At 48.4% G+C, this 70,633-nt stretch overlaps 1 protein-coding gene across 4 annotated transcripts; it reads left to right on the plus strand.

Annotated features, from left to right (window-relative positions):
• The first annotated feature begins 1,915 nt into the window (after positions 1-1,915).
• SFRP1 (secreted frizzled related protein 1) lies at positions 1,916-47,473 on the plus strand. 4 transcript variants are annotated; one of them, XM_044225326.1, is made up of 3 exons: positions 1,916-2,708; positions 8,072-8,149; positions 39,248-39,918. In XM_044225326.1, the coding sequence occupies exons 1-3, from the start codon at positions 2,165-2,167 to the stop codon at positions 39,307-39,309; spliced, it is 684 nt and encodes a 227-aa protein (XP_044081261.1). In that variant the 5' UTR covers positions 1,916-2,164; the 3' UTR covers positions 39,310-39,918. The 4 variants fall into 4 exon arrangements, with proteins under 4 accessions (XP_044081261.1, XP_044081264.1, XP_044081262.1 ...); XM_044225329.1 differs by lacking the exon at positions 39,248-39,918 and adding an exon at positions 26,368-26,608 and having other exon boundaries at positions 1,918-2,708; XM_044225327.1 differs by lacking the exon at positions 39,248-39,918 and adding an exon at positions 25,972-26,361 and having other exon boundaries at positions 1,918-2,708.
• Positions 47,474-70,633: the final 23,160 nt, after the last annotated feature.

Consider the following 70,633-nt stretch of genomic DNA (forward strand, 5'->3'; position numbering starts at 1 on the left):
TCAGGACCCAGGGCCTGGCTGTAGGAGAGAGAAAGACTCCCTACCAAACAGCATTTTTTCTCTAAATGCCCCGTGAATTGAGACACACAGTTGCCCGGTCTCCTGCAGTCTATTCTCTGTGAGGAATGTCTTCCCCAGTTTCTGGGGCTGAGCATTACTGATTGTTTAGGGATTAACCCTTGGCCATCCAAAGTCTTGGTCTGTGGCTCTCATTTCTTTCCCTCCATTCTGCCCCTCTTATTCTGGTGCACCTTTCATGAGCCAAGAAATGACAGTGTGGCCGACCGATTGCAGATGCTTCCAGGGTGGACAGTGGAATCATAATCTCTGTATGGGCATGAGTGCTTTAAGAAAAGAGCCTCACTTCTTCACAAACTCTGGTAGTTTTACTTGGAATCTGTCCATCAAGAAATTAGGTCTGCAGAGTCCAAAGCAAGCTTCCCCAGAGCTTTACAAACAAGCTGGCCCAGTGAGGCAGCCCCCCCTATGGTGTCTGCCTTGAGTTCTGAGCTCTGTGGTCCATTTGCCACATGGGCTGGTATTACACTGCTCAGATGCGGGTTTTTGGCATCCTTGGCCTCCCCTCCACGCACAATTCAAGATACAAGCAGGGTGGAGACCTAGTCAACTTCACAGGCTGCTTGCCATTGTCACCTGTCCCTGGGGTCAGTCATGGTCATACTCCCAGCTCTCTGGACCTTGACCCTTCCTCTCAGGGTGATGTTCAAAATATACAAAAAATTTCCAGGTGTTCGGGGGGGGGGTGGGGAGACTTCTGTTTCTTTGGGGGAAGGGGTTTCCTAAGGGAGAGGGTCTAGCTGTGTTTCTGCTAATACACTTTTCACCTTCTGCTTTGATGGGGACCCTTGGTTTTGACCTGAGGTTCCTGAGCCAGCTCTGAATAGAGCATGTGTGCCCTAGCGATGGGCTTATTATTTACACAAGCCACACCGATAAGTGCACATGTGTTTTTAATGTTTTGGCTTTCTATACCACAAACATGTCAATGTGTCTGTGTGTGTACACGCAGACGTGCTGTCAGGCTGGGACTCGAGTAGTTCTTTTTCTTTTCTTTAACTTTCTTTTCTCGTCCTCCTGAAGCTAACACCTTCCTGAGTAATATTTCCTCCCGCATGGAGCGGAGTTGCAGCAAGGACCCACGGCCCCCATGTTGTCTGAGGGCCACCGTCTGGTTGTCCCACCTGGAAAGGTGCTGCCTTTTGAACCCCGCGAGCAGCCCCATCTACACCTTCCCCTTGGTTTTGCGGGAGCCCAGAGCCGGACTGGCTGGCGATTTAAAAGCAGACCTAGGTGGGTTCAGCCTTCCTGAGCCCCCGTTTGGGTTTTGTCCCAAACCGTCTGCTTTTGTATTGTAGCTACGAAGGACAAAACCGAAGAGGTGAGCGGCTTGTCTGGTGGGCTGCTTTTTTAGGAAAAAGCATTAAAAAAGCATTAAAAAAAAGTCTTTATTATCGCGTGGATTTGTAAGTACTGTTAAGGTTTCTTGCTTCTCTTCCAGCCGACTCAAATGGACCAGCGTTAACTCCCCTCTTTATCCACCGCACACTTTTTTTCCTTTTTAAAATCCATCCCCTCTTTCTCTCCCTGTCCTCCTCTTCTTCTTTTCCTCTCCTTTCCCCACTTCTTCCGCTATTTATTTATTTATTTATTTTTGGTTTTGTTTTTTAAGGGGTGTTGACCGGGGTTGAGTTCTAGTCGACCGAACCCCCTTGCCAGCGAAGCGATTGGTGAATCGCGCCGGTGACTGACGTGCGGAATGAGTGCGGCTCGCCGCAGCCGGGAGCTGATTGGCTGCGCGGGGAGACTCCGAGGGCGCTGCTACAGGAGCACCGGGCACTCGAGTCCTGCAGCCTCCGGAGTAGGTGCCGCGCGCCCGCCCGCCCGCCCGCCAGCCCGCCGCGCGCTCGGGAGCCGGGGCCGCACTCGGGCCGCCGCGCAAGCTCCCCTCCCCGCGCAAGCTCCCGCCGCAGGCCGAGGGCCGCCACCCGCCGAGGACCGGGCAGGAGCGCGCGGCCGCCGAGCGGGGCAGCGCTGGGGACGGCGTCTTTTGTCCCCGGAGATCGCTGGAAGTTTGCGGCGGGACGCGCGCGTGGAGGCGGCCGAGGCAGCCCCGACGTCGCGGGAGCGAGTGCGCCGAGCCAACATGGTCAGCGGGCGCGGCACGGGGGGCCGCCGCTGGGCCGCCTCGGGCGTGCTGCTGGCGCTGGCCGCCGGGCTCCTGGCCGCGGGCTCGGCCAGCGAGTACGACTACGTGAGCTTCCAGTCGGACATCGGCTCCTACCAGAGCGGGCGCTTCTACACCAAACCGCCGCAGTGCGTGGACATCCCGGTGGACCTGCGGCTGTGCCACAACGTGGGCTACAAGAAGATGGTGCTGCCCAACCTGCTGGAGCACGAGACCATGGCCGAGGTGAAGCAGCAGGCCAGCAGCTGGGTGCCCCTGCTCAACAAGAACTGCCACATCGGCACCCAGGTCTTCCTCTGCTCGCTCTTCGCGCCCGTGTGCCTCGACCGGCCCATCTACCCGTGCCGCTGGCTCTGCGAGGCCGTGCGCGACTCGTGCGAGCCGGTCATGCAGTTCTTCGGCTTCTACTGGCCCGAGATGCTCAAGTGTGACAAGTTCCCTGAGGGGGACGTCTGCATCGCCATGACCCCGCCCAATGCCACCGAAGCCTCCAAGCCCCAAGGTCAGGCCGCCCCTTCCCACGCGCGCGAGCTCCCCAACCCGGGCGGGCTGGGGCCCGGGCGACCCGCCGCGGGAAAGCCCCTGCCACTCGGACCCCCGCCCGACCGCTCCTCCCCGGAGTTCGCACGCGCTCCCTGGAGGTCGCTCGCAAGCTGTGCGGAACGAGTTTTAAAAAAGCCTCTCGTTCGTCCGAGGTGTCGCTTGGCACCTCTGCCGACCCAGGTGCACGGCTGCCCTGCCCGGCAGCGGCGGCTGCGCCTGGGCCCCTCGCAAGCTCGATGCGGTGCGTGGAGCAGCTGTTCCTGGGATCCAGCTCGCTTTTTCGTACCTGAGACAAAGCCTGTTCGGAAGGAGAGCCCTTCTCCCTCTGCATGGGAACCGAGTCCCCGTGGAAGTTTTTAACACCGAGACGGGATGCCCCAGGAGGGAAAAAAAACCCAAACCCAAAGTGTAGAAAGCCCAGAAAGGCTGAGAAAATGCTAAGGCGCAGCTTTGTGTATTTTCATAAATTGGATGAGGGTTAAAAAAAAATCGCCCCCCATCCCTTCCCCGGGCTTTCTTTAGCTAGTCCTTCAGCCAAGTAGCTCCGGGAGGGTTGCAGAACTGGCTGAGTTTAAGAAAAAAAAAAAAAAAAAAAAAAAAAAAAAAAAGTTTAGAAACAGGATTTCTGTTTCTCCACCCTTTTCAGGTAACTGCTTGGGGAAGCTGGGGGCTGGAAAGCGTGTACTCTCATTCTTGCATACCCCCTGCTTCTCCCATTTACACAAATCCTCAGGTAATTAGAAAGATAAAAATGCAATTAGCTCATTGTTCATCTCTCCTTGGGGAGTGGGGCCACGCAAATTGGAGACTTTCCTAACAGCCCCACGGAGGGGGCCTGCGCTTCCTCTTAGAACCCCTCCCACTTAAAGGGCAGCTCTTGAGGGTAGGGGAAAAAAGAATCCCTCTTGGAGAGGCAAAAACAAAACAAAACAAAACAAAACCAAAAAATCAAAACAAACAAGAAAAAAAAAATCCAGTGCAGTGGCTTGACTTTTAAAGGAGCAAATTCTTCAGAAGCTGAGTTGAGGCTGAAAGAAAGATGTGTCCATAGTCCTATAGTCCGGAATGGTGAACCATACCTAGTGTGTGGACACCATACCAGTGTCCCCGAGGGATTGGAGGAAGGGGTTTAGGGTGGGGGTCGGGCTGTTGGCTGACTTGGTTCATCCTGAAGTGATGCCTAAAAGGGAGATGTCCACTGAAGAGTTTAGTCTTCCAGTGTGACGGTGGTAGTATGGGGAAAGCAAGCCCCAAATGCTCCTGCGTGTTCTAGGGAGGGAGCAGATTGGTCCAAAATGACCGACATTGGGTGGCCTGGGCCCCTGGCGGGTGGGAGAGGTGACAGCCTGGCTGCGGGGGGCCGGGGCACCGGCCACCTCTTGCGTGTCTGCACAGGGTTAACCTCTGGGGGAATTGCAATTGCGGGCCTTTGGATCAAGAGCTAAGCGGTTACCTAGAGCAAACAAAGCACTCGTGTTCTGCTGGTGTGGGGCCATCCTCTACAGCCCACAGGATTTTCCTTCTCCCCTTCCTCGCTGGCTGGCCGCTGGCTGGCCGCCGGCCCACCCAGAGATGAGCCCACTCTGCTCCAGAGGCCTCTGATCCATCCCCAGCTGTCTTTCGGGAACAGTCCTTGCACAAGGAGACCTTGGGGGGTACACCTTTTATGGGGAAGATGGGGGACTGGCTGAGGTGCCTACGGATAAAACGGGAAGAATCCTCCCAACCAACCCAAACCCCCGCTGCCCAGAAAGGCTGGAGTGGAGTGGGGGATATCCTAGATTTGCTCTCTTGCCTTTGACTTCTGGGCTGCTGTTCCACCTGACTGCCCCCTCCTGAGTCGGCCTTGGTACCATCCTCCCCATGCCTCCCCTCCAGCCCCTGAGTGCCTGGGTAGCACCCTCCCAAGGCCAACTCCCGAATAGAGAGGAGCCCTGAGAGGACTCATCAGATGTGGGGCTTGGGAACTGGTTCTCCCCTCATTGGGTTTGGTGAGAGGTTCTGCCCAGAGAGCACCCATTCCTCCCCTTTGGTGGGAGGGAGCCTGACAAGAGCCCCGGATGACTTCCTCTGAGGCCACATGGCCATTGTCAGCTGAGCTTGGAGGTGGGAAGGCTGTGTGTGTGTGTGTGTGTGTGTGTGTCTGTCTGTCTGTCTGGAGGGGGCAGGTTGAGACAGACCAAACTACCAGTCCTCATGAGCTTATGGCTTGAGGTTCCAGAATGGGAACTGGTACTTTGGGATGAGAATAAATACATAGGTACTACTTTTATTCTCCCTTCTCTTTAGTCTTTGAAATTAAAGCCAAATTTTCAAGGCATAATGCATATCTCGGCATGCTCTTCACGTAATTGGGCATGTTTTGGGGGTATTGGGAACACTTTAAGAGCCTTGTGTTAGTAAAGATCGACTTGATAATGAGAGAAAAGTCAAAAGATACTTTTCCCTCCAAAAGTCTGACACCCCAGCTACATCAGCAACTGTCCCTGTGCGGCATAGGAAAAACATAACTTTAGCAACTTTCCAGGGAAGTTCTTTCTACATCTTGCGCTTACGTTAGATCTACCCATTCCCAGGCCAGGAAATGGTGGTTTCCTCTTCCAGCCAGGTTCCACTGATTGAAGTTGTACGAAATGAGGTTATATTTTTAGTTTAATTTTTTTGTTGTTCAGATGTGCTGTGTATTAGATCAGCCTGGCTGTTCTAGTCATGGATTGCAGGGCCCACGGTGCTCTCCTTGTCTCCCGGGATCCTCCAGAAGGTCTCATCTCAGGATGTGAAGGAGCTGGCCAGGGAAGACTTGCTGTGTGTGTGAGGGAGAAAGTTTGTGTGTAATTGTGTGTGTTTACTGTGTGTGTGTGAGAGAGAGAGAGAGAGAGCGCTGTGTCACGTGTCCTGATTTTTTTAAAAAAATCACTTAATCGTGACTCTAGTGTTGGACTGTTGTCTCCTCTCCACCCCCTAAAATATTAATGAAACACAAAATTCTTCAGTTTTGGGTTCCCTTGCTTTCAACATTATTTGAAATCTCCCTTCAAACAGCAGTTTCGTCCTACCTCTCAGATGGATGGTGGCCTGCAGGGCCCCAAGGACACACCAGCGGGGGCATAGATTAATATTGCTTTACACAGTCCTCCTTTCCCTGGATCAAGCTACTCCAGAGTCGGCCATAAGAAAAGTCAAGATGGGGGTTAGCTCACCCCGTGAGCTGTTTCTACCTTGAGAGGCGCTGAAGGTCAAATGTTCATTGGCGGGCCTGAGAATAATGTCCCGTTTGGCTACAGAGCCTGTCAGGGAAATCAGAGGGTCCAGAGGGGATGGCGGGAGTGTGCCCTGGGGACAGTGTTTGATAGTCTCACTGCCGGGGCCCTGCTACTTGTTCAGTCAAGATTATATTCATAGAAACTTACAGTGTGATAACTTCTACTTAAAAAAAAAAAAGAAAGAAAGAAAGAAAGAAAACAAGGAAAACCCTGTTCACCCTCCTGGGATAGGTAACACGGTCCTTCCCATACTTCAGGACCTCCTTTCCCTGTTTTTCTCCCCGGGGAAGCAAGAACCATAAGGCAAAATTCTGGGTAAGTTTTTCCCTTTGTCAGAAAAACTACCTCCAGGACCTAATTTCAAATTCTGGCTGAAAAGCAAATTTCCAAATTCTGGGCCAAAAGACAGTCACACAGTCTTCTGCTTGGAGCGTGGCTGTGGCTCTTGCCGCACTGAGAATTAGATGGTGTCTGGCCCTGGGTATGGAGCCAAGGTGGGAGAGGAATCCTAAGAAAGATGAAAGAGTGTGGTCCCTGCTGGGCCCCAGGGGGACCCTGCTTGAAAGTGGGGGTGACCGGCTGAGGACTGGGTATGTCCTGGGGGGCAGCACTGGCCTGGCAGGGCTGTGCAGCTCCCTCCATAGTGTCACCACCTTGGTGACGGTGATGAGCCCCGGGGGACATCACAGACAGGAGACTTTGCCACGGAGGCCACTGGAAAGGACAGGGGAGGAGGAAGAGGAGGACAAAGAGCCTTCGACTTTACCATTATACTTCGGGGTGACTTTCCTCTGCTTCTCAACGCCACCCTGGCTTGGCCCCCTGTGCTTTGCCAGGGGTGGAGTGACCTTTGAATGTGCTAGATTTCCTAGATCATGGATTAAACTCCTAGTGGCCAATGGATGATGGGGGGGAAGGTCTGAGGCGTCCACTGTCCTGCCTTTTCCCTGTCCTCCCACAGAGGCACTGTACCCCCTGGGGGAATCCCCCCTCCAGCAGCATTTGGACCTGGAGGAGGCCTCTGTCCCTGGCCTCAGAAGTATGCTTCCCCTGTGCCCGGCAGTGGCCCTCATGCCTGACACACACACACACACACACACACACACCCCTCCTCTTCAAAGCACTTCACAGTGTTGTGAAAACACCTTCAGAGGGTCCTCCTGCTCCCCCCACCCTCCCGGCTCTCCCATTTGGCAGCTCTTGCCTGTTGCTGCCCCCAGCCCCAGCCCCACCCAGCTGCTCCTGCCTCCCACCCCAGCGCAGGCAGGAACTCACACGGCAATAGCCCTTTTGGAGAGGGGTACTCGGGCCGGCAGCTTGAGTTGGTGTGTCTGGTGAGTTTCCTTCTTGGCTCCTAGGAAGCAGGTCAGATTGATCTGCTGTCCGTTTGGAAGTTTGGGAATGGGAAAGGGGGCAGGGATCAGAGAGGGATATTTTAAGGATGAGGGGAGAAAGAACCAGAAGCAAACAGCTGGAATAGCTGAGCACTCCCCGTCCAGCCACAGTTCACACGCCGCCCCAATAAGGTCGGTTTAAATGGTTGTGCTGAATTCCACAGTTCAAGCCCCCAGATTTTCAAGAAATGGTGTCTGGGGGCATCTGGGTAGCTCAGTCTGTTAAGCGTCTGCCTTTGGCTCAGGCCATGATCTTGAGGTCCTGGGATCGAGCCCCGCATCAGGCTTCTTGCTCTGCGGGGCGCCTGCTTCTCCTCTGGTGCTCCCTCTGCTTGTGCGCTCTCTCTCTCTCTGTCAAATAAATAAATTTGGAAGGAAGGGTGTGGAAGGTCTATGTGACTATCTTTGGAAGGTCTGTGTGACGGTCTTCCTTCCTTGGAAGGAAGGAAGGAAGATAGAAAGAAAGAAAGAGGCTGTGTCCATCTGGTGTTGGGTCCAGGGCCCCAGGACTCTGATTGTCCAGTTGCTCTTCAGAAATTCCAGAGGACCTTTAATTACTTTCAGCCTGGTCCTAGGGCTGACCTCTTTCTTCCCCAGGGCTGGCTCCTTCCAGATCGCAATCTCTGTCACTCATGGCTCCTCTTTCTCCTCCTTTCCCTTCCTAGGCACAACTGTGTGTCCTCCATGTGACAACGAGCTGAAGTCTGAAGCCATCATCGAACATCTCTGTGCGAGCGAGTTTGGTAAGAAGACTTCCCCAGCCACCCCTGGGAGGTTTGGCCTGGTCCCTGCTTCCTTCTGGTCTGTGTCCCTGGGGAGCAGAGAGCCTGTGGGTGCCTCTTTTTGGAGCTTTATATTCTCTCCCTTCATTCTTCCCCAAATGGTTGCTTTTCTCAGGCCCATGGAAATCTGGAGAGGGTGTAGAACGGGCTTGTTTTCATTAAAGTTAAACTTGGCTTCTGCCCTTCTGTTTGAGGGATTCCTGGACAGGTTTTTGGGGACCTTCTCTAGATGTGGAGGGTGGCGGACTTGAGGACAGAGCGGGAGGAGTTAGGGAGGGACACCCCTCCTTGGATGCTCCCAGGAGCTGGACCCAGGAGATCCCACCAGCGGCTTGGTTGGCCTTCTCTTCACACCGGCTCTTTCTCCATCCGCCCCTAGGTGTCAGCACCTCTCTGCCCAGGCTCTGAAATGCGGCACAGGTTCCTGCCCACCTGCACCCCCCAGCCCCTGGGGAGGGGAGTCCAGCCGCTGGGGCATTCAGAGGGGTCCCCATCAGGTCCTTCCTGACACAGAAAAGTGATCTCCCTCCAGTAGTGGGAATTCTCTCCCTTCTTCCCAAACCACTCCGGGTTAATGCCAGATCAGCCTTTACAGCCCCAGGAGAAGTGCTGGATGTGGTCTGGGGAGCAGATCTCAGGGGGCTTTTCAGGGATGGCCCTCTGTAGGCAGCCTCATAGAAGGCCTGAACAGCTCCAGACACCCTGAGCCTGGGAACGGTAAATGTCGACCACCTCCGTTTGGAAGGCCGCCTCCTTCTAATTCATGCGGATGCCGAGAATTGGCTCTGCCTGTGGGACAAGGCCCACTTTGCTGAAGGAAGGTTCAGCCTGACACTGAGCGGTGCCTTTCTTGAGATGCCTGCCGCGTGTCTCTGAGATCGGCGTTCTTGCAGAATTCTTACCGGGAAGAGCAGAACGGTAGGTAACATGGGTCCTTGGCCATTCAGGGTGACCTATTCCATGTTTTCACTAACCAAACATAATAAAGCATACAGAAAGGCCTTCCTGCACTCCCCAAGGGCTGTGTCCGATTCCCATGCATGTGACCTGTACAAGCAAGTTGAAGGAAATTGTACCGTGACATGCATATTCTCAGGATTGTCTTCGTGACTGAGGACGGATGTGGGAGAGCTCAGACCCTTTGCCAACGACAGCGTCTTGAGGACGGATATGCCTTGTGCGCTTTGTTTGTGCACAAGACATCTCGGCCTCCACTGCCCTTGGTGGGGGCCTGCGGGACCTCTAGGAAGATTGGTCTAGGGGGCAGTTTCCGGCCTGTCTTTGAGGCACCTCCTTTTTTCTGGTTGCCGTTTTAAATGAACCGGAAGGGAAATGGTAGAAGGCATCTGAGGTCACGTGTGTGGACTCTGTGGCCCTTCCATCGTCCGGGAGTACTTTTGTCCTTGCTTCCTAGAGGGGTGCCGAGAGCCCAGCTGCGCCGGCAGACTGCCCACTGGAGCGTCTGTGGGTGCACAGCCCCATACTGTGTTAGCAATAAACCTTTTCTTCCACAAATGGGGTTGAGACTCCTTCCCAAAGGTGCATTTGGGACAGAGAAAAGAAAATCTCTCAGAAATCCTGACAAGAAGCCTTTTGCGGTGTGGCTGGGGCAGAAGGAATCTGTTGAGATATGGCCGAGAGCCCAAAGAGTCCTTTCGAGGGATAACCAAAGGGCCAGGTTTTGATTTCCCGGATCCTCTTCAGATATTGTAAAGGAGCACACTCACTTTTAGAAGTTGGCCTGCTGATATTTGCATAAATCCAAGAAACCATATTAAAGCAAGCTCTGAAAGGTAATATATTAGCTGATGCTTTATGTTCCTGTGACTTCCGTCAGGCTCAACTTCTGAGGGAAGAATGATGGAAAGCTTGGGAACCCAGAGTGTGGAGGAGGTGATTGATCTGCCGTGCCTTCCTAGTCAGGAACTGAAATCCAATGTATGTGGTCGTTCATTGATTCATGTATCCACTCATTCGACATTTCTGGAGGGCAAAGGGCTGTGCTAGACGCCATACTCAAAAATACTTACCTAGAGCAAATTACAATTTAATTAAAAGTGTTTTTTTCTTAAACACTGACCAAACACGAATCGGTGATTTCCTGCAGAGTCATGGCGTCATTTGAGAACTCACCAGCTGAGGAGGGGGCCGTGGGAACTCAAGTCCAAGTTAACGTTAAGGAGTTGTGAGAAGAGAATCAGTGTCTTTATGCTCGGAGTCTTTGGAACTCACCAACCTGAGCTTGTCGTCGGGTCTCCTTCCTCCACTCCCACTTCCTACAATTCTGGTCACTGAGGGTTTTATGTCAACGAGGTCCATGAGAGACATTCTCCGGAATTGGGGCGAAGAGGCAGGCTTTGGGGAGGATTTGAACATAGAAGGTTGACCCCATGGCGTAGGGCAGGGGTCTAGAGGGTGCTCAGGCAACTCCTTGGGGTGGATGTCCTTGCCCACTGTAGTAGTTGCCTACTAAGTCAGCAAGCCACCTGTTTACTGCTTATAGGAGGGAGGGGTAGATCTTATTTTAATAGCTCGTCAGGTCTTGGCAGATCTGACTGATGGGTTGTTTGAGACTGTGTTTTGTTTGCCCCGAGATGGTTTTCTTCTCGGCTTCAGAGAAGGTCTGAGGTCCTCCTGGACCGTACAGGTCATCAAATCAAGTCCACTTACTTCATAAATAAGGAATCTGACGTTCCCACCTGGAGTTCTTCCATTCTCTGGCATGCTGCCTTCCTCATTTAAGAGACGATGAACATCCACTGGGCTCTGCCATGAGGGATTTATCCCCTTAGCACGGCTATGGCGTATGCCAGGCTTCTTTGAACTGGATGCAGGCGAGACTTTTTGTTTTTTTGTTTCTGATGTTCTTGTAAGGCAATAAATAGGATTTTATTTTCCTTCACTCTGCAGGGGCTGAGCTTAACTCTGCCCTTCTCAGCATCCTGGAGAATGCAGCCTTGTTGAGAAACTTGTTTCTTAGCTCAGTTCATTTCAAGCAAGCGAGGCAGTCAGCCACGCTGATGGGATTCAGTTAGGAAACAAAGAAATTCAGCAGGGCAAGCTGACACACAACAGAGAAGAAAAAGAAGGTTTTCCTCCCTGCTCTAGGGATCAAACTTTGCCTTAAGTGGCCCTGACATCCCTGGTGGGAAGACATCAGGTTGTTGGAAGGCTGTCTGTGAGCGTGAGGAATAAGGGGCTGCATTCCTTCTGGGTCAGCACACACACTCGCCTTCCTGCCAACGCATCCTCGGAACCCCGCAGCCTCCGTGGAGCGGGGTGTGCAGGGCCCAACACTCTTTCCCAGCTGGTGCGTTTTTAAATCTTTGCCAGGTCTGCCTGGCCACTAGTCTCTCCACCTCTGCACTGGACACCCCTGCGCACCCCCCCACCCCAAGTTCCGAGCGCACTGTTTTTCCCCAACAGGGAAAAGCATCAGTAGAAACACCTGTGAGCTGATACTCAGGAATGCAGCTGGATCAGGCTGGATCAAGCACCAGATGTGGGAAAGCCAAAAGTTAGATGGTGCAAAGTCTCTGAATTCGGCATGGTGGCCAGCTTGCCTGTTGTACTGAAGTTGGGACATGTTGCTCTGCGTTTTGTGTTCTGGGCTTTCCCTGCTCTGTGACATCAGGGTGCTGCCTCCTTTCTCTTAAACAGGCTGCATCACTAGTAATTCTGCTGTTAGCAACTCGGTGCCCTTAGGCATCTTTCCTTCGCATTAGCTTATCCCAGGGGTGTGAAGAGCTCATTTATAATTGCTGGGAGGTTAGGACCCTGCCTCCGGCCGGTGTCTCTAACTTCTCCACTATCTGTAAAGACCTTTAAGCTTTTCTGCTAGAAGCGTGCTCGATGATCACCTTCTGCTACGGTAGTTCAGGACTTGCTCTCGTGCAGGCTTCTCCAGTTTTCTTGAGCCTGAGAGTTCGGGTGGAAACTCCTTTACCCCAGTATTTTCTTGCTGTGGAAAAAAGGATTTCATTGCCCCCAGAAATTTTCCTTGCCTTCTGGGGACTTCTTTTTTTTCCCCATTTATGTTTCCTCATAAAGAGTAAAACCATACTTTGTAAGGGCAAAAGGAGTCAAATAGGAAAAGAAGGAAACCGGCTCTCACCTTTAGGCTTTGGGAATGTTTCCTAGAAGAAATCTTTTCAGAGGTTCCTGAACCCTCACTAATATGTTCTTGCTCTGCCTCACTCTTCTTTCAAGGTGTGTTGGCTGTGCTGCTGTTTGGAAGCACAGCAGTTTACTCCGAAGGGCAGTTCGATCTCTTGCAAAATGCGGGTTCAGCCTTTTCAAGCTAAACCCAGGGTTTCCTCCCACCGAGGTGAGGGAAACTGGCTACCAGCACGGTAACTGTAACATCTATAAGCCGCTGGAGAGCGGGGTCTGTATCTGGCACCCTATTTTACCTAATGTGAGTTGCCCATTCATTATAAGACGCACTGTTCGTTTTGGACCAGTGACAAGGAAGCATGCCTCATGGTAATATGTGAAGATAATCCATGTCTTAGAATGAAAAAAACAAGTCCTGTTTGTACTTCAACAGTCCTAGGAACAGTCTCTTCCCCACGGTAGGCATGAAATAAAAGTTTGCCGGATGAGTATTTGAATTGGTGGAATGGCAGGGGGATGGAAATTGGACTTCCTTTTTCTTTACTCTTTCTTTCTTTCTTTGTTTAATAAAAGGAGAAAGCATCTTTCCAAGTGGCTGTGGAAAACACATTTATTAATTTCAAGGAAAACTTCATGCCCTGTTTTGGGTGACGGAGTGTATATGCATGGATGTTAAAAACTAAACAGAAGCATTCACGTCCAGAAACTGAGTTCAGTGGAAGTGCAGTTAAGTAAGGCAGAAGGTACGCAGCTCTTGGGGTGGAGTCGGCGGGCTGAAGGCTTCTGAAATAGTCTCCCATCCACAGATCTGTAAATACTTGGAAAGGATCGTTAAGGCACTTCGTGTGAGGGAGAACGTGGAGTCGGTGCTTTCAGTCCCTGGAAAGCATAGCCCACAGGTCACAGCCTGGGTCCTGCTCTAAGTAGCTTTCTCGTCCATGCCCAGGGGTGTGCTGTCCAGCACATGGGCTGTGGCTGAACCAAGGGGCCTTGAAGCCTTCAGTTGACTGGGTTGATGGTGATGTCCGTTCCCTGCTCACCTGTGGTCTTGGATTGGAGATTGTCTGTGCAGAACCCAAACCTGGGGTCCTGGCCAGAGAATCAGGCCCTGGGCAGTTCAGGCTGAGGTCACATGGAGACCACTTTGCACTCTGAAGCGAGGCTAAGGAACGTCAGGGCAAAGGTGGGGAAGAGCCACATTCTCCCTTCTGGTGAGCGCTATACTTCCTGTCTCCATGCCTGATTCTCTCTTGGCTCTGTTGAGCACGAAAATACTTGGGTAAAGCAAATTTCGGTGAGAATCACTGTGTTAGCGTAGTGGGGCCTGGGATAGTATACTGAAGTATGAGACAGTGAGGAACCGTGGATGGGGCACGGCGTTTCCCGGAACGGAGTTCAGTCCTTCCTCTGCTGCTGTGTGCGTGCCTTGCAACACTGGGCATATCCCTCCCCCTCTCCAGGTCTCCGTTTCCCTCCATTTCATAGGCCCAGGTATAGGTTTTGGTGAGGAGCAGAGGCGACGGTGTGTTGGGAACCCAGGCCGGACTCACTAAACATTCACTGTGGCGATGCTTCCAGGGACGGCAGTATCCGGCCACCTGTCTGGGGCAGGTGGGACCTCCCTTGTGGCTCTCCCCAGAGCAGCAAGAGGTGTCTCGGGAGCGCTCTGTCCTCTACTCTCACCATATTTATTGAAATCTTTTCCAAATCTGATTCTGTTTGCAACCCTGTGCCCTCCTTGCGTCATGCCGAAGGGATTGCTTTTCTTTGTCCTAAGACAAAGATTTCACTGTAGGCATGATCGGCTCAGGATTGGCTGATGCGTGACCTCCCCTCCTTGTGGCCAAGTCCAGGTCTGACTCGGTTACTCCTTGGGACAGTCAGTGGCCCAACGGTGTGGGTGGGTGTCCTGTGAGGTCCTCTCCAGCTGGTGCTTCTCTGATTAGGAGTGGCCCAGCCCCGTTTCTTAAGCCCCCTTATCTTTTTTCTTTTCTTTTTCTGATCAAGTTATTGTGGTAAGATATATACATATAACATGATATTTGCCATCTCTGTCAGGTGTATGGTTCGGTGGCATTAAGTACACGCACATTGTCACACAGCTTTCCCTGCCAGCCATCTTTGGATAGATTTCGTCCTCCCAAACTGAAGCTCTGTGACCATCAAACACTAACTCTCCATCGCCCCTCCTCCCAGCCCTTGGAAACCGCCATCTCATTTCTGTCTCTATGAATTTGACAGTTCTGGGTATTTCACGTAAGTGGCATCCGGCAATATTTGTCCTTTTGCGTCTGGCTTATTTCACTTAGCAAAACGTCACCCTTATCCTTTGATGCATGGATAGACGGTCATGGAGAAGGGGAGTGACAAGGACCGACCCTCAGCTTCTCCTCTGTTGTCTGAAGCTTTTCTGGATGTGGGTGGAGAAAGGAGGCAGGAAGGAATGGTTTGGGAAAGGGGGTGCTGTTCACAGCCCGCACAAGTGGCCCATGTCTTAGGGGGCTGCACCGCTCATTTGTATCCCTTTGTCATTCTAAAGACACGCCAAGCTGGATGGAACCTCAAAGGTCAGCCAGTCCAAGGCTCATCTCAGGGACTGAGAAAAATAAAACTCCGATAAAGAGTTAGTCATGTGATCGTCCAAGGCTGCTCTTCCTGGTGTCTATGAAGGTTTCTGTCCCCACCAGCATTTACCTGGGCTGCTGATCCATTTCATACCTGTCCTCCCTCATGTACCCCCATGCTTTCAAGGTCCCCTCCTGCCAGGAATGGTGAGGTCTGTGGGAAGGGAAGGTTGGTGGGAAGGGGATACAGGGGGCTCCTTCATGGCTTTCAAAGCCTGTGGGATGTAAATGGACTGATAGGTGCTCCCACCCCATGGAAAAGGTTCACCAATCTTTGGTTTCTTTCTTTGTGGAGAGGCAGGCAGTACAGTAGAGTAGAAAGAACATGGGCTTTGGGCCAGGGAGACTTGGATTCAATCCCAACCCTATAAACTGAGCAACCACAAGAGAGTCTCTTAACGTCCCCCAGCTTGTCTCCTCGCTTGCAAAATGTGACTGGTGATTCCCGTGTTACTGCCGTGGTAGGGAGAATTGACTTTGAGTCAAACATGTGGGGTGCCTGGAATATGGCCGCAGCTCAGTCCATAATCACGATGATCTCTTCTTGTTGGAAAGAATAGTTTCAGGATGAAAATGAGCCTAGGTAGGAAGATTTTGGCACAAGTGAAATCAGTTTGGCAAAAATTTTTAGGCGATGGAATGGAATGTTCTGGTTAATTCTCTGGTTAGCAGAGGATTAGACTGAAGAAGGCTTTTTAAAAGCCCACTTGGAAAAACTTGAAAAGCTCTCTGCAGCTTCAAGGTGCTATAGTTAATAAAACCCAAACAAATCCAACCCAAACCAAACCAAACAGAAAACAACCCCGTGTGTTCTGGAAGTCAGACCTGGGTTTTAGTGTGATGACACCCCTGAGGCATGGACGGACCATGTAAGCAGTTTCAGGATGTGCCTCCTGAAGGTCTTTTTGTTTGTTTGTTTGTTTTTGTGTGATTTTTAGAAATCTAATTCCTGATACGTGTTTGCTCCTAATTTATTGGGTTGGGTTTAGCTCTGTGTGTTCTACTGCCCTCCCCCCTCTTTTTCTCAAGCTGGTTCCCCAGTGCATTTGCTTCTTTTCCAACCACGGCCTTGTGATACTCGTGAGATGTACTCCCTTTAAACAAAAAACAGGCTACTTTCAAGAAGCAAGCAAGCATTTAAATATTGGTAAATTCCGTCCAGTTTGCAGAAATGAACCAGAAGCTCCAATTTGTGTGTGTTTAAAGGAGAACAAATGGCCAAAGAAATGTCAGGCCCTTGCCCTGCCCTAGCCTGCTTTGAGCAGCCAATTAAGGAGGCCTTAGCTTTGGAAGACTTCTGAAAGGCCTATAGATTACGTTTGAAATCTTTGTTTAGTCTTTCAGGAACACTGTCACACGGATGATTTATCAAAGAAAGTTGTTTATCTGGCAGTAAAATAAACTCTGGGCCTGTTCGGACTAAAATTTCCCGTGAATTTCTACCAAGGTAAACACTGGTAACTGGCAGGTTGCAGATTCCGTGTGAAAGCCAGACACATACAATAAATATTTGAGCGATAGCTTTGCTGTGTAAGAGGCCTCCCCTGTCACTAACACTGTCACTTCCGCCTTGGCCCCAGAGGGCCTGGCGTGGTGGCCTGGCCCCGAGCAAGACCTGGCAGGGCCCTCGGGGGCAGGAGCGTCCTGTGCTGGGTGGGCCTCCCGAGGCTCAAGTGCCACTTGGGGCTGGCACCGGGGACTTCCTGGTTCACAGGATGGTGGGGGCGGTGAACCTCAGGATGGCCGCTGTCAGCATCACACTAGCCGCCTGGGGTGTGTGAGGAGGGAAGTGAACCTGAAGCGGCCCAGCTTAGGTTTCTTGGAAGACAGACATCCGTGGGACCAAACTGGCAGGATTCTGGGGCTGGGATGCAGGACCGGGGGCTGGAATCACCTGGTGAATTCTGCTGAGCTTGAACAGTAGCCACAAAGAGTGGTACAGATGTGTCCCTGGGGCCATCGGCTTTGCTAGCTGGCAAGCGATCCTTCTGGAATAGAGAGGGCAGGTCTGGCTCTGTCAGTGCCCAGGACATGTTTGAGAGAGGGACTGAATGAACACAGGAAGGGTGGTAGAAAAGAAAAGAGATGAAAGAAAGCATTCTAGGTTTTTCAAAGGAAGATGTGGTGGTCATCATGTAGAGTGGCTTTTTGGGGAGGGACTGCTGAATTAGAAACAGCTTGCTCTCGGACAGCCCTGGTCCAGGAGTCTGGAGCTTCTAGATCACCCTGGCCTTGGGTGGGGTCCCTATTGCAGGACTGAGCTGAAGGTGTTCCTAGGGACCTCCTGTAACTTAGATGCTACCCTAGGGCCCCTAGAGAGCCTCTGTGCTCATGTTTAAGTCTTGAGAGTGATTGGTGCTGGTCTTTCGGGCTGGGAGGGGCTGCAGGTGTGTGGGGCCGGGCTGTCCCGAGGGCTCTTGGGGGCTGGGTGTGCAGGTAACAGGCGCTTACTCACAGGCCTGTAGATACTTAGGGGAATCAAGTATTTCTTCAGGGCATGACTTAAGGGAAATTGTTGGCCAGTTCTGAAAGGATGTCTGTGAGTTGTAAAGAGATGTCAGAATGGAGCTTTGGCAGTGGGGAAAGGTGAGGAACCAGCTTCTCCTACACTGTGTTCTCGCTCACTGGGACAGGATTACGAGAGCGGCTTTCTCTGGTTCTCTCTGATCCTTCATCAGCGTGCTCTCCAGGTCATGGCCTTCTGGGAGAACCTCAGATGTCTTCTGTTCTCTTCGTGAGCCTTTGAAAATGCGTTCACGTGCTGGTGTGTCTTCCACAACAGATCCATTCAGCTTCTGGAAGTGGCGTTAGAGCTGAAGGAAGGCCCTATCTCTGTGTCTGTGACAGCAGAGTTAGAAATGGGAGCCTGGAATCAGCCCTTGGACCTAAAGAGACAGCAGGCACCCGGAAAGTGAGCGGCCTCCCATAGCCGTCTCTTTGGGCAGTGGCCACGCAGACCTCCTGGACCCAGAGACCTGCCTGTGCTCCTTCCAGGCTTCCTTTGATCTCCACTTTGAGCCAAGGACCCGTTTCTCATACTCAACAAATTTAAGAATCTGGTGGATGAGGCAGGCCTTGGTTATGCTTTTTTGTCTCTGTTCTCTGGTGACTTCAGATGCTCTCAGGCCTGTGGAGGGAGTGTATTCTGTTGGGGCTGGAGAGATTCGGGGAAGCTAACCAGAGGCATACGTATTCTCACTTCAGACTCAGGATGAATAGAGAAAGGAAAGATGGGCATTCCTGGTGTCAGGAAATAAGGGCTGGGAAAGGAGGGAAGACCCCAAACAAATAGCAATTCTCAAATGACAAAACCCAATTCAGGTAAACAAATATGGGTAGAGAATATCATTTGACAGCTCTCACAACTGAGAGCTGCCTTAGGGCTTGGGCCTGGCTCAAGAGTCGGGGACATAGGGCCCGAGCTGAGGTGTGATGGGAGGAGTCAGCTTTTGTGCTGTCTGCATCCCCTCCTGGGAGGGTGAGGTCCCCAGTGCTGGGCCTGCTCCCGGAGGAGTTGGAATGAGCAGGTATGTTATAGTGGTTACCCATTGAGTGTGGCCACAAGCCCCGGACACCTCCCAGTCCTCACACGGCTGCAGGAAGAAAGGAGGTCCGTCATTAAGCACTGCCCTCTGCTGTGGGTAAGGTGCTGGGACGTGGAAGGGAGGGGCCTGGATGAGGGCTTGGATGAGGGCTGCCTCTAACCCTGACCTAAGCCATGACCTGTTGCACCCAGAAAAAGCAAGGCTAATCAGGAAGAGTTACCGCCTTTATTCTGAGATGCAGATGGGCAAAAGGGCTCAGATGCCTGCCTGGTGCCCCACGCGGGTCAGCGTCCAGCCTCTCAGGTTACAGCTTCTTTACTCTTATCCATAGTCATTTAGAAACAGGTATATGATGCATATACATGTGTGTGTTTTCTTCTGTAAATCTCCCTGCAGTATGCGCTCTTGCACAGACTGAATTCAACAGACAGTGGTTGAACTTGTACTGAGCAACATGGCCTTGCTAATACTTTGTACTACAGTTGTGGACTTTGGGATCCACACCCAAGGAGATTCCAGTTGCACACCCACAAGTGTTTGGATCATTTCTTCCCAGGGCCCGGGAAGAGGGGACTCCCACAGTCAAAGCCAAAGAGACAATCTCTTCCTCCCCGCAGGTCTTCTGAGCTCTGAGGTAAGCCCTTGGCGAGGAAGGAAAACGTTCGTTGGCCAGAAGCTTGCTCATACCCATGCAGATAAGTACAGACAAGGATTTTAGTAGGCCCAGTTTGATCCTGTAGGGCCTTTTATGCTGGATCCTAAGTAAGAAGTCTTGCACAAAGCCTCCTCCTAATGTGGTCAGAGCAGCCTACTTGGTTGTGCCTCTATCTGATTGAGTAGGCGCTGGTGAATTTTGGAAGGGGAGGTGGGGGTCTCTCTGTAGCTGAGCTCCCTCTGCCCCATTCCTGGGGCCCTCTGGTGGCCAAAACTTCCAGCTGGCCATGGGCTTCCCCAGGGTGCTTTTGTTCTGCTCCCAGGACTGGAACTCCGCCCTTGTGTGCTGTTCCACATGGCATTTCCTGCGTTTGAGGTGGAAGTGCCTCCTTGAGCTAATGGCATGTGAGTAGAGGTTTAATAAATGACCGAACTGAGGACTCGTCCTACGTCAGCCTCAGCCCTGGTGATCGCGCGGAAGAGTGGCTGGGTGGGTTAATTGGGATGGGGTTGCTGGCCTCAGATGGCTTACTTTCTGAGGGTTCACAGAGCGGGAAACAGAAACACATCATACCGCGTCATCCTACACTCAGGTTCCTGGAATACCTAGGAAGAGAGGGCTGTGGGAACACAGGGAGGGGTCAGAGAAAGCTCTAGAGAGGATATACCATGTGGTATTCTCCAAGGCATTGGTAGGAATTTCTCAGGCTGAAAAGATGGGAGTAGGAAGAACGGTCTGTGTGGAGGGCCCAACAGAGGTCTAGACATGAGGTACAACAGTATCTGCGTATTGGGGAACAGTGAGTCTCTTCACAGTCAGCCTATTGTGTGGCGGCAGACATTTAGAAGTGAGATTGACAAACTAGGCAAGAGTCAGGTCATGAAGGGCCTTGAATGCCATGGCAAGGAACAGAACATTCGTCTTGTTGGCCTGAAGAGGTATAGGGAGCCTCTTTTGGAATGTTACTTTTACTCACATCTTAAAAGAAGACCTTGGGCAGGGAGGGAGCCCAGAGAGGTACTCATTAACCCAAAGTAATACAATGCTAACGGCAGAAATTCAGGCAAAATATTTTGGACAGGCGAGTCTGTGGGTAAGAGTGAGGAGGGGCAAGAGAGAAGCCCTCAAATCACATCCCTTAGGAGAGAACCCAGGGCAGTGCCAGCCAGGCCTGGGCCAGCTCTGGGCCATCCACTTGAAGGAGACCCTGATGCCTGGCCTGATGAGGTCAGCCCGCAGCCCAGGCAGCCGGGGAAGGGGCCGGCCATCTGCTGTGGTCAGGCCCCCCCCCAGGAAAACTTTGTTCTGGGCTTGCGGAGCGGGAGCCAGGGCTTGTAATCTGCTCCTAGGCGGGTCTCGGCCAAGCCGGTCGTTACCAAGAGCAGTCATCATTAGGAGCCGTCATAAACTGCCCTGATGATTCTCCCCAGACCTTGTTAGTGGCCCGGGCAGCCAGCAAACGCAGTATTTCTGGAGCCAACTCCGTCATCACTGCACTGTGCACGGTATTGGCCGAAGGGCTGGGTCAGCGCTGGCGTCGGGGGCTTTCCGGACGAGGGAGGTGAGAGGGGCTGGGGCGGTAACAAGGGGCAGGGGGAGAGGCCACAGGCGGGGGCGCGTGTGTGCTCACGCCCGTGCGTGTGTGGCTAGGTGGGAGGCGTGGACATGGATGCCCATGTGTAGCTGTGGGGCACAAAGGGCCGTGTGCGTGTTGTCATGCGTAAAGTGTATCTGCCCGGCGGGCGTGGCCGTGCCCGTCAGCGGCTTGCCCGGCGAAGAGCAGCCTGTCACTTGCAGCCACTCTGGCCTCTCCAGGCCCTTCGCCTCCGCTGGTGAGGTCAGAGGCTCCCCCTCACCGCCAGCACCTCAGAGAGAGGCCTTTGAAAACACGCCGTGGATTTCCCCACCTCAGGAAGGCTTTAGGGACATCTATAAAGGCTTTCTCCATAGCAGGTCTTTGTGCAAACCCGGCGCCATCTTTGCAAGTCTGGGGAACACGCCTACAGTCTTGGTGTTTTGTTTCTCACCTCAGATGCTGACGAGGCCTCTTGGCGTTTAGGTTTTAGTGTTTGCCACAAGACCATTTAGAACCGCTGGTTCTCTGGGCAGGAGTTAGTTACTTAGCAGATTTGAGTGGTTAGTAGGGATTATCATAAAGGACGTGGTGTCATCTCAAGGATCTTCAGAGTATATTGGAAAGCACACGCATAGCCTCAGGAGTCGTGTAGACCTGAGTTCAAGGCCTGGTTCTACCACCGACTGCATCAGCCTGAGGAAACCACTTAAAGTCTCTGAGACTCCGTTTACCCACCTGTCAAAAAACAAAAGTAAGAACTCTGTGCCAGGAGATGATAAGTGATGAGATAGAAAATACCACAATTTCTGGGTCCCAGGATCTCATTTCAGTACTGACAATCAACAGCGTTGATTGTCAACAGTTCATTAAAGTATCTGAGCCTAGTTGGGTAAGCACACTGAAGGGGTTGCCTGAGGGGATCGCTAATGCTTCTTCCAGCTCTGGAATTGTACTATTTTCTTCCTCAAAACCTCTGTGACTTGGGTTTCCTGATCGAATATCTTGATTGGCAGCTCCCTGCTCCGCAGGCGTGTTCACTGGGAGCACTGGGCCTTCATCATCGGCATGTGCGCAAGAGAAGCTTGTGCCTAAGGGTGTGCAGCAGATGAAAAGTGTGTTGGATGCCCGAACTGAAGAACTGAGTTGGGGTTGCACAGGGCAACACGTTGTTGCCCCATGGGTCAGCGTTCCCGAGGGCCTGGGTGGCTGCTGAGCCCTGACCTCAATCCTCTCTCCTTGGACTGGTCCCATGTTGGGGTCCTTCTCCACATTCCCAGGGCTCTCGTTCCTCCCTGTGCTTACTCAGAAACCCAGGAATGGAGGGCACAGGTTCCCCTTTGCCAGCACGGGGAGGGAGAGCATGGTGGGAAAGCAGCTTGGAAGCAGGGGACGCATGCCTTCTAGAACTCAGCCTGGAGTTGCCATGCCAGCTCCACAGCTGACCAGCCATGAGACTTCGGCTTAGTTCTTTTATTTTCTCACTTGCCACTCAGGGATAATTGTGCATCCTTGTCAGAACTGATGTGTAGACCTCCCGAGATTGTATTGAAAAGTCCTAGAAATGGGAGGTGCAAATTCATGTCTAACAGGTTATCTACCCCATGGCAGCTGGTCACAGGTGCGATCTTACAGTTCGGCTTGGCAACCCCATGAAAGACTTTCTGTTCAAGTAGGGGCTGTCAGCACGCCCAGTGTTGCTGTATTTTCCCTAACGCGCTCATAACACAAACCACACATTTGGCCTTCCTCAAAAAAGAAAAAAAGTAAAGGGTGAATGTGGTTTACAGATATATCAAATCTGAACCAGGATAATAATGGCAATATTTTTCTCAGGAAAGTTTAGAAAGAGTTTTGGAGGTTATTAAAAGATAGGCTGATGTGACCCCTGATAATGTCTGGGCTCATGGTGGGGCGGGGGGCAAATATTAACTGAGGACTGAAATCCAAGGCAGTGGGTGGGAGAGGACTCTTGGAAAATCTAGTCCTGAGACTTCATGCCAGCCTTGTCCCCAAAGCGGGGACGCCGGCCCCTGCAGATGTGGCACATCTGGGAACCTCCATCCTTCAGTCAAGAGTGACTTTCATTGGCGCTCTCTGTGCTGTTCCTCTGCAGCAGGGTCAGGTTGGGTGTTCCCACTCTACAAGGGGCCTGGCAGTTCTCGTTCCATAGTCTCTTCTCGTTGGACCATTCTGTGTGTTTAAAGATGTCTGCCTCCTAGGACCACAAGGGCCAGGAGGACAGTAGATGAGAGAGCTGACTGAGTTGGCCTTGTCCAGCGAAGGGAAGACACGTTCTGCGTAGCTCTTGTAGAAGCTGGCTTATTGAGGCAGTAAAATCTTGATCAACAAGGTAATGGGGGTCTCAACCCCAGGAGCTATTCAAAAGCTGAATGGCCTCTCTGCCATGGTGGGTGAACTTCCTTCCTCGTGAGGCTGTCAGATGATTTTCCCGAGGAAGGGGGAGGAATAAACTGGGGTCCCAGGTCATTAGATCACCCAGCAACGTGGAATGCCACTTTGGAGATGTGTTTCTATTCAGGGTAGACCCTTCCCCTCTTTTCAGCAAGGAAAGGGACAACTTCTCGGTGTGCCAACTCAATCTTGAGGTCATTCTGGCTTGCGTGTCTGCAGGGAGGCCCGGCTGGCTTGGAGCACTAGGGTGGCTGTGACTCCTAGGGAGAGAAGGCCCTTTCAGTTGCCAGAAGGGAGGCCCAAACGGAGTTGGAACGAAGTGCGGGCCCCAGCCTGGGCCTCCCTCTCCTGCCCTTTCCTTCATACAGGCAAAGCCATCTGGTCCACCCCCACTCCCTGGTATCAGTTTTCCTGGTGACTTTTGAAAAAATCCTTTCCTGCCTTCACAGTTGTGTAACTGTGTGTGATGGGGGAGGGCGGTGAGAAGGTTGAACATGAAGCTGCCCCTTCACTGGGAAAGGAGAATCAATAGATTGTGTTGATTTTTCTCTGTGACTGACAGCTCTTTGCCTGGAGCCTTCTTTTCTTACAGACTTAATGTGTCTTCTGGCAGATTTCCTTGTTTTGAATGATTACTCAAAGTAGAGAGCAGGCAAGCCTCGCAGAGGACTCGGTGCTTTCCTTTTGCTCATCATCCACCCCATCCTCCTCTCCGGAGGCTCTCCAGGGAATCAGTTGGGGAACAGAATTGAGTTCGGGCCAGCCAAAAACTCTCCGCGCTCCTTCCTCGACCTCCAGGTTTCTTAGCATGAGCAACCCAGGATAGCGCTGAGAAGCTGCCTCTTCTGTGGGGCTCTCAGCATCTGGGATGGTCCTGTGGGGACCCACGCCCTGAGAAAGTCTGGCATGAGACACTAACCGACGCCTACCTCCGACGTGACCCGGGGTGTGGTCTGGTGGTGTTCTCTCTAACAAGTGTGCTCATGGGAGCACACACAAATGTCTTAGTCCCTGCCTCACCTCCGAGGGCTTCTCAGAGGCAGGCAGGTCAGGGGCTCCCTTGGAGGCCCCAGGATGGCGCAGTAAGCTTCCCGAACTGAGGGGATGGCGTGCTGGGCGGCAGCCCACTGTTTTATCTGATCGGCAGCCCTGGGCCAGAATGAGGACCGGGCAGCGTTTCCTCGATTCTCCCTGATGGCTGTGGGGCACTGGCAGGGAGGCCTCTGGTCCCTGTTTCCCTCCCGCACCACAGTCCCATTTCTTACAGGAAACGACTTATCCGAGAGCGAGCCGGGGTTGCACTTCTTCAGCCTGGGTGGAGCTCCGTTTTCTGGTTTCTGGCTCTTGGTCCTGGTGCTGAAGTCGCTAGAGGAGGCTTGCTTGTGTTTGGAGGTGGGAAGGGAGGCTGTGTGACCCTGTGGGCTGGAACTGGAGGGGCTGGGGGTCGTCTTTCTGAGACAGGGTGTGTGAAGGGACAGAAACAAGGCAAGTGCTTGGGAGACAAGGGGAAGGGGGAGACGCATTGGCCACGGGGAGTCCACGGCTCCGGTTCTGGTACCTGACTGGCTGCTGACAGCCGAGACTGTCGTCCTCCGTCCTCCCAGCCTCTGCAGTGGGGCTTCGGCTGGGGGGCCTCTTCGGTCCCCTCCCACTCTAAGAATCTGTGCTCCTATGTCCCAAGTTAGTGTTCTTCCAACACACATACCAGCCATGAAGCAGAACTTTCCCTCCAAGGAAGCCTCACCTGATCTCCATTATAGAAAACCGGTCAACACAGACTACGGGGCTGGAAGAACAGGGGCCTGGAGGGGACTGGCGTGGCCGTGACAAAGTCCTGGGGCACATTGGACATGCACTCCATTGCGAAGTTATTGGACCTGGGGACAGGGTGTCTGACCTCAGAGAAGAAGGGCTGAGATTCTCCTAAGAGACGCTCATGCTCTACTTTCCTCCCGAATGGACCACTGGGGACTTCACCAAATGTCCCCTGGCCTAGCAGCTCTGGATGCAGATGATGACAGTTCCACCCAAACTGTGGCAGCCTGCTAGGCTTCAGGCAGAGGCCCCATCCCCACTGCTGTTGGCCAAGCTGGAGCTTCCCGGGCACAGACATCCAGGCTTCAGCTCAGCGGCAGCTCTGCATCAGGCTGAGGCTCCCAGCTCTTGGGGAGCCAGCGTGTGCCCCTCTCGTCTGCGCCTGGGGGGATTCTCAGGGGAAAGGCCCTCCAGCAAGGGTGGTTGGACCCTAATGTGTCACAGCCTCTTGTGGGGCAGCACATTTTCCCCACCCTGTGGTGATCCACCCGAGAGCCCCTGTGCTGTATCTGGAGCCACAATTCCCTTCTCCCCTCAGACCCAGCTTCTGTGTCAGGGCCCAGGAGCCGCACTCATTCCTCCTAGATGTCTCTGGTGGTTTTGTTCCTTCCTCCTTCAGTGATGGTGGCTCCTGGCACTGCCTGTGGATGCGTCTGCTTCTGTATGGGTCCCCGTCACTAAGAAACTTAGCATTTTAGTTTCTCTAGGAAGCCCCAGGTACTCACGTAACAAGTCAGTTGCAAAAAGGTGATGTTGGTGGGGTTGGCGTCGCGGAGGGATGGGGTTGGAGGTGGGCACAGCTGCCAGTTGTGCTCTGGCCCTGCTAGGACACCCGTGTACGGTGATAGGCTGGATGGAGCAAAGAAACAGGGGCTAATCAACTCTCTGCATTGGTTGAACTAATCAATAGTTATAAGAAAATTGGAGGAACGTGTTGTTTTCTCCATCTCAAAGAAGTAATATTGATCTTGGAGGTTTTATAAGCTCAGCTGCTGATTTTGGTCTGACCTTCTGGTTCCCTCCCCTGGACTGTCTTTTAGCAAATCTTGAGAATGCCTAAAAAATCAATCTGGTGCCGACATGTCATCTTTCCAAGGATGGCTTCCTATCCAGCCACCAGTTCTGCCTGATAGGGAAGACGCGACATATTCCCAGGAGGAGGCCTTAGCGATCATTCCATTCCCATTTCAAGCGGAGAACCCACAAACTTTGTAGAGGACACAGAGGGGGAGATAAATGTGACAGTCCCCAGGTGTTGCTCTGCTTCCAACAGGTCAAGGAGAAGTGCTTTTGTTGCAACAAAGTTGTGGCTCTGTCCTGATACTCAAGAAATAAAGATATTGAAATCTAAATGACAGAAAAAGAGGGAGGACCAAGGCAGGGGACCCGTGCTGTCTAAAGTCACATCATAAAAAGCAAGAATTTGAATTCAACAGGGCTCTGTCTGTGAAATCGTCGGAATCTTCAGTCCTGCGGAGTGGGAGGAAGAGCACGAGATCATGGACAGTTACAGAGGCTTCTTGAATGACCATAGGGAAGAGAATCACAGTTCCACAGCTGGAGTTATTTTGGCGTGAACACAGTAGGAAACTGTATTTGCATCCCTCTTCTTCTCCTGAAGACAGAGGGTTACTTGAAAATTGAGAAATTCACGGGAATAAAACAAGTGAATGAATGAAGTATAAATAAGTCATTACTCTGTACATATATATGTTAAACATATAATTTATTTTTGAAGATGTAATTAAGCTTTGAAATGGCCATATATTCACATGGCATAAAATAAAAATGTTCAAAACAGTAGAGATTTAAAAAGTAACAGGAACAGTTTGCTTTCTCATACATGAGCTCGTTTTTGCTTTGCACATGTAGCCGGTTACAGCCAGGTGTAACTGATCACATCTGCAAAAGACTAGCTTTCAAAACCACAGTCTGAGGTTCCAGGTGGAAAGGAGTTTGGGGGGAAACTCTATTCAGCTCACTACAGGGCTCTAGAGTCAACCCTCCTGAGACTGAATCCTAGCTCTAGGTCACTAACTGGTGTCTTTGGGGAAATTAGATGCCTAAACCTGCTTGTCTTAAAAGATGGATGATGGGCGCCTGGGTAGTTCATTGGGTTACTCGTCCAACTCTTTTTTTTTTTTTAATAGATTTCATTTGTTTATTTATTTGAGAGAGAGAGACAGTAAGAGAGGGAACACAAGCAGGGGTAGTAGGAGAGGGAGAAGCAGGCTTCTTGTGGAGCAGGGAGCTCCACAATATGGAGCTTGATCCCAGGACCCCAGGATTATGACCTGAGCTGAAGGCAGATGCTTAATTAATGACTGAGCCACCCAGGTACCCCAGGTCCAACTCTTGATCCCAGCACAGGTCTCAATCTCAGGGTCATGCCATCGCTGGGCTTGGAGTCTGCTTAAGACTCTCTCTCTCCCTTTTCCCCGCCTCCCTCTCCAAAAAGAAAAAGTGTATGACCATAGTGACTATAGTGACCAGTTCATTAGGTTCCTGGGAAGATGAACTATAAGGCCTTAACTGTCGGTACGAGGAATCCCTTAGACTGACTTGGTAGGTGGTCGTCAGAGGCACTACACGAAGCGAAGGCAGCTTCATGCAGTGGCTACTGACATGTGAATCTTGGGAGGGGTCTTCCACTGAGGAAAGCATCGCCAGTCTGGAGTGCCTGGCTCGGCAGAGGAAATTCCAGGCCTGAGATGGGAACCCAAGGGCACTGTATCCCACATGGCAGGGCCTGGCTCCTAGTAGCCACTGGGAGGCGGGGAGTGGCTTGGAATAGAGCCAGTGGCTCTGATGTGAAGCTGCTGGAGACAGGGGGTGTTGTAAGACCTATTTGCTAGCATTACGGGCATGTCTGCAAATGGAGCCGCAGAAAACAGAGCCACGAGGTACGCTGTACAGAGAGCCCCTGACGTGAGACGGCGTTTGCCGTGCAGCCAACCTGGGAGAATCACATCCAGACATGGAGGGCAGTCAGCTCCCCAGGAAGTGCTCGGGAAGCCGTGCCCCCCCAGCACTGAGCTCTCTAACTCACTGCTCTAGCAGCTCAGTTGAAACTCTTCAGGAAAATAGAGACCCTTGAAAAACTGTATTTGTTGAATGTTAGGCACAATAGCTGCCTTTTCATGGAGGAATCGTCATCCGTGTAGACTGGAGCACAGGCAAACGGTCCTCAGCTCTGCACGGGGATCCTAGATCTTGAGACCGAGTCGCTGGTTTGGTTTCTCCGACCGTGGCTCACAGCTCGGCGGTCTGCTGACCGGAATCAGCTTGGGCGTGCTTGCTGCGTTAAGGAGAGTTTCACAGCAGACCCCCCACTTTCGACAGATTGGCCCTGTGGAAATTATTTATATTGTGTCTCTCTGTGCACATACGTCCACAAAAGCTAGAAATGGGTCCTGGTGTTTCTACAGCACCTGACAGCTGACAAGACGCATTCCCACTTACCGACTTCTCTGAAATCTTTGGATGGGAGCCAGGAGCTTAGACAATTTTGTATTCCGAAGTGTCTGTGCAAGGGCTCGAGCTGTGCTTGTAAGCAAGGTGACATTTGCCTTCCGTCTTCCCCCTTCTGTGCTGTCACATCCACCATCCTCTGCTGTGATCCCGTTTCTCCAGCAAATCCAGGAAAGATGAGCCCAGCCTCCCGGACTTTTCCAGCTTTGTTCCAGGACAAAGCTTGCTGGTGAGGCCCAGGTGGTGTGTGTGTGGGGGGGGTCGGGGGTGGTGTGATGCATGCCCTTGGGCACAATCTCAGAAGGGGTGGGGAGGAGCTGCAGGAGAGCCCTCCCCCTGGCTGCCTGGGTCGTGCTCAGGAGCCCAGGAAAGGAACGAGGCAAAGGGAGTGCATTGGGTCAGCTCTGCTGACCTGCTGTAATGGGCACACCTGTCGGAGCAGCTGGGCACTGACAGCACTGTGCCCTGGGGCTCTGAGCCAGAGCCACTGCCCCTGACCCCTGGGGCTTTGACTGTCCTCAGTGGTCAGGGATGCATCTATGTGGAGAGTATTGGGGCAGATGGAAAGAAAACCTGACTGAGACTTGGTCAATACCGAGACAGCATTTGCCCCCTGAATGGTAGGAAAGTGTTTGGGAGTTGGGTGTATGGCCTCAGAAGGTGGGTCCAGACACCTGTTTCATGTTGTGTTCTGTCTCCTCAGTGCCTCAAGTCTTTGCCCTTTCACCAGACATCATGTCGGTCTCCTTTGGGCTGGGGCTATTTGTCCCTTCTCTGGGGTTCAGGGGACCACACTCTTGCAGCCATGGGGAAGTTTGTTTTTGGTGTTGTCTCTTTCTAGTAAGTGGCATTGCCAAAGAGACAGAGAGGAGCGTAGTTGGGGGGGGCATATGTGCTCCCCCTGCCTTCATTTCCCCTGTACCAGAGCTGATGGGTAGGGAAGGTGTGCCTTGTGGGCCCGGGCTCGGGCTGGACTTCGGAGTCTGCAAAGGGCCACAATTGGCCAGATAGCTAGGGTAGCTGGGTCTTCTGAGCCTCTCTGCTGTTGTACAAAGCCTAGAGTGGTGGTGGGGGTTGGGGGAAGAAACAACATTTAAGCGCAGGAAGTTGGGTAGATATGTGGGGTCAGAAAGAAATGTGAATGACTAAGAAGCACCTAACATCAGGGGAGGGGTGAAATCAGGTCCTGAGATGAGCACGCTTGTCTCTGCCTCAGAGCAAATCCCAGAACGAAGCCTCTGGATATAGGCCTCTTTTTTGGGAGCTTTCTTAGCTTGGTGCTTTGGAGAAGTGAGCCAGAGATATGCTTCTCTCTTCTGAGTCATTTTATACCTAGAATGCCCTTGGGATGGGAAAGGAGGACCGTGAGTCCTGAGTGAGAACATTCCCTCACCTCACACCGGAGAAGCCGCTTGCCACTGTGGAAGGACGACACCCGAGGACAGGCGTCTTCTGTTCTGCTTCTTATACCCCACATAGCTTTGTGCCTCAGACCATTGACTGGTTGTCAGTTTCCTCACTAAACTGAGGGAACGGCTCAGAACTTCAGGGTTGTGTCCTAGGGTTCCTACCAGCTCAATGGTGGTTCTGTGCTATTGGACCCGGTTGGCCCCAGTCGGGGAATGTCTGTTTCATTGCTTTGGAAGTGTTGGGACCTCCTGGGTTAGACGAAGTGTACCCTGTTCTCTGATCTGTGCATCTGCTGGGCAGTTTTGGGAGCCCAGAGAGGGAGAAGCTGGGGCTCTGCTGCCTCCCATTCACTGGCTCTACACCAGTCACACCCTCCTTACCCAAGGGCCAGTCCCTTGTTCAGATGACCGAATATTCTAGTTTGCCTGGGGGAGTTTCAGTTTATTCCTATTGTCATGACATAATAATCAGTTACCTTCTTTCTGTCAAAAGTGTCCTACTTTGGAAGCTCAATTACAGTTGGTCCCCCATTCCATGACCAGGGTGTCTCTGTGGTGATCGCCCCTGGGAACTATGGGGTAGCATTAAACAGTTTTTGTGGGGAGGTGCCTGAGTGACTCAGTCCATTAAGCATCTGCCTTTGGCTTAGGTCATGATCCTGGGCTTCAGGGCTCAAGCCCCGTGTTGGGCTTCCTGCTCAGCAGGGGGTCTCCTTTTCCCTCTGCCTGCTGCTCCCCCTGCTTGTGCTCTCTCTGTCTCTCTGACAAATGAATAAATAAAATCTTAAAAAAAATTTTTGGGGGGTGGGAAATCCTGGTCAAAGGCACACGGAATCAGTAGATACTTAATTCGGTGTCTCCTGGGATTTCTGTGAAAACCTGCTTCCCCTCCTGAGGCGGCAGAACCTCTTACAAGGAGCAGAGAGTAACCTCCGAACACTGTCGATGAGCCGAAGAGTCGTGAATAGCAAGTTTTAAACATGTCACTTGACCAAATCTTTTCCTGAAATGACTTCTTTTTTGGAGAACTCTGCCTGTCCCCTCCCTCTCCCCCATAATATTTGTATGTATTGCATGAACCTTGGGAAATCGTGAAAAGCACATGAACAGGGTAGATGGTGCCATCCCCTCAGCACCCAGAGACAGCGGCTGCCAACATTTGGTGTATTTCTATCACCGATAGGCACAATCTTGCAGAGTGATTTCTTTGCTGTTAACCTCATATCATAGGCATTTTCCATCCAAAAAATTACTTGGCCGTTTTCCTCATCTTGGGCCTTTTAAGAGTGGAGATTTTGACTTAAGTGTTTCATCATATCCAATTAATATCATCTTTTTTAAAAAAAAAATTTATTTATTTATTTATCAGAGAGCGAGCGAGCACAAGCAAGGGGAACAGCAGGCAGCACAGGCAGAGGGAGAAGCAGGCTCCCCGCTGAGCAAGGATCCTGATGTGGGACTCGATCCCAGGACCCTGAGATCATGACCTAAGCTGAAGGCAGCCGCTTAACCGACTGACGTCACCCAGGCGTCTCTCAAATTAATATCATCTTAATTACCGGCACCATTCCAGAGTTTCAGTGGCACCTCTCTGTTAGGACTTCCTAGGGACAGTGTTTGGGGTAGACTTGCTGGAGAACATTCTTTGCACGGTCAAGAGAAGAAACAGGGAGGCCCAGAGGGCAGCAGGTGCCTGCTCAGGCCTCACGCGAGTTCTGTATGTTCGTATGGACCTTTTCCGAGCACCTTCTGCGCTGGAGACATTAGACAGTGATGACCTTGCCTCGGCGCCTTCCGGCAGAGTTAGCTTCTCCTCTGATAGGATTCCCATTTTGTGAGCTGGACTCCCTGGGATCAGACTCCAGCTCTGCCTTTGACCCGTTGGTTCAGTATTTGAACTGCTCTGCCTCCTGCTCAGCAAACGGGTTATGATGTGAGTATTTCCCTCATGGGGTTGTTAGAAGATTCACGGAGTAGGTACGTGTGAAAGGCGGAAACCGGTGCCTGGCTCGGCGCGGGTGGCTGTGGTGGTGTCATCAGTGCTAAGGCAGAGAGGTTTGGGCAACAGATTCCAGTCTCACTAGTAAGGGTGTGGCCCTCAAGGCAGTGAGTTTGCTGTTTAAGTCTCTATTCATTTGGGTCTCCGATAAACGTTAGATCGAACTCTGGGGTGTGTTCGGCCTGATACTAGTTGATGAACAGGGATGAGTATGGTCCATGCCTGGCAGGGGCTCGCAGTGGGCAGGGGGGCAGAGAGGGCACACTCATGGGGAGTTAGCATGCTGTGCTCGATCATGGCTCAGACCGGGAGGGCCACGAAGGCCAAGGCTGGGCCAGTCTGGGAGAAGATGGGCTGTCGCTGGTCCAGAAGGGTGGTTTAAAAAAAAGCAGGAATTTTGCCTGTAATGCCCCTTCTGCCTTTCGAGGGATCTGCCGAGAAGATATGAGCTAAGGTGTGCCTGCCACCAGTTCCCAGAGGCACTGGGCTCACAGCTTCCTCAGGGATACCCCAGCCAGGGCCCAGGGCCAGCTAAGGGATGAGGGTACGCCCTAGGCCTCCTCTCCCATCCGTCAAATGGGACAGCATGCAGACGTGCTGGTCACCGTGCTTGGAGTGCATCGGACTTTTGGGGGCTTTTGTAAAAGATTCCTTTGAGGATAGTGGACGCACAGTGTTACGTTCATCTCAGGCTTACAACACTGTTGCAACCTTTCTCTGTGTCATGCTATGTTCACAACAAGTGTAGCGACCTTCTGTCCCTCTAGAACGCTATTACACTCACATCTACTACGTTCTCTGTGCTGTGTTCTGGGGTTGTCTTTGAGTTTAGGCAACTACACTGCCAGGACTGGGCTCTCGTGCCCGTGAGTTCACGGCCGGCCCTGGCTGTGGTCAATTGAAGCAAGGTCCCTGGGCGATGGGTGAGGGTGAGGGAATCAGTTGTTGTCTGAGATGGTGAACCTTTCCCTTGGTGATTAGTATTTCTATACTGGATTTCAAGACAGAGAAAGGAAGTAAGATGATTTAGAAAGATTTTTGCCAGTATTGAAATGGAAATTGAGATTAACTGGCCCAGTCTTACTGACCCAGAGAAGTAGAGTGATCTACCCAAGTTTATACAAAATGTTAGTATTGGGAGTCCGTACTGGAAGTTGGAGGCCTCGCCACTGAAAGGTGCTGCCTTTTGCTACCAAAGCCTTTGTTTGCCTGACATTGTGAGAGCCACCTCTGAGGAGAGGGGCCCCAGACACCTTGGTGATTCTGAGAATGGCGCCAGACCAGCTCGTTTGAGGTCAGCTGGGTCTTGGACACATCCATGTTGAATGTGCTGACTTCAGTCAGAACTTCAGTGAGTTTGGAGGCTGTAGAGCTTGTTGGACCCTCAGGATGTTTAAATGCCATCCCGGAAAGAGTCCTCTGAGTACACCACTGTGAATAACCAAGGTGACAAATCAGAAAGCCTGCCCTAGGCTTCTCCTCAGATCCTTTGAACTGGTTGTTCTTAAGTGTGGAAAAGCAGCATCAACATCACTGATCACTGGGAACTTCTTTTTCTTCAGCTTTTATTTATTTATTTACTTATAGCACGTGAGTTGGGGGAGGGGCAGAGGGAGAGACAGAGAGAATCTCCAGCAGATTCCCCTCTGAGTGTGGGGCTTGACCTGGGCCACATCTCAAGACCCTGAGACCATGACCTGAGCCGACATCAAGAGTCGGCCACTTAATAGACTGAGCCACCCAGGCACCCCTCGCTTGGGAACATTTTGTGTTCCCAGATGGGAATACAAATTCTGGGGTCCTTAACCAAGTCATCCCGGTGGTTTTGATGACATGTCATTCGAGGACCTCTCTCTTAAATATCTCTCAGAGACAGGGAGATCGCATGGCTTTTCAGATCCACGCCCCACCTTTTTCCCTCCAAGAGATCATTCCACACCCCGCCTTGCCATGTGGGTGACCACCGGGGGGTAGAAAGGAGAGGAATGGAGGAAACCCAATGACCCCTCAGCAGGAAACACTGTTTGCCTTGGCAGGTTTGTTGGGGCTTGGAGCCAAGATTCAATCAATCCTAATGATTGACTGCATTTAAGCAATTCTCCCATTCTCTTCCACCTCCTGCTTGGGGGTGGAGCAGGGAGCTGGGGCTTACTGGGAAGAAGAAGGGCCAAAGCTCCTCTTTGTCCCACTCTGAGGCCCTTGGCCCTGGTGCCAGGGCTGCCAGTGCACACGTCTTCCCAAATAAAACCACACCAGGCAGCTCATTGCTCTCAAAGTGGGGTTTTCATTTTGCGCCATTAGCTTAAGTCAGTGGGGATTTAACGCGATCCATGAAATCAAGCAATTAGGCAGCGGGATTCCGGATGGCTGACACGGCTGCTGCTGGGCTGTGTGTGTGAGTTTATGTGAAGGTGTTGAGGGGGCGGGGTCGTCTCCTCTCTCCTGCCTGACCCCTCCACCCCCCAACCTTCCCAAGATGTCTGGGGTTTAAAAAACAGGAGAATCTCAATGAGATAGTTTGTACCAAATAAGTCAACTAAGGAGCATTTTCTACATCTGCTGGTTTTCTTTCTTTCTTTCTTTCTTTCTTTCTTTCTTTCTTTCTTTCTTTCTTTCTTTTTTTTGCAAATGAGAGAAGAGGAAAGCTGCTTTCCATTGATTTTTGTTCTTTGTTTTTTTGTAACGTATGTCCCGTCGTCAGTAAATGCACGTAAGTATTCAGTGTGGTTTGTGGTCTGGGGGTCCAGTCTGAGTTGCTGTGACCAAACGCAAGCTTCTTTCTTTGCTTGAGGAATGAATGATGCCAAACACCGGCTCCTGCTGGGAACAGAGAGGTCTGTTAAGTTCCCATGGCAGGACCTCTGTCAGTAGGACCCATCTGGGCCCCGATGCCTCAAAGCCAGCTTGCCCTGGTGCGCCCAGACCCTCCACAGCAGGGCGGGAGGATGCTGGGGTTTCTCTCCGTCAAATCCTGACCCAGTGCTGTGACCAAATCTCTTTTGCACTGTTGGATTTGGCTGTGGTGTTTGCTGCCTCAGAGTCACCCACCAAAGGGATTTGTGAAAATGGGGCCAGGAAGTAGAAGCCAGATCTTCTCTGTCATAAGCTCTTAGCTAGGTCTTGCTATCTTGAATGGGCTTTTTCTTCTGGAGGAGGGGTGTTGGCCAAGTCCGCGGAGCTGATGCATGGGATGCCCATCTGTGGGCCTTCCTGCTCCAGGGGGCTGAGAACAGGTCACTTTGTAAAGAGTTTTCCAGTCATATCCTCTTGTTCTTCTAGTCCTCTGTTCAGGATCTTCAGCCCTTTCTGCAGAAGAAAGTAACTGAGGACAAAAGGCAAGTCACTAGGAGTCGGGGGTGGTCTAATTGTGTGCTCCAGGATGACTTTTCATTGTCCACTTGTCCCCTGAATCTGCCAGGGCCCCATCCATCCCCTTTCTTTCTTGCTCTGTGCTTGGGGGAGCTCTGGAACAGAGCAGAGAGCTCTGGGTGGAGAGGCAGGGAGCAGAATTCCTACTTAAGAAGTCCCTTAAGAGATCCCTTAAGAAGCCCTAACACCCTTAAGAAGCCCTAACACCAATGAAGAGCAGATGACCTGGGAATGTAATTTTTGTGTTTCTTTTAAGATCTTGCATTTTGTCACTTACTTGTAGTTTATATACATTTAAGTTCTTTACTAGGCTATAAAATTTCTTAAAACTTGAGGTTTTTGAGTCAAAACAAATGCAGTTTAAAAAGTCATGGTGTTAAAATGTTTCTAACAAAAAACTGCAATCCTCTCTGTGATGCCTTCCCACCACTAATTCTCACAACCCACAGGTAATATTTTCTAACTAATTAGCTCTTTCTTTTGATATTTAGCAAAATGGAGTCAATAAATCACATTAATTTTTTTTAAAGATTTTATTTATTTATTTATTTGAGGGAGAGCAAGGGAGAGAGAGAAAGCATGGGCCGAGGGAGAGGCAGAGGAGAGGGAGAAGCAGATTTCCTACTGAGCAGGGAGCCTGACTCCGCACTTGATCCTAGGACCCTGAGATTCTGACCTGAGCTGAAGGCAGATGCTTAATGGACTGAGCCACGCAGACATCCCTCCTGCGGTAGTTTCTATGAAAAAATATACGGAAGACAACTTTTTTCTAATAATTGAACTGCTGAAAATGTCCTTATTCTTTTTTTTTTTAAAAAAGATATTTATTTATTTATTTATTTATTAGACAGAGATCACAAGTAGGCAGAGAGGCAGGCAGAGAGAGAGGAGGAAGCAGCCTCCCTGCAGAGCAGAGAGCCCGATGCGGGGCTCGATCCCAGGACCCTGGGATCATGACCTGAACTGAAGGCAGAGGTTTTAACCCACTGAGCCACCCAGGCGCCCCATTAAAATGTCCTTATTCTATACCCAGATACTGATTGATAGCTTGGCTCAGGGTAGAATTTGGGACTTTTTAAAAAAAAAATTTTTAAATTAATTTTTAAAAATTATTTTAAATTTATTTTTTTAAAAATATAAAATTATTTATTTATTTGACAGACAGAGATCACAAGTAGGCACTGAGGCAGGCAGAGAGAGAGAAGAGGGGAAGCAGGCTCCCTGCTAAGCAGAGCGCCCGATGTGGGGCTCCATCCCAGGATCCTGGGATCATGACCTGAGCCGAAGACAGAGGCTTTAACCCACTGAGCCACCAGGAGCCCCTAGAATTTGGGAATTTTGAAGGTATTGATCCATTATCCTCTAGCTTCTGGTGTTGCTATAGATAAATCCAATGCTGTTCTGTTTGCCAGGTCCTCTGTACTAGATACGTAATCCTTTTTCTCTAGAGGACTTTAAAATTCTCTTTATGTTTATGTTTCTAAATATCATGAGTGGTTGAGTTGGGGTACTGTTAAATATGAGAACTCATGCTTATTTCTGGAAATTTTCTTGCATAATTTCTTTGGCATTTCTCCTGTCCACTTTCTTGGTTCTCTCTTGTTCAGATGGGGAGGCTTCTGGCTGACTCGGTGTGGCTCTTTTTCCCATCCCTTTGTCATTTGGTTCAGCTTCCCAGGAAACTGTTTTCAGCCTAATGTTATGAAAGCATTCATCTGGCATTCTCACATTTTAAGTATCCAAATATTCTTTTTTGTTTTCTGAACATTTCTTCTACTAGCTTTCTGTTCTTGTTTTATGAATACAGTAGCGTCTTCTCTAATATTATCTTCGTAGAAAGTTCTCTTGGGTTCCCCACGTGGTCTCTGTTATCTCTGAATTCTCTTTTTGCCTGTTTTGTATATTTTGGTCTCTGTGGTTCACAGTTTGGGGCTTTGTTTAAATGCTTGCTGACCCTTGGCTGGCCATTCAGGTCGAAGAGTGAAGGACTAAATTGGACGCTCTGTGTGTAACTTGTGAGGGCCTTGTTTTAGAGCTTTGCTGGTGGGGGAGCTGTCGGTCTTTTCTTTAGGGATACTAGTTTCTTTAGCTAGGAACCCCTAACACCTCTCTGGGGGATATAAATGCAGTGTTCTCAGGCCTGAGGGACTCACTATTTAGTGTGCAGACCGTCACTTAATCCTATGGAAGGAGTCCAGCCATCACCGCCTTGCATTCCTTTGCATCTGGTGGGCCTAAGCCCAGAGTCTGTCTAGTTCGAAACTTCTTTAAAGAATATACCTTCGCTGGTGCTGGAATCGGTGAGGGACTCTTACCAGATTTATGGCCCAAGGCTAGTGGATCTGAGTGTCTTTCTACAGATGTTTAGCCAATTCTCATATCCAGTACAACCTCTGTAATGGAGTTCAGAAGTACCCAGTGGCCCCAATTCATGACCATTTCTGGGTCTGGGCTGCAGTGTGGGCTGGCTTGTTTCTTTCAGGCGTCCCTATCCATAAGCCGCTAGGGTTCAGCTTTTCTTCTCCCTGTCAAGCCAGCGTTCACCATCCATTTGCTTTCTATTATCCTGCAGGCTGTTATGTTCTTGTTTTCTTGCATGTGTTTATAACTTTGTTTTTTTACTATGATTTTAAACTGACTGCAGAATGGAGTGCAAAGGATTGTGTGCGCCTGATCTAATGCGTTTGGCTAGAAGTAGCCAGTAGTAACTCTTCACAGACATTCCAGAAGCTTGATGGTTGCCAGTGCGCCTACCTTTTCTTTTCACTTCCCCGTGGTTTTAAGCTCCCTGGAATTCACCCTCAGCCTTCCCACAGACCATCAGTGACCCCCAGGTCATAAGTAGAATGATCTCGTCTCACACTCAGGCTTCAACTCTCCCGTGTTTGGGACGGAAGAGCATTTTCCTATTTGAAAGGCACTCCCCGTGTGCTTCTGAGATGCTTGGGTGCCTGGTTTTCCATCTGTGCCTCTCTGCCGAAGAAAGTAACTGAGGACAAAAGACAAGTCACTAGGAGTCGGGGGTGGTCTAATTATGTGCTCCAGGATGACTTTTCATTGTCCACTTGTCCCCTGAATCTGCCAGGGCCCCATCCATCCCCTTTCTTTCTTGCTCTGTGCTTGGGGGAGCTCTGGAACAGAGCAGAGAGCTCTGGGTGGAGAGGCAGGGAGCAGAATTCTTACTTAAGAAGTCCCTTAAGAGATCCCTTAAGAAGCCCTAACACCAAGCATCACTCGAATGAAGAGCAGAGGACCTGGGAATGTAATGTAATTCATTAAAGGTTTGTTTCCCAGGATGTTCCCCCCTCCTTCCTATCCTCGGGTTAGCCAAGGGTATGTTTTCTCATCAACTAAATACTAAATAATAAAACCTTTGCAAATACAGTTTTTCCTTTAACAACCCTTCCTCTCTTCCCAGTGATGGTGATGCCTGATGGCCCTCATTCTCTCTTTTCTCTGTACTTGATTCTTCACTGTGATCAGCCGAGTCACAAATCCGATCACTAACTTAGCTTTCCCACCTTTCACATCTGATCCTCCTTGCCCTCCGGCTGAGCAATTCCACATTATTGGTTGCACAAATGGCTGGCTCTTGGCCAAGGGTTGCCATACATCCAAGCGCCCTGTCTAGGTAATTGGACGCATGGTGGCACCATTGGTAGAAGAGGGTAAGGAGGAAGAGATGGTTTTGAAGGGTCTGAATTGGGTGTAATGAGTTTCCTGTTCTCATTTTAGCCTCAGAACTATGGCCAAGCCCCATGGGAGGCTACCAAGGAACTGAGCAAAAAATGTTGTTTCAGGTGACTAAAAGTAGAATGAAATTTTAAGGGTCTACCTGAAGATAAGGGGTTATTTATTTTAAGATCAACGAGAAAGACCCAGACAGCCCCTCATCACAACCTAATTTGGGCTTTCAAAGTTTCTAGGTCTCTTAATTCTTGCTGGCAGTGACCAGCAAGGTGAGAGGTGGGAGTAATATTCTATGCTCAGATGTTAAGTTGTAGCTAGAAAACAAAACAAAACAAAACAACCTGAAGTGTTTTGTTTGTTTGTTTTGTTTCCGTTCAGGGTCTAGGTGTTACAGGGAGCTGAGATCAAGGACCTGGGGTACTTGTGAAGAAGAAGACTGAGCACAGGGTGGGGGATCTGCCGATTCCCCAGTGTTACTCGGCATGGGCCCCCTGGACGGTAGTGCCTCCCAGATCAGCAGAAAGGCTGCACTCCACACTTTACAGATGCAAGACAGACTCCGAAAACTCAAAACCAGATTTTGTGGTCACACAGGTAGAACCCAGGACCCAGGACTCTGTCCCATGCCTCATCTGTTGCCTCAGCTGCTGCCTGGCCTCCTGGGGCTTCTCCTGCCTGCCCACACCGCCATTTGCATTGCAAACCATGAACACAGTCTATGGGCAAATCTCTGGGGTCCAGGCCCTGTCTGCATGGGGAAGGCCGGGTGGGGGAAGAGGAAGTGGTGATCAGTTCCAGGCTGCTCTTGGGCCAGCACCCACCCCTGTCCCAGAAGCCCCTGGATGTGGTACGATGGGGGGCTGTGCACATATCCACAAGGCACAGAGAAATCAACCTTGGATGGCTAATCGCCTATCCAAACATTGTTGGTAATCTGCATCCCTAAAATAAACCCTTAAAAGATGGAAAGATGTTAGTAATTTCTGGCCATATGTGCCTCCTCCTTCCTTACTCTCTCCACCTCAAAAAAGAAACTGAGCCAAATGGCAAGAAATAAAGAGCCTAATGCATAACACATTTCCATCATTTAATTTCCCCTCTCCCCTTGCTGTCCCCCCCACCTATGTAAACTAAATTCCTTTACACGGTCATGGCAAAGGAACATTAATTTTTGATTTGAGTTGTGATTAAAAGCAACACAATCAAAAGAGTGAAATAGTTTCCACCGAAGCAATATCATTTTAAACCCAGTCATGGTGTAGTATGAAAGAGTGTGGTCTTTGGGGTTAAGTGTGGGTTTTAATTCTGATTTTATCTCTTACATACTGTGGCTTCGGGTTGTCATTACTTAACCTGAGTCCTTCTCCTTGATTGTAATAAATAATAACGGTGCCTCCTTAACGTGATTGCCGTGAGCATTAAATCTGGAGCCTTGCACAGAGCCACCTATTCTGTGCTCATCTGTAGAGTCTGGCCCTTGAAAACCGATGGCTTACTCTGCAAAAAAGAGGGTGCCCTCCATGGGGTGTCTGGGTGGTGCAGTTGGTTAAGCATCCACCCCTGGTTTCGCCTCTGCTCTACATCTCAGGATCCTGAGATCGAGCCCCATGCTGGGCTTGTGCTCAGTGTGGAGTCTGCTTAGGACTCTCGCTCCCTCTGCCTCCTGCGCCCCCCGCCAATACTCTCTCTGTCTCTCAAATAAATAAATAAACATTAAAAATAAAAGAGGGTGCCCACGTTGTCAATTGGGGCATGCACTCATTTCAGCTGATGATGTAATTGATTGCTTCTATAGCAACGTGGGGTTCCCAGTCTTAGACTTTGGGAAGCAGCTTGGGATTCACCTAACACTTGTGGGGTCACTTTATTTAGAGAATCTTGTGAAAGGAGTAGAATTGTTCTTAACTGCTTACCTTCCTGTAGCATCCTCACTGCCTTTCTCTGGTACGTGGTTTCTCCCAGTCCTGCGTTCTCTGTTTTGCAGAGGGGAGGCAAGAGAGGGAGACTTGACTTTGCCTAGGCTTGGGCAGTGAGTCTCCTCATGCTGGTCCCATATTCAACCCCAAGGAGAACTTTTCTCATTCAGTGAGCCACAGAGCAGAACAGTTGAAGTCTTTCGCCAAGTGAACCACCAGGCTCAACGTTTGCAAGCCCAGAAGGGAAGCTAAACCAGGTGTCGGCTTGTGGGGTCACGTCTGGGGTGAAGTCCTGGTCGGGTGGTTTCTGTTGCTTTCTGTTTGCCACACTCCTGCTGCTGTCCCCAGCGGGGGTGGGAATCAAGCACAATCAGAAGTACAAGGCAGTGGCTGGTTTGGGTGGGGGAAGAGCTCAGAAAAAAGAACTCTCTGGGAGGCTGTGCTCAACTCACTTCCATGTGTGCTGGGAAGCCTGGACCAGCCTCAAAGGTCAAGGTTAATCCTCTGCGAGAGCCTTCTGCTGCTTCGTGCCCAGTTCCTGAACTTTCTGCTGCCCTTCGGAGGGAGGCATTTCTTAAGGGATCCCAGGCCTAGGGTATTATAGGAGATTAAGTAGACTGCAGAATCTGGAACTCTTTTTGTAAGAAAAAGAAAGCAGTGGGAGCGTTTAATTTACTGACTTTGACACATTCATTAAAGGTTTGTTCCCAGGATGTTCCCCCCTCCTTCCTATCCTCGGGTTAGCCAAGGGTATGTTTTCTCATCAACTAAATACTAAATAATAAAGCCTTTGCAAATACAGTTTTTCCTTGATGCCAGAGCAGTCTCTTTCAAGCAGGAGAATCTCTTCTACCGTTTTGTAAATGAAGTCCTTTTGAAATGTGGGTGAAACCAGGAAGTGAGTCTGAGCTCCTCCCCCTTATTTGCTTGGTGCTTGTCACCGGTTCTCTAACTGTGAGGTTCATTATAAAAAAATTTGTAGCCATAGAGTCATCATGGACTGCACAGTGATTCAAAGTGCACATTTAAGACATGGGTTTAGGCTGAGGATTAGTGACTTTGGCCAAGTAAACTTAATCCCCCCCCCCATGCCAACGCTTTTCTCATCTATTAAATGGGAAAAATAATTATACCTTCCTCATGGAGTTGTTAGGTTTAATTGGGGAAATTCGTGGAAAATACTTAGCACACTTCCGGGCATGCCATATGCTCTCCTAATTGTTAGCTAGTGCTATTCTGTTCAGATTCAAGCCTTTCCTCATGGAGTGTGGGTGGGAAGTTTAAGATATTAAAAAAGAGGCTTGCTAATTTTGAATTTACAAGAATTCAGAGGATGCACAAATTCTCTGGTAACTAGCATCTGGAGAACGGTTTTCCTCTCCTTTGGAACTCTCTGGCCTGGCCAGCTTGAGAGGGGACTTGATTTTTGTAGCGACGCTGAATTGTTAGTGCATATACATCTTCTAGAATGCCTGCACGCAAATTCAATTATCTTCACTGACAGGCCTTGCGTTGTAGCCATCACTACATTTCCTGTCTATACATTCACATTAAAATAATGTTAACCCACAGTCTGTAGAGTCAAGGAAAAAGGAAGGCCAGCTTGGTGGACAGGCCCTTCCTCTCCCTGCAGAGAGCTGAGCCCATGTCCTGGTCAGACTCTGGGAAGTCCTCGCTTGGGTTTCTCTGTCAACACTTCACCAGGAATTGCTCGAATCTGTCAAAAACTCAAAGCAGAGTTTGATTCTGTGTGGGTCTACCCAGTGGAAAGAATATTTGTGGCACCTGTTAGTGGTGACTTTGTGGTTGACGGAACATTAGTGATACCTGCTGTCAAAACTCCCTAGAGGCGCCATGGTGGGGACTGGAATTTCTCCAGAGCAGAAGTTGGACACTGTTTTTTTGGTTTTTTTTTTTTTTTGGACAGAGAGAGAGAGAGCGCACAAGTCAGCAGAGAGGCGGTGTCGGGGGATAGGCGGAGAAGCAGACTCCCTGCCAAGCAGAGAGCCGTATGAGGGGGCTCCCAGGACCCTGAGATCATGACCTGAGCTGAAGGCAGAAGCTTAAACCACTGAGCCAACCAGGCGCCCCTTGGACACTGATTCTTGATGCACTCAAGCATAACTGCTTGACACACTGTTTAAATCTCCCACGGGGCGCCTGGGTGGCTCAGTGGGTTAAAGCCTCTGCCTTCAGCTTGGGTCATGATCCCAGGGTCCTGGGATCGAGCCCCACGTCGGGCTCTCTGCTCCACAGGTAGCCTGCTTCCTCCTCTTTCTCTGCCTGCCTCTCTGCCTGCTTGTGATCTCTGCCAAATAAATAAAATATTAAAAATAAAATTAAATTAAATTAATCTCCCCATTGCTGCATGTGCACACATAGATTTTGTCGGTCTGGTTTATAACACACAACTTTCAAGGAATTTTAGGTCCTTTGGAAGTTAGAAATCTAAACCAATGGCTTTCTCTTAAAAAAAAACCAAACAAAACTCAGGGTGACTTTTGTCTTGGAATCCTGAGGTCCCCAGCCTTAGAGTATATGGATACGTTCAAGTGCATGAGCTGCTTCTTCTCTGAAAGCATTGTATGATATTTTGCGTCACTGAATTTAAAAAATATACATAGTTTTTTGGTACTTAAAAAAAAAAGATTTTATTTATTTATTTGAGAGAGAGAGAGAGAGAGAGAGAGAACAGGGAGAAGCCCGATGTGGGGCTCAATCCCGGGACCCTGAGATGGTTACCTGGGCGGAAGGCAGATGCTTAACGGACTGAGTTACCCAGGTACCCCTATGATTTGGTTCTGAAAATGTGTTCCGGAATGTCACAGAGTCCCAGGGCAACTCCCAAGTTACCATTAGACACCATGGAACTCGGGGGCAGAATCAGAGCGAGATGAACTGAGACCTTGGTGTTCATCTGTAAAACTGCCTCTTTCTTTGACTTGCCAGTTGACTTTCATTTTGGCCTCCTCTTGTGTCCGAAGTTCGGTCATTGTTTTAGATGGAAAGCTGTGTTCTAAAATCCTTTTTCTCCCTCCTTCTCTCCTCTTCCCCTCTTTGCCTACACCACTCTAGCCCTGAGGATGAAAATCAAAGAAGTGAAAAAAGAGAACGGTGACAAAAAGATTGTCCCCAAGAAGAAGAAGCCCCTCAAGTTGGGACCCATCAAGAAGAAGGAACTGAAGAAGCTGGTCCTGTACCTGAAGAACGGGGCCGACTGCCCGTGCCACCAGCTGGACAACCTCAGCCACCATTTCCTCATCATGGGCCGGAAAGTGAGGAGCCAGTACTTGCTGACGGCCATCCACAAGTGGGACAAGAAAAATAAGGAATTCAAAAACTTCATGAAGAAAATGAAAAACCACGAATGTCCCACTTTTCAGTCGGTCTTTAAGTGATTCTCCCTGGGTGGGTTGGGGAGGGAGCCGTGGGTTGGGGGAGGGGTGGGGCTGAGCAGACAGCCCTGGAGGCCGGAGGTTCACGCTCGGTGCTCCTTCGGTTGGTAGAGGACATTGTAATCCAGTCGGCTGTGCTCCGGCAGCATCCCTACGCCTCCCCTTCCATAGCCACGCTCCAGACCCAGTACAGCCAGTATTGAAAATCGCATGCCCAGGTAAGGAAAATCATTTAGGTTAGGAAGTCTTTTAGGATCTACAGCGTGGAACGGCACATCACTGAGTAAAAGCAGGTGCAAATCATTTCAACCCTCGACGGCCACTAAAAAAGAAAATTCTGCCGGTAAACAAAAAACAAAAAGAAAAATGAGATTGGGCAAAAAGTGAGAGACAGCAGCAAAAACTCAGCTCTGCAGCTTTCTTTGTGTTGTTCCAAGTTGCTTATGGATCTCCCAGCTGATCTAGGCCTTTGGAACTAGAACATTCTGACTATTGGTCAGATGTGTTGCTTTCAGTTCCAGAGTAACTTTTCTTTCTGTCTGCCTTCGAGAGAAACACACAGCCACACCCACAACTTGAGATGATTCCCGAAAGTCAACGCAGGGGGAGAAAGCAAAGGGACAGTACGTAACAGTGAGAACGCAGGGAGGTCACGGCTGCTCTGCCTTTCCGTGTGATTGTCTTTTGGCATGAATCCGCTCGTCTCTGATGGCATGGACGTGGCGGTTAGCATTGGCCTCCATGTGTGACCTGACCTCGGCACGTGTGGAGGGCCACACGTTCCTGCCTTTGTGTGGGGAGAAGGAAACACCGTGGGGACCAAACCCGCGGCATGAGAGAGATGATGATTTTCAGACAGAGAAGGCAATGGTTAGTGGTTTTCAAAAAACATAGTTAAAGAAAAAAACATTAGGAACAGCCCCACAAATTGCTAGTCAGTGTGAACCGTAACCGGGTAAAGAGCTGCCTGTTCTCGTGTCATCTCTCTGCTCAGTTCACTTTTTCCGGGGGGGGGGGTGGGGGGTGCGGCAACAACAACAAAAACCCTATTTACTTTTCAGCATTTAAAAAAGAAAAAGTCTACATTGACATTTGAAAGGGGTACTGGGCTGAGGGTCTTTTGGTACATTTGAGGCTCCTTTCCAGAAGGACAGCTCTCTCACTGGGCATTTGGGGTGGGGGGTGGATTTGCCTGATAGTGGAACCATGTGGCCCTCTTTTCTGAGGCGTTCTGGATTGCCCTGGCCCCAACCCAGAGCCAGTCAAAATGCACAGTGCTTCCTGTGCTTTCCTTTCCTGCGACCAAGTGGATTCCTTCCAACTTGATTGCCTGTAGATCAAAGAAATTCAGTACAACCCACCTGCCTGTCCTCTGCACTTAAAAACAAACAAACAAAAATATTTTTTTTAAATTTCTGCAGAGGAAGAGTTAAACCCAAAGTGTCCCCATCCAAGGAGAGAGTTTCAAAGGCAACACATCTCTGCAGGTTTTCCCGAGTGCCCTAAGATACTTCTTAAAACCCGTGTGTTTCATAGGCAATGTATAGAAGCTCATTCACATAAGCAGCTTTACTCCTTTTGTTCAGTGACTAAGAAATCATTCTAAGCAATTAATGTTCACTTGCCCCTCGAGCCCGATTCTTCATTCTCTGTAACACCCAGAGTTGGTGAGTTAGTAGTTGTCCCTCTGGGCCAGTGTTTATACCCAATCCGGAAGCTGCAGTGATGCTGGAAAGTGACACCCATGAGGCTCCCAGACTGACGCAGAAACAGTGGAAGATTCTGTTAACTTCTGAAAACTCCAGTCTGCAAATCAGCACGCCACCTTCATTACCTACCAGAGGGTTATCCTGATATAATTAACCTCTCACAAATAGTGATCCTATTATTTTAACACTTTGCTGTTGTTGTTTTCTTTTTCTTTTTCTTTCTTTTTTTTTTTTTTTTGGTTCTCTCTGACCTTTAATCATAAAGTGTTGGGGATCTTAAATGATTTGTCTGAAATTTTGGATGATTTTTTAAAAAAATGTGTATATATGTATTAGTTAATTAGAAATATTCTACTTTCCTATTGTTAACTGAAATTCTGAACGATTTCATGAATGCATGGATCTGGGCCTTCGTTTGGGTTGCTTGGGTTGATGAACTCAAGAGTTCAGTGCTCATATGTATCTGCTCATTTGGACAGAGAGCGTGTATGCAACAGGCCTCTGTCCAAAGCAGGGCCGTAGGAAGGGGTTTCCGCAGAAAGACTGAAGAAAAATGGGCGGTCGTGCTGCACAGCTCTCTGAGTGGGAATTCTCAGGTAGGAGGTGACGTTTGCAGCCCAAGCTCACAGTGGACTGGCGCTGTGAATTGCAGCTCTTGGTTTTACCCCCACCAGACAGTCCCAGGGCTTGTGAGTTTCAGTGCGGATTTGAGAGGCACGCGATCCCTCTAATCCATCAGCAGTTTGAGGGCACAAAGGGAGGGTCTGCGGCCAAAGCTGCATTTTTATCACAACCTTTGTTTTTCTCAACCAAGGATATGACAAAACCAATGTGTAGACCATCGGCTTGGTCATTGGTTTCCAAAAGAGGAGGCTGGTATGTGATCTGGTAATTGTTGCAAGTTCAAAGGTCATATGTGTAAAGGTTAAAAATCATTCCGGGTAAAATCCTGTGAAGTCATTGACAGCACTCAGCTCACTCTTTGAAGATTGCTGATTCTTTGATGAGATGGGAATCCCAAGAACACTTCACTTTTAGACGATCCTGTGTAACCCTTGGCTCTTGCTGCCAGGGCATTGGCAACAGGGCCCCCGAAGGCAGAATCCTGGGTCAGAGCTTGAGTTTTCATTTGGATCTGTAAATTACAGACATCTCAGAGCCCAAAGCTAGAATGTGTGTTTCTCATCAGCCTCCCAAGTAACTAGTTGCTCTGTTGGATCTCTGCAGACGTGGGCTCGGGCCATCTGTTCCTGAAGCACACCTTGGGTGACCCCCTGGGACCAGCTTCCCGGCCATTCTGATCTGTCACCAGCAGATACAAAGGGCGTGGATGAAATTCCTGTTTCCTCTAGTCCCCTCCTGTAGCACTCCTCTTTTAGAGTCTAAATCTTTTACAAAAGCTTTGAATACTGTGAAAATGTTTTACATTCCATTTCATTTGTGTTGTTGTTTTAACTGCATTTTACCAGATGTTTTGATGTTATCACTTATGTTAATAGTAATTCCCGTATGTGTTCATTTTACTTTCATGCTTTTCCTGCCATGTATCAATATTCACTTGACTAAAATCACTCAATTAATCAATGATAATGTGAGTTGTGTCTTACCCCTCACCCCTCAACGATAGAGCACTCCCCTTTCACATCCCCTGCTTGAGTTTCTTCAGTGAGGTTTTCTGGTCTTAGTTTAACCACTTTGCAGTGCTAACTGGGTATGGGTGGGCTGGAGGAGCACCTGGGAGGCATTGCTGACTCCCCTCATCTCCATCCCACGTTGGCCATCTGCTCCCATGGATAACTTCCAGAAGCATTTCTCCCGGCTGTGTGTGTTTCAGACCAGAAAGGTTACATACTTGTTCTACAAAGAATGTATTTTTCAACCCTGCCTTTTCCGTGTTTTGGGTTTCAGATGCTTTCTCCTCTTTAGCCAATTCTGTGTTAATTTGAAAACTCTCTGGGACCTGGAGTCTTAGACCTGTATGAGATCTTAGAGGAGACCGTGTCCAGATGTTTCATTTATAGATGGAGAAGATGAGAGGGGGGATGGCTGGGTTTCACAGGGAGCTTGGGGTTCCCAGGTCAATGATGTCACTAGAACAGGAACCCAGGGCTCCTAGGGGCTAGGCGTGTGGGAACAACATCTGAGCGACTGATGATCTTCTCCTTGGACCCCATGGGAGGAACTTGCTGAGCCCAAGCCATTTCATATTAGGTGATACACTTCTTGCCCAAGGAGATCCTCAATGTGACTTTTAATTCTGTAAACACTTCCAGTAACAACTTCATTTGATGTCATTTTCTGATTAACAAGGCACCTCCAAACCTAAGACAATTGGCAGTTTTCCCCAGAAGTGAGTAAATACTCCCAGGTCACCGAAAACCCCACAGAAGCGCGGAGACACCATTTCTCAGGCATGGTGTGAGGACTTGAGAAAATTCCATAAAAGCTGTGCCCTAGTATCTAAAGATTTTCCCATGCTAATGCACGTGACTGGTGAACTAGTGATATGCTAGCCAATCAAGGCAAATATCGACATTATTTTCCTTTTTATTCCCCCATGGTTAATGAAAAGAAAACTGTCTTTCAGGTTGGATGTGGATGTCTTTGTCACCCACTGAAGCCCTATCACAGCAATCTATAATTTCCCGTTGCTGTTTTGAACATTTTTTTAACAAATCAGCAAAAAAGATAATGAAGTATGTACAAAGGCATCTTGGCTTCTGCTCTTGGAGTCATCCTGGAGTTTGGGGTCCCCAGGGGTTACGACTTTTTGTGCTTTGTGCCTTAGAGACTCTGGTAGCACCGGGATCAGCAGCCTGGCCCTCAAGCCCTATAGCTTCTACACTTCTTCAGGGAATTATATAGGTGCTCTCCAACTCGCGGGCAGAAAGAGATGAAGTGTCACAACGTTATCCATGTTAGGTGGGTCTTACTAATTTTTTTTTTCAAGATTTTATTTGACAGAGATCACAAGTAGGCAGAGAGGCAGACAGAGAGAGAGGAGGAAGCAGGCTCCCCACCAAGCAGAGAGCAGGTGGGTCTTACTTCTAAGGCCTTCTCCCCACACTGGGTCCAGAAGTGTCAACAATTCCCTTTTGCTCCCGAGGAAGAGAAAACTGTACCCATCACCCAGTAGTAACCAAAGGAAATGGAATCATTCTTAAATTTTATTATGGATTCCCAGAACTATTTAAGAAATGTGAGGCTGGGTTCGTTTCCCCAGGAATCCAGTCCATTCCAAACCCCAGATATCTATCCAGGCCTTTCAGAGAGAAAAGGATCAGAAGTTTCCAACGTCTTTGGATGTGTAAGGGAAAGTTAAGGTAACACACTTTTGGTGACAGATAAACCTCAACATTTCATTGAAAAAAACCTTATTTATTTTTTTTTTAGCATAGATCTTCAAGGGAGAGCCTGCTAACAAGCAGTTTCTGACTTGACACCTGAAAACTCAGATTCAAAGGGTTTGCCATGGAGACCTAGGATCTGAACTTTGAACTAGTGCTCTAGGTTTCTCAGATGCCAACAGTCTGTTGGATCTTACTTTGCAAAACATTTTTGTAGGACATAAGTGGTCTGGGAATAACAGGCAGGCTATTATTTTTGTATCCCCCTTATCCCTACCCACAAACTTCATATTACTGCCCCCCTTTCTAAAGTTCTGAGTTATTCTTACTAGGTAGGAGTTAATACAAGAGGTTGTGCAGAGATGCGAGGGCAGGAATGAGCCCTCTCCCTTAGCTAGGGACAGCTGGCTTCCCAAGTAGTTCTCAGACTTTGATATGCCCACCAGCCAGCGGAGACTGAAAATGCAGATTCTGATGAGGAAAGGGGGTGACGGCGGAGTCCTGCGCACTTCTGATGGGCTCCTGGTTGTTCGGAGAGGCTCACTACTGATCTGTTGATCGCACTTTGAGGATGAGACTAGAAGGGGCAAGTGAGAAGGGCTATGGGGTTCAACAGTGTCTTTGCTCCCATGTCTGGGATCTCAATGCAGAGCTCATCTCCTCGGGACTCAGTATTAACTTTGGTTGGAGAAGAAAATGTGTGTGTGTGTGTGTGAGAGAGAGAGAGAGAGAGTGTGTGTGTGTGTGTGTGTGTGCGTGCATGGGTTGGAAAGAAACCCAACCCATGCACGCCATGGGGCTCTCTCTGTGGGAGAGCCCCAGTTAGAAACCCAAAGCTGGGGCCAACCCTCTCAACCCTCCACTCATTCAATTTCACTTTTGTCCCGGGCCTTGATGGTTGGTTCTTCTTCTGCAGAGTCCACTCATTCTGGAGACTCATGGATCCCTTCCTTTTTTTCTTCCTCAGCAAACCATGAGCACTATCATCCTCTGCCCTCTACCGAGTTGTCTCAGTTCCCAAGCCCAGCCCACCAGGGGCCGTTGAGGTTGGCCTATGGGTGGAATTCACCTCGACTGCTGAAGTCCTATCCGAATCTGACAACAGAATTGGGACTTTTCATGTTCCATTTGTTCACATCTGGGCTGTTTCAAGCTCAGGTTATGGGAGAGGCCAAGAAAAGGGGAAAACTGAAGTATTTAGAGGGGGAAATCCCACCTCTTTCAAAAATTGAGGACAGCCTGCCGAGCTGGGCTGATTTACTGAGGAACAGGCGTTAGGAATTTCTGTCAGCGAGAGCCTTTTTTGTAGGTTTGGAGAAGAGGGGTACCAGAACAAGCTCCAAATAGGAGCAGAGAGCTCCTGTGTCTTTATACATCTGCGGACTATTTAGATAAGAAGGAGCTGCATTTAATCATGGAGAGAACTGTTTGCTTAAATAAAGGGAGGGAAAGTGGCATGTGTGTGTTTAAGGAGAGAAAGAGGAGGTGGGAGGAAGGAGAAAGGATCCAGCAATTTTCCACAGTTGAAACCCCACCACGTGGTTTTAATTAGGATGACCTTCCCATCACCTGAGTGCCAGAGTTGGCGGACTGCGGAGCGGGGGTGAAGGCTTTGGAATTCTCATGGTCTTGTCCTTGGGATTTCAGATAAGCTACACCATGGGCAGTGTGAGCTCCAAGGCGAAACTCTCACTCAGAAAAATGGGTTGATGGTGCTGTGAATCTTGATGAAAACAAGGACACTGGCTGGTGGGTCCCATGTGATTTGGATCCCAGCAAAATTTCAGTGCTGCTGGAGAAAGAGATCAACTCCTTCCCTGGAGTGCCTGGGTCCTGGGCCCCAGAGCCATGTGCACAGGAAGCGTGCTCATTGGCTAGCCAAGTGGGATTTCCCCTGCCAGGCCTTGTAGGAGATTCCTTAGATGTCAGGGCTGAAAGATAAATAAAGCAATCAAAACCGACAACTGCCTCTTAGATTTCTTTTCAAAAAAGAGATTCATGAAGAAGAAGAGACCCTGTCCAAGTGCTTTGTACCTAATCTCCTGTCTGCTGTTTGTTTGGATACCTCCCTACCCCCAAGTATCTGCTGCTGCTGTTTGTCCTGGGAACGAGTTGGGGGATAGGGGTGGGATAAGACCTCAGTTTCCAGTTCTCCAGGCTCTCCAGTTCTCTGGAGAGTTTATGCAGATCTGAGCAATTTTGCCTCTTAGCCTAGAAGAGTGAGCCTATAATCTGAAGGAATAAAGGTGACACATGCCAAAACCTAAGTCCTTATTTCACAACGTGGCCCATGGACCAGCCAGGATGGGTTCCACAGAATTAACTGGATTCTTCTGGGGTCAGCACACCTCCCAAGGCTGGCAGCTGAGGCCATTGGGAATCTAAATTTGGCTGCTAGTGTTGGCAGGTGACTCAGTGACTTCTAGCTACAGTACGTTCCCTCCAGCATGGTAAATCAGGGCCTGGCCTGGACCAGACCCGGGGTGGCCCCAAGGGCCTCACGGGGAAGGAGAGGGAGGAGGGAGCTTGTAGCTGGCTAGAGGAAAAAATAAGCACCAGCCATACACTGCAATTAATGTCAGCCTGAAGCCTTCCTAGCTAGGCCCGCAGTTGCCAATCCGCCACCACGTGTAAACTCTCCCATACTCTCGTCATTCTCTCAGGCTGTTTGGATGCCTCCTCTTTGCAGTGCCAGGACCAACGGCTATTTATGATATGGAGGCTAGAGACGGGGGTAAAGGCATCCCACGATGGAGACCAAGCAGGGAGAGGGTAGACGTGCTCCACGACCCAGAGCCTTGAAGTTATTCCCACTCAATGGAAGGAAAGAACTCACTTTTGAAGCCTTAGACACTGGATTGATGGTGACATGAATCTCCATGAAGAAAAGGACAGCTGGTGTGACCTAGTTGGTTTAGATCCTAGCAAGATCTTTCCATCCAAGACCCTCCTTACTATGACCCCTACCCTCTAGTTCTGGGCTGGAGGGTGCAGCTCGCCAGTAGGGGACCATTCTTTTCTCCAGGTCTGAACATTTTCCAGCAGTCCTCAGACTGATCATACAGCAGGTCCAGAGAAAATCTTGTCCTCTTTTCTGACTCACAATTTCCTCCCTGCCTGTGGATGGAAATGTGTTTGTTCAAGAGAAGTGGTTTCAACTGCAGGGAAAAAGATCCAGCTTTAAATCAAGTCAAATGAAATTCATGTGTTCTAAGAGGCATGTGCATGCACGCGCACACACACACACTCTCTCTCTTTCTCTCTCTCCAAATGTGCCAGGGAAGGTCACAGCTCCGCCCCAGGAGGACTCCTCTTTCCAAAGCACAAACTGCTCCGGGTCTAAATTTGTTGCTATCGTTTTTATAATCACTGTTATGTGTTCTGATGATTGTGAGTGTCGTTGGGAATGTTTGTTCTCATGTAATTGCTTGTTTCCTACTGAAATTTTCATGTCAGACCCTTTCATTGTTCTCATTATTGCTCGCTTCACATTCTGCCTGCTGGGGAAGACCCATCACAATGCCTTTGGTATTGTTGGTATGGATTATGAAGCCCGGTTTAGGACCCACCCCCCACCCCCCAACTCCTGCCCCCAACCCCAGGCAGGCTGTCAGGCGGCTGTCAGGAGCCAGCCACAGGAATTCAGGGCTGGGAGCTCTAGCCCCGTCCTGACCAGCTGGGGTTCCCGGTTGCTGGGCCAAACATCAGGGCAAGGGGGATTTAACAAAGGCTGGCCTGCCTCCTAATTTGGGATTAGGCTAAATTCAGAGTGCATTTTGCACCCCCAAATATTTCAGAGGGAATGTGATCCTTGTGTTTCTGATTCATGTGCATTAACTCATATAAATGTTGATTTGCAAAGGGCCAGTGATGTCTAAATAAACCTCTAGAGCTTCTATTCCAAGCCAGCCTTTTTTTTTTTTCCCCCTGTGACTTTTTGTGAATAGGGTAGGTGGGAAGAAGGAATCAAAGATTTTTGTCTTTGAACCAGGAAGCTGCATTCCACTGGGAATGAAACTTGGTCAGGAGCCCAGGAACACAGACCTTTGGAATCAGCTGGGCTCTCTCCTTTGGACAAGTCATGTGCTTCTAGTCTCAGTCAGAACCTCCTGGACTTCCTCAAGGCCCAATCACTGTCCAGGCAGTACAAAGCACTTGAACTTGACTTGTGCTGAAAATGAGCCAGAGCTCAATTAAAAGATCATTATCTGTTTACACAAATAAATGCATGTCTCGCGCACATGTGGGATTCTGGAATAAACACCCGTGCTCACCTCTTCTCTTCACCTGAAATTCCAGCAACCTCCCACGAACACTAATTTACTCTTTCAAGAGATCCAACCCTTACAGGAACCTGGGGTATGTTTTCTTACAGGATGCACATGAAACCTGTTTGGAATGGGGCAAAGGATGATAACATTAAAAATTCAGCTGTGAGGGACTTCTCTGGTCACCCATCCTGTCTAGGGAGCCCTGGGTTTTTGTCTATTTCTCATTTCTTTCATGGGGAACTTGAAAAGAATTTATCCTCGACCTAGTGTGTGAAGAGCACATCTCTTTCCAGGGTATCGATGTGTATGGATGGATGTCTGTGTGTGTGTGTGTGTGTGGCTGTGGGTGTATATCAGGGTCCAAGTGTGTAAGTGATGGTTTGGGGATATGTATGCTTGAGTTTGTGTTGGTGTCTGTGGGTGGTATGACTTCGAGATCAGGCCGCTGGGATTTCCCCTCCTCCTAGACCCCTTGTCTGTGACACTCACCATACCCGATGGACTATGGAATGTTCTGCTGTGTGGTGCCAAATCTGTCTCATACTGATCGCTCCTGTTCTAGGGATGTCTTTCAATCACTAAATCTGCCATAGGCACCATGACCTCTACTACTAGAGACATACACGTTATATATTACAACACACTCTATTAGTATTATACATGTGTAATTCTAGTCTGCTGTCCCCTCACCACTGCCATTGCTCTCAGCACGGTGCCTTGCACATGGCCTTGCACTCAAGTAACTTGAACTGGTTGGTTAAGAGAGAAGAGGGATGAATGGGTGGAATCAACCGGACATCAGAGCCTTGCAGATTGTGGCCTATATGGGGCCTTCTGGGAAAACGGAATATTCCTCTATAGGGTGATGAGGTTGGCAGAGTTCCAACAGCTTTGCCCTCCCTGCATGCAAGGCCCTTTCTCGTCCCCTATTGGCACTATTGGATTGAAAGTGTCTTCAATAAACTGGCTTTGTTTTTTCCATGAGGAGAGGAAGATGATGAATTCATGCCAGGTGATTTGAATGTGTTAGGTTGGTCTGGGTTCACAGATGGTGTCCATCAGTAGCTGACATAATCAATGAAATTAGGGAAAAGCTGGCTTTCCTGTATTTCTCTGGCAGAGTACCCAACAGCTAACATTAGATCTGAATTAGGGTTCATGAATTAGGGAGGCAGGACCCCGAATCCTGAGCATCTTCTCATAGGATGCTTTCAACTCCTTATCTTTCTGGGCAGTAAAATGCCTACAGTTGGCTCACTTCCTTTGGGACCATTTATTGACTTTTTAGGACAATTCCCTTCTGCTGAAAATAGTGAAGATCTGAGCTGGCCAGAAAACCTGGGACATTTTCCTGGATCTTTTCTGTATAGTGACTTCTTCAAGATTCGTTGTCATAGGACCCAACTAGCAGCAATAAAAAACAAAAACAAAAACAAACAAAAAAAACCCCTCAAAACTGAAACCCTAAATTTAGCCTGGGTCTTCAAAGACAGAATTTCTGATAGCTTCATATACAAACTTTGACACAGAAAGAAACAGAATGTAAGGTCGGGTCCTAACCTGGTCCATGCCTGCTCCCTTGGGGCTGGTCTGAGCTGTTGGGGCATACACATGGCATTCTACTGGACAGGGTTTTATCTTGTTCTTTCTCTTAATGGTAGCTTGAGAATAGCCATCGTATTGAAGTTGGCTTAAAATACTGCTCTTTACAGGCAGGAAAGGAGAAAAAAAGAAAAAAAAAGATTAAACTGGATGACTTCAAAATTAAAAACTTCTGTGCATCAAAGGAGAGGATCAGCCGTGAAGGGCAACCTGTGGAATGGAAGAATTTGCAAATCATATATGTGATAACATAATATCCAGAATACATAAAGAATCTCCACAAGTCAAAAACAAATGGGCAAGGGACATGAATAGACATTTCTCCAAAGAAGATGCACAAATGGCTAATAAGCTCAGGGACAGAGGCTCCACATCACTCATCATGAGGGAAAGGCAAATCCAAACCACAATGACCTACCATCTCACACCTATTAGGATGACTTGTATCAAAAAACCAGAAAAGAACAAGTGTCAGCCAAGATGTGGGGAAATTGCAACCCTTGTGCAGTGTTGGTGGGAACGTCAAAGTAGTATGGCCACTGTGGGAAATAATATGGCAGGTGCTCAGAAATTGAAAATGGATTTACCAGTATGATCTTCAAATTCCCCTTCTGGGTATATACTCAAAAGAACTGAAGTCAGGGTCTTGAAGAGGTCTTTGTACACTCATGGTCATAGCAACATGGTTCACAATAGCCAGAAGGTAGATGCGAGGGTAAGCAAAATGGAATATTATTCAGTCTTAAAAAGGAAAGGGATTCCAACCCATGCTACAACAGGAGTGAACCTGGAGGACATTATGTGATGTGAAATAAGCCAGTCACTCAAAGACAAATACTGTACAATTCCACTTATATGGGTGCTGGGAGCAATCTGATTTATAGGGACAGAAAGTAGAATGGTGGATGCCAGGGGCTGAGGGGGGAGGGGGAATGGGGACTTGTTTAATAGGGAGTTGTTCAAGCTTGCAAATGAAAGAAGTTCTGGAGACTTGTTAAACAACAATGTGACCATACTTAATGTACTGATCTGTACACTTAAAAATGAGAAGTATGGTAAACTTTTGTTATGTGTAGGGGTGCCTGGGTGGCTCAGTGGGTTAAACCTCTGCCTTTGGCTCAGGTCACGATCCCAGGGTCCTGGGATCGAGCCCCACATCCGCCTCTGCTCAGCGAGGAGCCTGCTTCCTCCTCTCTCTCTCTCTGCCTGCCTCTCTGCCTACCTGTGATCTCTCTCTGTCAAATAAATAAACAAAGTCTTAAAAAAAATAATAAAAATAAAAAAACTTTGTGGGGCACCTGGGTGGCTCAGTGGGTTAAAGCCTCTGCCTTTGGCTCAGGTCATGATTCCAGGGTCCTGGGATCGAGCCCCATATCCGGCTCTCTGCTCAGCGGGGAGCCTGCTTCCTCCCCCCCCTCTCTGCCTGCCTCTCTGCCTACTTGTGATCTACGTCTGTCAAATAAATAAATAAAATCTAAAAAAAAAAAACAAAAAAACAAAAAAAACTTTGTTATGCGTATTTATCACAAAAATAATTAAAAAAATACTGTCCCTTCTCTCTTGGGCATTTTGGGACAAAAGAAGCTCTTCAAAGTCCAGGGATGTATGAGTTGGAAGTTTTGCTTGCAGCAGACCCTTATTTCTGAATTACTTACGCAGTTTAGTGGCCTCTTAATGGAAAAAGACTTCACGGAGTGTTTTTTCCGCCTCCTTCTGCTCACCACACTGGGGATTACAAGAGGAAAACAGCTACACCCAAATCAAGAGTGATCAGAACTCTCAGTGGCAAGATTTTCCAACCCTGGCAGGCGAGCTCCTCATCAGTCCCTCGACTCTCTCTCTCTCTCTCTCTCTCTCTCTCTCACAGGCTCACATGCATGCACATGCACACATACACATACACATGAGCTTTTCCAGGCAGCTCAGCGGACATCCTCTGTGAGATGACACCGTTTCCTGGGCTCCGTGCTGCGCTGGGCTGAGCCCTGTACTCACAGTCCAGGGCCTCCCAGGACTAGGGCTACCTCGGAGTGAGAGGCAGGGACTTCTCTGGGCTTCACTGAGAGACTCACAGCCTCCCCTGGGTGGCCCTGGCCCTTCCTGGCATCATCAGAGGGAGTGTGGGTCCAGGGTTCCACTTTGGAGGGGAAGTGTATTCAAGAAACTTTTGTATCCATCAATAAGGCTCTCCAAAACTCTTGCTATTCCCATTACTCCTTATTTGCCATCTTTTCTCCCTAGCTTTTTCAGATTCCTTTTTTCCTTTTATTTCTCTTTTTTTTTCCTGCTTACTTTTTTCTGTCATTTCTCTTTTCCGTGTTTTTTTTTTCTTTCTTTGTTTTAAGAACGATCTTCCTTCCTATCTTTCCCTCTAGCTCCTCCCAGTCCCACACCTGCAGCTTCCTATCTGTTTTCTTAGCTCCCTCCTCCTTTCTCTCTTCGTTGGGTCTCTTTCATAGCTGGATGCAATCCTCGGCATAGGGAATCTTGTTTTGAGCTTTGACATGGCAGGGGCTAGCTCAGGGAACCCTCTGAGGGGATCTGTCCCTGCCATAGAAGTTCAGGTCAAGCCAGCCAGGAGGCTGTCCGCACTCGTCACATTTCTCAGTCGCCTAGCTCAGACTGCCAGGGACTTGGGGGTAGCCATGCCTGATTTATGGTAGGGACATCACGGAGGAGTTGCAGGCATGGGAGCCTCTCTAAGGGGCTGGAGGGACGTGGGTGTGGTTCCTGCAGGTATGAACTGTGGCACAGGGAGCCGCCGGCCCACTGCCCTTCTTCCTGGTGCATCCTGGGATGCAGGAGCAAAAACAGCCCGTGATTGTTTCCCAGCTGGGAGGCACATTCCTTCCACAGCTCCTCACCCTGTAATCAAGCCTTGTGCCCGCCATGCACATGGGGGTCTAAACAAAAGTGGTTTCCCTTCACACAACGCTAACCTATCTTCCATCTGTCAAATCTGCTTCCCCATCTTGGGACAACTGGCACTGGGCTCTGACACCCTGCCGGGCAGTAAGAGGCCTGAGAGAGATGAAAAGGAGTGCCTGCTTGCCTGAGACAGGAGACAGCTGGTGTCCTCATTTTCTGAAGAGCTTAGAGAGGCACAGAGCCCTTCAAAAGGGTCCACTTAGCAACCAGCCATTTTCCTCAGGGCTGTTGGGATTTCTCTGGCTGGAGTCCATCAGGGCCTGGAACTTCCTGGCACTCGAGGTAGGAAGACAAGACAAACAGCTATTTATCTCTGCCCAACCGGCTCCATCCGGACTGAGGGCGAGGGTTCTGCTGTTTTTAGTTGTAGATGAAAGCCTGACTTCAGGAGGTAACCACTGTGCCCGCTGTTATGAAGTTTGCAGATAAAGGAGACATGAGTCCTGCCCCCAGGTACTTCACAGTCTCACAGGGAAGGTGAGACATGGACGTAAATCACCACAGTGCTGGCAAGACGGGAGGTGTGCTTAGGAGAAGTATTGCTCAGCCCCCTTACGGGCAATGCTATCCAGGAGGATGGGGAAGATGGGACAGGCGGCACTGAAGCTGGGCCTCACAGAATACTTAGGGCTGGAATTGCCACGTCAGAAAGAGGGTATGCCAGGCGCAAGGAGTGGCACGAACTTTGAGAGAGAGATTTAGGGCATGGAGCTGATGTTGGAGGGCCCAGAAGGTTGATGCTTGGAGGTTACCCAATCAGAAGTTGCCTCAAGGAGGCCAGAGACAAAAGATCTCTCAGCCTAGGTCTGTCAAAATGCTGTGAGTTCTACTCATTGGCCATGTGGAGCTCTCATGGCTGCCGCCTAACTGAGCCCAGTTAGAGCCTCTCACGGCATGATCCTGATACACAATGAAATTGGTGCAGAAATTGCAATTTAATTGAATAGTTCTGTGTCTATGGAACCCAGTGCAAATTTTAAGCTTGTATTTTTGCATGCTCTGTTTGTATTCAGTTTTTCTCCTGGTCATTTGTTTTTATTGTATTTTATAAAACAGAGTTCCAGTGCAGACAGGAGAGAAAAAAACAATTAATGTGAGCAGCAACCACCTTAGCTTCTCCCTGTCATTCTTCCTGAGAAAGTTTCCAGTTTCCCTTGGCAACACGTGCTCCAGCCTCACACCATTGGCCAAGGTCTGGTGCCTGAGGACTAATCTGTTTCCTCCCTCTTGCTGGACCATGAGAGCATGGTGGTGTTGGGAGTTCCACACAGTGGGGAGGGGCAGGAGTCTAAGGTCTGTGAAAGCAGGGGTGGATATCTTGGGCCCCACCCCCCTGGGGACACACTCAGAGGTAGTGAGGAGGACCTGAACCCGATTCCCTCCACAGCAACACCACAGAACAACAGCCTGCTCTTTGTCTCTGACCTCTAGAGTTCCATCGCCTAAAATAATGAGATATGGCTCTATTTTCTGACCATTGCCTTTCCTACCTGCTCAGTTGGATCCCTAGCCTGAGAACTCACGTGAATGCTGCAGCTTTCTGGCCCCTTGCAGGTAGCAAGCACCAGTCTCATTTTCATGTACCAGAGAATCCAGACTCGCCTAACAAATGTTTAAGTTTTTATTCGGGTTGAACTCTTCCGTCTCTCTCTCTCCCCACATCCACTGCAGCCCATGGCAGAGGAGTAGCTGGTCCTGCCTCCTCCCCCACTGGTTTTTCCTGTCTGTTGGGGAGTGGCGGGGGTGGGAGGGGGAGGTCAAGAGAGCCCAAAATGGGTGAAGTTCTTGTCTTTGGCTGATGTCTAGTAGTCTGGAATAGGAGACCTCTAATTTGGCTGGTGCCCAACACTAGAATCTTTCTCTCATGGGGACTTTCATGAATTATTGGAAGTCCTTCTCTCCTCTGAATGGAGAGCACTTATCCTCCAACTGGTAAGCAACCTCCACAGGTCCTGCTTCTAGAAGTATCTAAACCAAGCTATCAGGGGCCTGGAGGAAGCACTCATGAGCGTACTCTTTAGATGGGTTCAGCATAGCCACCATGTCTGGCCCAGAGCAAAAACCTGGCACACTGGCCCTGTCAGGTTCCAGAAGGCCACTCTCTGTGCAGCTTCTCATCATTCCTTTCCTCAGAACTACCCACTCTCTGCATTCAGAGGTCTTCTCTTGAGAGTCAGACATGACCCTGGCACCTCCAATTCCAAGGGACACTTTTTAATGCTCTCCTAAGAATTTTTTTATTTACCAACCTGTGTTCTGGTTCCAGTGTTCCTTTGCTTGAAGTGGAGAGAAGGACAGAGAACATCTATATCTACTATTACTGAACTATCAATCCTCTTCCAAGAAATGCATCTTACCAACTCTCTTTCTCCATCTCTTTTCCTTACCCTTTAAGCCAAAGGGAGGTGATTGGACCTGATAGAAGAGAGAAAACACATTATTTTAATGGAAAGAATATAAGAATAAAATATAAGAATAAAAACAATATAATTTTCCAATTTTATTGGAGAACTGAGAAAGCAAGACGAGCTACAAAGGTGTTAGGGAACCACCTATTAAGGTAACTCTAATAAGTAGCTACCCTGCTGCCACCCCAGTCAGGAAACTGTGGGAAGATGTCGAAACTATAAAAATTTAGAAGCACTTCCCTCCACAAGCAGCCAGAAGATCTGTCATGGTCCCTTCGCCATAGACAACAAGAAAAGTGGATGCAATCAATGAATTAGCGTTGTGGAATCCTGGGTAACAGGCAGCTCAGGACTGATCTCTGAAAGAAGGAAAAGGAAAGGGGCAAGCTCTACAATTCCCCTGGCTTCTGCTGGGAGGTAATTTCAGGACCGTGGTACAAGGCAGGGGGGTGGGGAGGGGAACCCAAACAGAACGCAGTGTTCTGCTGAATTTAGGAGGCAGAAACTGGGGTTCAGAGAGGCTGAGGTGGCTGGAATTCGGGAGGTAGAGACCAGAGATGAAAGAGTTATACAGAGAAAGAGCTTCAGAAATGTGCATAAGGATTCCTTAGTCTGTGGGAGACCATTCAAGAGACTGGGAGAAGATCGCTACTAAGTAAAGAATAATTACTAAGGAACTGTGGCCAAAAGATTCCCAGAGCTTGCACAGGATTGGGAATCCTTCTACCAGACTGTGGGGAGAAAGCTGGTTCGATACCATGAAGGCCTCAGATTGGGCATGTCTTTATAATAGGACTTAACTAATCTAGAACAAAGGCCTCTCTAGACCTGCCTGACAAAAGGTTTCATAAGAGCACAGAAGATTACACTGATATGCAGGTAATTTACCTGACTGTCAGAATAAAGTTCAGCACCTATTAAAGACACAGAACAAACCTAGCTTTCAATAATGTTAAATTCCACAAAATCACTAGATTTGTAAAAGATCAAGAAAATGCATAACTCAGAACTAGGAAAAAAAAATTACTCAAACATATGCAGAAACAGACATGCTAAAAATAACAAAAATGTATTTTAATTTTCTCATATCTGCCTCCAGAGTGTGGCTGAGCTGAGTAACTCACTTCCAAAGAAAGAATGTGGAATAGGAAATATAGTTAATTTTACAGTGAGAGACCTGACAGTATCTTAATCAAATAGTAAAGGTTCATAGAGCGTATCATGCTTAGCGAAATAAGTCAAGCGGAGAAAGACAACTATCATATGATCTCCCTGATATGAGGGAGTGGTGATGCAACATGGGGGCTTAAGTGGGTAGGAGAAGAATCCATGAAACAAGATGGGATAGGGAGGGAGACAAACCATAAGTGACTCTTAATCTCACGAAACAAACTGTGGGTTGCTGGGGGGAGGGGGGTTGGGAGAAGGGGGGTAGGGTTATGGACATTGGGGAGGGTATGTGCTTTTGGGTAAATTGGAAGGGGAGATGAACCATGAGAGACTATGGACTCTGAAAAACAATCTGAGGGGTTTGAAGTGGCGGGGGGGTGGGAGGTTGGGGTACCAGGTGGTGGGTATTATAGAGGGCACAGCTTGCATGGAGCACTGGGTGTGGTGAAAAAATAATGAATACTGTTTTTCTGAAAATAAATAAATTGGAATAAAAATAAATAAATAAATAAATAAATTAAAAAAAAACAAAAAACAAATAGTAAAGGTTCAAATATCAGTACTGTGTTAATGCCATTGATCTCCTGACATGATCTCATGAGAAGGGTACTTCATATCTGTGGTATTCCTCCAAAAAAACTCCATGTAACCCCAGACCAAACACAAGAAACATTAATGGAGAAACACTGTACAAATTATTTGACTAGTACTCTTCAAAACTGTAAAGATCACAAAAGCAACAAAAGATTGGAAAATAGTCACAGTCCAGAGGAACTAAGGAGTTATGATGACTAAATGCAATGTGGCATGCTGATTGGGTTCTGGAATAAAGAAGAACATTAATGGAAAAACTGGTGAAATCCAAGGGAAGACTTGAGTTTAGTACAGAGTACTGTATCAATGTTAATCTCTTAGTTTTGACCAATGTTCTGTAAGGTGTTACTATTAGGAGAAACTAGAGGTCGGATACACAGGAACTTTGTACTATCTTGTGCCTTTTCTGTAAATTTAAAATTGTTCCATAATTAATAGTTTATCTAAATAAAACAGCTATTATAAATATGCTGAAGATGCTCAAAGATCTAGTAGAAAATATAAAGATAATGAGAAGAATGGAAGGTATAGGAAGGAACTAGATAGAACTTCTAGAGTTGAAAAATACAAATTATATTGAGAAGAAAAGATCAGTGCACTTGAAGACAGCAGCAGAAACAATGTAAATGAAACACAAAAAGAAAAATGTCTGAAAAAACTAAGCAGACTTTCAGTGACATATAGAACAGTAAGTATCCACTGGTCAACACGTACATGATTAGAGTCCTAGGAATGAGGACAGAATAAATGAAGAAAGAATAACCAAAATTTTCTGAAATTTACAAAAACTAGAAATGTATATATTCAAACAGTTCAGATAGCCTCAAGCAGAAAAGATATGCAAAGAAAAGCACAACAAGGCATGTCATAAAAAAAAATAGTCAAGAATGCACAATAAAACATCTTCAAAAAGCAGCAGAGGAAAAAAGACACCTTAGTTACAAATGAGCAAAATTCGGTTTGACTTCTTGTCAGGGAATATGCAAGTCTGAAGACAGTGACTCGAGTTTTGGGCAGAGAGGAGTCTGTCAACCTCGAATTCAATGTCAGTGAAAGTATCTTCTAACATAAGAAAGAAATGAGGACTTTTTTAGACAAACAAAAGCCAAAGGAGTTTGTAGATGCAAGACGTGAACTACCAGAAGTGTTAAAGGAATCTTTTCAGGAACAAGAAAGACAATACTAGGTAGAACTGGATATGCATGAAGCATAATGGGGGCTAGGAATGTTAAGTATATGGTAAAATATAAAAGTTACTTTCAGTTTTGAATTTTTTAATATGACCATTGACTGGGGGTGCCTGGGTGGCTCCATCAGTTGAGTGTCCAACTCTTGATTTTGGCTCAGGTCATGGTATCAGGATGATGGGATCCAGCCCCACATGGCTCCCTGCTCAGAGGGGAGTCTGCTTGAGATTCTTTCCCTCTCCCTCTACCCCTCCCCTCCACATGCATGTGTGTGTGCACATGCATTCTCTCTCTCAAATGAATAAATAAATCTTTATAGACAAAGACTATTGGGTGTTTAAAGCAAATGCAGTAAAAATGGATTGTGAGATATATGTAAAAATTAAATGTAGGACAATAATCATACAAAGGATGAGAAGGAGGAAATGCAAGAATATTGTTGAAGGGTTTCTACATGCTCTATGATGTGCTATGATATGCTGGAAAGTAGACTATAATAAAAATGCACCTTATAAACTATAGAGTGACCTTCAAAATAATTAGAGGCATATAAGCCAATAGAAGAGATAACATACAATCTTAAAAAATAATCCAGTTAGCAAAAAAGAAGGTATGAAAGGAGAGTAAAATATGATACAAATAACGATGAAAAAAGTAGATTTAAACCTAACCATAATTATTTAAGATGTAAATAGTTTGAGCTCCAGTCAAAATAGAGAGGTGGTCACACCTGATTAAAAAAAGCAAGAACTCAGCTATATCCTATCTACAAGAGATGTGCTTTCATGTAGTCACAAGGGAAAGTAGAAAAGGTTTTGAACAGCATGAAGATAAAACTACAAATTATCAAAATTTGTGGATGTAACAAAAAGATCTCCTTAGAGGAAAAGGTATAGCTTTAAATTCTATTCATTTAGTATGAATAGTCTAGTATTCATACTAGTATCCATTAGCATGAATAAATGAACCTAAATTCATTTAGATGAAGATTGGAGCAGTCTAAAATTCTGGATCTAAGTGTGCATTTTAAGAATGTAGAAAGAGAGAAGCAAATTAGTCCCTACACGAAGAACACAAGTCGATGAAAAAGAAAGAACAACAAAAAAATGAAATATTTAATGAACTCTAAGCTGGTTTTTTGTGGGGAATAAAATGGACAACCTCCAGCTCTGACTGGTGAAGAAAAAAAGAGAGAGGACAGAAATTGCCAATGTCTAGAATGGAAAGAAGACATCAGTAGAGGTACTACAGACATTAAAAGGATCATACAGGGATATATTTTTAAAACTTTATGCCAACAACTTTGACATCCTGGATGGAAGAGACAGTGCAATAAATATCACCGAAAACTGGGGCACCTGGGTGGCTCAGTGGGTTGAGCCTCTGCCTTTGGCTCGGGTCGTGGTCCCAGGGTACTGGGATCGAGCCCCACATCAGGCTCTCTGCTTGGTGGGGAGCCTACTTCCCCCTCTCTCTCTCTGCCTGCCACTCAGCCTACTTGTGATCTCTCTCTCTGTCGAATAAATAAATTTACTAAATAAATAAATAAATAAATATCACCAATAACCAAAAGTTACTCAGAAGGGATAAGAATCTGACTAGACCCAAATCAATGAAAGAAATTGGATTCATCATTTAAAACCTTCCCAGGAAGACTGCTCCAGTCCCGGGTGGCTTCACTGGAACATTCTATCAAACTTTAGGGAAGAAATTACAGGAATCTTGCACACATTCAGAAAATAGAAGAAGAGGGACACTTCCCTGTTCACTTTTTTTAAAAAGGATTTTTATTTATTTATTTGACAGAGAGAGACAGCGACAGAGGGAGTACAAGCAGGAGGAGTGAGAGAGGGGGAAGCAGACTCCCCACCGAGTAGGGAGCCCTAGGCGGGGCTCAATCCCAGGACCCTGGGATCATGATCTGAGTCAAAGGCAGACGCTTAATGACTGAGCCAGCCAGGTGCCCCTCCCTATTCATTTTTTAAAAATTAACATATAATGTATTATTTGTTTCAGGAATATAGGTCTGTGATTCATCAGTCTTACACAATTCACAGTGCTCACCATAGCACACACCCTGCCCGATGTCCATCATCCAGCCTTCCTACCCATTTTTTGAGGCCATTTTTATTCAGGTGGTTCTAGTCACCATCCCTTACCCAATCTGCCCTTTGCTCTGCTGGTCTCCAGTGACCTCTCCTATCCTCTAAATCTCCTAATGACTTCAGAGGACTGTGAAGCTTCCTTTTCTGAACCTGGCCGCACAAACAAGTACTGAGCACAGCACCTCACACAGCACTGAGATGCCCTTTAACTACTCATGTGATTCAGTGTTACCCAGGATGGATGGCCTGGAAACTCGTCGGAGGAGTGTCTTCCATACATCACATGGGTCCGCGTATACCCTGTGGGTCTGACCTGGGCTTGAGTCCATACTTGCCTCTCAGTAAACAGCTGCTTCTTGAAACTGAAATGGCTTTTTTATAGTCATCCACATGTCCCCACATTCCCAGTACCAGCCTCTCTCAGCCCTCTGCACTTCTCAGGCACCGCTTCCTTCCTTTTCTCTCTCTCCCACTCTGTCTACTTCCTATTTTGTGGGAGGCTGCGATTTTCATCCGGGGGACCTGGTTGGAGGGAGAAACAGCATCTAGAGCCCTGCTTCTCAGCCTTTCATCACGTGCCTCTGTTGAATCTCACAGGCCCTTCGGGGACCACAGGACCCAGGCTGCCTGGTCAGTCTCCCGTCACACCTGTTGTCTGCCATAATTGCTACAGTACCCTTTCCATTCTCAGGATTTCCCGTTTGAATGATAAATTTTATGGTCACCCTAGAGGCCCATGGGAGGAAGAATGACATTCAGGATTGTTGCTAGAGGCTGAACTGTGTCCCTGAAAAACTCATGAGGGACTCCTAACTTCCACTGCTTCAGAACATGACTTTAGTTAGCAATGGGGTCGATATAGGTTGCTATAATTTCTTAAGATGAGGTTGTACTGGAGTAGGGTGGGCCCTTCATCCAGTGGGACTGGAGTCCTATAAAAAGAACCATGTGGAAAGACAGACATACACATGGGGAGAACACCATGGAACATGGAGGGATTGGGATGTTGTGTCTACAAGTCAGGGAACCTCGACGATTGCCAGCTAACCTCCAGAAGCTGGGAGAGAGGCCTGGAACAGCTCTCAGACAGAGCCAACCCTGGACACCTTGATCTTAGACTGTCAGCTTCCAGAACGTTGAGTCCATCAGTTTCTGTTCTCAACCACCCTTTTTGTGGTCCTTTGTGACCGCAGCCCTGGGAAACTGATACAGCGGTGTTAGCTGGAGCGGCCCCAGGACACTGAAGCAAGTCTTCACGACCTCGAAGAGACTGTGAAGGCCACACAGGTGAAGTCATTGCACAAGGTCACCCTGGGAGTAAGTGGCTGAGCTGAGACTGAAGCCCAGGTGTCCTTCTGTTAACCCGACTGACACGTGGCCCACTGGAGCGGTCAGCGCCCACGGTGGGCCTTTCTAACGGCCCTTTTCAGACAGTCTGCCCAGAACCAAGAATTTATCTTCCCTGAGTGGATGTTTTGATTTTGGAAAGTTTACAGTCCTGGCCTATGGCTTCTGCGGGCTGAACCAGCCGGAGACCAGGACCTCGGCAATTCCTGGTGTTTAGGGAGGGGAGGCACAGGTACTTGAGCTGGGTGAGGGGCAAGTGCGCGTCATAACTCTCTCCTGTTCGTTGCTGTCCAGAGCCCCATGTCTCAAATCTCCGCACGAAGCCTCCCGGACTGTAGCTGTCTGGGGCTATAGATCAGGTTCTCGCGAAGTGGCTAGGATGACAGTTTACTTGGTGTAGATTTCAGCACACTTCATCAGACAGTATTTGCTGAATGAATGGTTGTCACAGCTCATTTGTGAACTCCCGGGGGACAGGCAACGCGCCATCCATCTTTGTAGAACCTGGTTTGGCCGCAGGGTTACGCCTAGAGCGGGAGCCCATACTTTCTTGCCTGTGTTCCCTGCTTCCGTCAGGGACACCCCCTCTTTCGGGGTCACCCTTCCGTGCTTGACACAGTTCCTCTGCCCACCTTCTCCCAGGACCTTGCACTCTGAACTCGCCTAGGCATTCACTTGGACTTCACACCCTGATCTTTCATTCTCCCCCACACGCCCCCAGGCCCTCCTTAGCTGTTGTCTACCTGGAAGGCCCTGAACCAGGCTTTTCTTTCTGCCTCAGGCGGGGAAAGCGATAGGGATTTCCCAGATAAGTCCCGAGTACAGGTCCCGAGTACCTGTAACAGTGCCTCTGTGAAGGCTGAGGGCTTAAATCTTTCCTTCCTTCCCCTGTGAGTTTCACAGCCTAGGCTGGAGCTCTGATCAAGTCACTTGCAGTTCCAAAACCTTCTGTTATTTTTCACGAATAAAGTGCATTTATCTTTGTAGTTTGGTCCCAAATTAGGCGACCCTAAGCTAGTTGGGTCCTTACCACTCTCATACTATTCTCTCTATATGTTTTTGGACTATTTCTACACAGTATGGCTCCATAACCACATATCCTCACCAAAAAAGCACAATTTCACATTTTTCAAGTTCTATGTATATGGCATCAAATATACGTATGTGTAGATCACTTTCCAAATTTTGGAAACGGACCTTGTGTGATTTATAGGAATAAAGCCTATGGAGTAGCACATATTAGACAGTGTATTTAAACTACATTCTCTATTATAAGCATGGCCATTACTTATTTATAAATACATGCATGGATGGACAAGTAATTTGCTTCTATTTTCTGAAAAACTCTAAGAAAGCTTTCTGGGCTCTGTTTTCCTTCTCAATTCTTTTCTGATCTTGATCATATAAAGCCCAGAACTACAAGGGAAGGTAGAAATATCCTCAGCAGGTAAGATGAGAGGAGAGGCATTGAATACTGTGTGTAATTATGTCTTTCCCTTACACAGCAACCATACGTATTGGGTGTCTGTCTAACAATGGGCCATCAGTGTGCTATATAGTCTAGACCCCTCCCATAAGGGCTTACCATCCAGTAGGAGGTACTTGCATGGAGGAAAGGCAGAATGAGATGATGTTCCAGAGGAATTAGGAAGTACTCAGGATTGGAGAGGTGTTCTTCAATTCAGTCCCAAGAGCACTACCTCGGACTACTAATGTGTTCCTCCTGAACGCCTGCTGCTAGATGGACTACCGGCTGGGACATCAGTAATGAGCCAAAGCTAACTGGAGTCTTGTGCGATCTGGTTGAAGCCCAAGGAGGAGAGGTAGAGCTGGGTGTGGGATTCTGCTCAGATGTTAAAGAGGGTTTAAAAGCTGTGAGTCCTCAGGGAATGGCTGAGGCTGAGCGCTGAGCAGGAAAACTGTGTGCTGAACCCCACAAGGGCAAGTGCAAAGACTCGGGGGTGAGAGCCTCAGAGTCAGCAGGGATGCTCAAAGGGACCTGGTTTGAACATGGGCATTTTGGTGGCAGGTCTGGCTGAATTTGTGGGAAAGGACAGTCTTCCATAAATCATCTTTATGGTGTGACCCCCACCTTCACAGGGAGGCTCTCCCTGGCTGGTTTCAAGAGAACCCTTTTCCAAACCAATCCAGAATCTGACAGACCAAATGCAGACAGACACATTCTCTAATATAATAATAATACTAAAAACAAACCATATGCCAGGCTCCATCCTAACTGCTTCATTTGTTTTACCTCATTTACTCTTCAGAGCCCCCCGAAGGGTGGATGAGGAAACAAAGCACTGGGAGGTGAAGTGACTTGCCCACGCAAGGAAGTGGAAGAGCTAGAATTTGAACTTGACCCCCTCATGCTTGGATCTTCAAGAGACGATGTGGTCCAATGGCTCGGGGCATGGTTTTCAGAGGCAGATTGCAAACCCTAGCTTTAAAACATGCACCTATCCGATGACCCAGCAACTCCATTCCCCAGTGAAATGAAATCATGTGTCTAAACAAGTACTTCTACAGGAATATCCGTATCAGCCTTTTTCATAATAGTCCCAAACTGGAAACAGCTCACATGCCCATAAACGGGAGAATGGATTAACATACTGTATTATGTTCAGACTATTCATACTCAGCAATAAAAAAGAATAAACTAGTTATAGATACTACTCTATGTTTGAATCTCAAATAATTTATGCTGAGTGAACAAAGAGAGCTACTAAAAGTACTTACTCTATGATTCCATTTTAATAAAATCCAAATACGGGCAAATATGATCTGTAGTAAGAGGGATCAGATAGTGGTTGCTGATGGCGGTGGAAATATCCTGTGTTTTGATTTAGGTGATAGATATAAGAATACATACAACTGTCAAAATTTATTAAATTGAATACTTTAGATTTATGGATTTAATCGTGTGCTAATTATACTTACTGAAAAATAAAATCTTGGCTTTGCCTCTTACTGACTGTGTGATTGGGTGTTTGTGTTTCTTTACCTCTGAAGCTTGAATTTTCTTATTTATAAAATGAAAGGACACTATGTTGTGATTTTGTACACCTTATGCATTTTCTAAATTATCTAAAAGAAAAATATACAAAACCATTTAACTGATATTGGGATGGGGGAAGTTTATCAGCATGAAACCATGAAATAAATCACTAAGAAAATGATTGTTTGATTTAACCACATAAGACAAACAAAACTCCAAAACTCTCTGTATTAAAAAAATCCTTCTATCATAAAAGTTAAGAAAGAAATGAAAAAAATGGCAAAAGAATTTGCAATGAATATGACAAAGAATAAACAGCTTTATCAAGTCAGTAAAAAGATACTAAAACTCCAACTGAAAAATGACCAAAGAAAATGAACAAGCATCTGTAGAAGAAATCCAGTCAACAAATCTAAGAATTGGTCACTAATCAAAGAATTAATGGTCATTAATCAAAGAAATATGAATCAAAATAATGAGATACCATTTCCTCCTATTAATCTAGGGAAAAAAAACATTAAAAATGATGACTTATTTTTGCAAGGCTTTTGCATTAACATGTTGGTGATAGAACTATAAATTGGTACAACATTTCTGGGAACAATTTGGTAGTCAAAGTTTTTATAAATATGCTTATGTCCTTTGTCACAATAATCTCACTTTTTCAAGTTTCTCCTAAGGAAAATAATAAAAAATGTGATCAAAGGCTTATGTATAAGGATGTTCATTGTAGTTCTGTATATAATAGTTAAAAATTATAAACACTCTGAATGTCTAAAAATATTAT

The sequence above is a fragment of the Neovison vison genome, chromosome 11 (assembly GCF_020171115.1).
Source record: "Neovison vison isolate M4711 chromosome 11, ASM_NN_V1, whole genome shotgun sequence".
Lineage (NCBI taxonomy): Eukaryota > Metazoa > Chordata > Mammalia > Carnivora > Mustelidae > Neogale > Neogale vison.

Excerpts from the sequence above, each read along its gene's own strand:
- SFRP1 (XM_044225325.1), top strand. The coding sequence starts at position 2,165 with ATGGTCAGCGGGCGCGGCACGGGGGGCCGCCGCTGGGCCGCCTCGGGC. Across the intron at positions 2,709-8,071 it reads CGAAGCCTCCAAGCCCCAAG|GCACAACTGTGTGTCCTCCA; the intron begins GTCAGGCCGCCC and ends TTCCCTTCCTAG. Across the intron at positions 8,150-43,860 it reads TCTCTGTGCGAGCGAGTTTG|CCCTGAGGATGAAAATCAAA; the intron begins GTAAGAAGACTT and ends ACACCACTCTAG.